General features: G+C 33.9%; 1 protein-coding gene across 1 annotated transcript; it reads right to left on the bottom strand.

Moving 5' to 3' along the window:
* Positions 1-35,495: 35,495 nt before the first annotated feature.
* Positions 35,496-46,174, bottom strand: LOC149554306 (C4-beta,C20-epoxidase-like). Its single transcript, XM_089828428.1, has 3 exons — positions 45,654-46,174; positions 36,313-36,640; positions 35,496-35,929 (listed from the first exon to the last, which is right to left on the bottom strand). Exons 1-3 carry the CDS (start codon positions 46,031-46,033, stop codon positions 35,669-35,671), a joined length of 969 nt encoding a protein of 322 aa, XP_089684554.1. The 5' UTR covers positions 46,034-46,174; the 3' UTR covers positions 35,496-35,668.
* Positions 46,175-72,089: the final 25,915 nt, after the last annotated feature.

Raw genomic sequence — 72,089 nt, forward strand, 5'->3', positions numbered from 1 at the left:
GATGATGTACCTTATTTTATGTATGTATATTCTTTTGAGCTTGTCATACCCTGTGACATGTATAGTGGATGATTGAGTATTTGAAATGTAATGTATAAACATTGGACTTATCATTATTATTTCATGTGGATGTTTTACTAGATGGATTCATGTATGATAGATGTTTCTAGATGTATTCCAATGCAAAGGGATCTTTAAGAATTTAATTTGATTATATATGTTATGTTTAATTTTAGATGGACATTACTATTGCTTTCGTTATTGTGCATAAGTTATACGTGGTATTTACTTTCATGAAAAAAAAAATACTGCTAAACTTAGTGAAACTCTAGGTTGATTCTTTGGATCCCTTGGCGGGGCATTACATCTGGGATGACCCCTGGGGACTTCTCAATGAAAAGATTACAAGTTTAGATAACTTTGAGACCTGTAAAAGAATTCTTGAATCCCAAAGGGTAAATTTGTCAGAGATTATATTTCTTTTCCAATCACAAATATTCCTTTGAAATGGAAATGGAAAATCTTAGATGAGATCGATATCCTTGCATCAAGAAAAGAAAAACTACAAGAAATCTTACTCTATAGAAATACAACCTTAAATATGGTAAAGATAGACTGGTGTATATTGACTCTTAATTAAGGGAATACAATACCAAAGAGGTGTATAGTAAATTGATGAAAAAAAAACTAAGATAACAATACTAACCTTCCCTTAAATCTTTTTTGGGACAAGAATTATCTCCCCAAAGAAGATCTTTTTGTATGGATTTCCCTTCAAAAAAATATGACAAATAGGTTTAGAAAGATAGGGCATGAAGGGCCTAGTAGATGTTATAACACCCCACTAGGAAACCCAGGAGAAATTAACCTATTATGTAACTGTTGGCTCTTGATTTAACAATTTTGGAAATAACCAATACATCTAAGGTTAGAAAATTCCTATGATGGATGCACTTGACTGCAGTCTTGGGCCAATTATAAGGATAAATCCTTCTTCTTCTTCAGGCTCTGTTAAACCTAGGTGGGTGGACCTCAAACTCTTTATATGGTACTAGTGTAAAGGCATACAAATGAATCTGAAAAATAGATAAAATCTCTTAATCTTCTATGTTTGTGCAAGCATCCATGGATGAAATAGCTACTTAATAGAGCACATGAACTTGATAAACTTAAGTGAGGGAAAACTCTTTTAATTCTTAAATACAAAGGAAAGATATTTGATTAAGATTTGTATCTCAGCATAACCCAGGTATGCAACAACAGAGAACATGCATCCTTCAAGCTGACCAGTCCCTTATCCATTGGGCATCAACTAAACTTTAACATGCAAATGGATACCTAAATTATACTCATATATTCAGGCATGTGATCTATCTATTTGACTTGCAAATAGACATCAGTCTTCATAACAACTCTCATATTATTATAAAATCCTTCTGGTGTAGACTGCAACCCTACCAGTATAAATAAGCATTTACTTGGCTCTTTGTTCCAACAACAAATCTATTTTGATATACAACCTTAAGGGATTGCAACTGAATTCAAGACCTTGGTTCTCAAACACAAAATATTACAAATAACAGAAGAAGGAGATGAGAGTCAGAATGAAACTGAGAAAGGTGAAGCTCTTGTATTAATTTCATTGAAAGTAATACATCATCTACATATCAAAACTCAGAAAATACACAAAGAAATGATTGTGTAATATAACAATGCTTCAAAAGAGATACAATATGTTGCTCATAACTGAAGAACACTGAGAAAATGGTATCACAACTATGAGAAAAATCTCAAGAAATTGGAACTAGACTGGTCTCACAATCCACCTAAAATCTTCAAAGAATTGGAACCCCTACAATAAGAAGAAAAGGAAGATATATAGGAGAGAAAATCTTTTTGGGTCTCTAATCTGAATTTGACATGTGTCCCACTAAAAGAGTCTTCAATCTGGAGCTATTGAAACTGAACTTCCTCATCTACCTGCACTTTGAAAACCATAAATGATGCCAAAATATATGATATATCCCCCCTTAAAATATGAAAATATCTCATGAAGGAATATCAAGAAATCATCACAATCTAGATTGTGGCTCCAAAAATCTAATCTCATCATGCCACATTTGCTTTTCCGTGAAATTCATCATTGTGCAGTTGCTAGAAAAAACAATTGCTTCAACCACCTCCAAAAACATTCAATTCATCCTTATAATTGTTGGGGAAGTCAAATCAGATGAAAAAATTTAAATCTGATTGCAATTTCATCTGCAACATTAAATTTGCACCACTTCTCTATATAATTCCCACTGCAACCCCCCAGATCACTAGATAAATTTTTGTGCCTTGGCTTTGAAACTTCTTTATGCTCTGTTAATTTCCTACAATTCTATAGTTCAAATAATGGCAAGATCATAGATTACATTCGAGAATTGAAATCACATGAATGAGCTCTGTGCCATATTTAACTCTCAGTAACCATTACCTCAAGTTGCATCAGAATTTTAAATCTCATTCATCGATTTTCACCACATCAGGCGATTCAAATTCAAAAATCAATGAAATTTATATCCTTAAGAGCAGGGCCACATGTCTTATTATCACTTACCTACATTCCTTAAATTTCTTGCACCTTAAAATTGTGGGTAAGTGCCAATCGTTGATCAAGACAAGATCAATGATTACACAAATCTATAGTTGAATAAGGCCCAGTTAGCTGCACTGACCAATGGGAAAGCTCCATGTGAATCTATGCCTCCTAACAACTTCCATGCAAGTGAGTTCCATATCACCCCTTGAGCGAATGAATACTTGACATCATTTTCTCCATGTGTCAAGCTGGCGCATTCCAACATTCCTTATTGAATGAGCATCTCCATATTGCGGGATTGCGCCAACTGTTGATCAAGACAAGATCAACGGAGACACTGCTTATACCTTTAATCATTATAAGTTAGGAATAGTGACATCACCATGGACACGTGTCTACATGGTGCATACCCACATTCCTTAAATTTCTTTCAAGTTCTCAATGCAGGCAAGTGCCCGCCATTGATCAAAACAAGATCAATGATGCAAAAAAATCTGTACTTTATGGTTGCTTCATCTACTTGTGCCAATAAAATAACTCCTCTCAACCCTCATGCTCTGACCCATCTAACTACTGCATTAATTGTTAAAAATCCATGCCCACATCATAAGAATTTCCACCTGGGCATATGTGTCATACAACATGGCATGACTCAACATTTTCCCTCAATCCTTGGCCCTACTATGACACGTAGTGCAAAGGTGCATACCCGCATTCCTTATTTCTTGAGAAATTTCTTAATGTGGGCATGTGCCAACCCTCGATCCTTGAAAGATCTATGGTTTAACAAAACTTCTGTTGATTTGGCAAACAAAACACTTTATCTGCATAACTGGCAGTACATATCAGCAATTATTTTACAGCTTGGCACACCGTAGCACACACTGACAATTCTCGGCCCTAGCTTGCTACGTGTCATCAAAGCACATGCTCACATTGTTTAAAAGCCTTGTATCTCAACATTGCAGGAATGCAACATCCATTGATCTGATCAAGATCAATGGTCACACAAAATCTGTGTTACATAGGACCTTTTCTCAATAAAATAATTGAGCCCGATGCAAAAAAAAATGACTAATAAAGGTTTAAACAATATTTTAATGAAATTATGCTTGCACAAACCCAACATTAGGGTAAAATGATATATCTTCAAAATCATTTTTATGAAAAACTATTTCGAGAGTTTTTTCAAAACTAGGGTAAAACAAGACATGGCACTAGGGTTTCTGAGAAATTCTCTGAAGACAAACCTTGAGAATATAATGGAATTTCAAAGACACAAAGACTAGGCTATGAACTAGGGAAATCTAAGGATTCTTAAAATATAAGGAACAAAACCCTATTTTGCAAGACTTTAAGATTCAAATGATTTTTCACTAAATTTTTCCATAATTTTTGCATTGTGAAAAATTAGACTAACAGTAACAATTTTTACCAAACAGTTTTTTTAGAAGTTTACACAACAATAATGTATATCAATGTGGAAGCAATATAAAACATACACATCAAATACACATTAAGCAATATAACAATAGTTCACATATCTCAAGGGTTCCTTAACATTGAATCACATTTGTGTAGGCATTATTAATTAAATATAATCAGAAGTACAATATCTATATCCATAAAGGAATAACATATACATGATCTCATAGAGAATACATAGGTACAACTAATACAATGAAGGACATCCAAAACATAAGAATGACTACACATGTCACAGTTTATATAATAATAATACAAATAAAATACAATACATCGTCTCATAGAGGTCTCTAGACACAAAGTACAAGATAAATGGATACATCCACTGAAGATGGGAACATGTCTCCAAAATATATAAATAGGAAAGGTATAACTATAACAATGGCACATCCAACACATGTACAAGTCTGTCGAACCTCAACGGTAAAAGAATCACTACCACCCAACCTTCTAGTAACTTAATTAGACTCACTACCACTATGTTGTAGAGATGATGTACAATCCCACATGGATATTAAATCACAAAAATAATTCTTAGGCAAGGGATCTTGAAATCTCTCTATATCAAGGGTACCATAAACTAATGATACAAATAAAATATCAACAAGCCACCAATGCCAACTCCACATACCAAAACTAACAACCAAAAGAAAATTTTGCAAATAAATACCAATTCAAATAAATAACATCCCCCTAATAAATAAAAATCACAAATTGAATAATAGCCCAAAAATAAATGACAACCACCATAGGAAAATACACAATATTCAGAGGAGACTCAGGCTACATGCAATGATAACTTGCTAGTGAATCCAACATTTTGTGGGCAAGAAAATTTTAATGTCGAGGGCGATTTTTTTGTTTCATATAGGGAAATAAAATATTACATGTTAGCAATTTTTTTTTTGCCCTAGCAAAAATTATTTTAAATGTGGTGAATTAATGTTTTTTCTTGTTGACATATAAATAAGTGATGGCTATTGTTTCCCTTGCCAAAAATAAATTAATAATGTCAGAGACAAATTACTTGTTTTGTAAGAAAATGAATAATAATGGTCTTGGCTAATATTTAGTGGTAAACTAAAAACTTATTTAATCTAAAAGTGAATTAGTAGTCACTTCAAGTTTTAACTTGTGTATTATCTTAGGTCTATTATTAATAATGTCATATCATCGTTTCGTTAGTGTCATTATTACCAAGTTTTTTATCATCACTTTCAAATTTTGTATTATTAATACAATAGTTTTATCGACCGTTGATTAATTAGAGATCAACGACAGAAGATGCATTTTGGGGCCACTCACTTGAAAAGACTTGGACTTGCATGAAATTCTTCGAAATGGAGACATGTGGGCATGAAAACCATTAAGGCATTAACTGAAATGTACTCAATGTCAAAAAATTTCAACTATCTGACATTAATGCAAGTACATTTCAGTATTTCACACACTTGAAAATTAATAGGAATACAAAAAATAAGATATGAAAGATCACGAATGCCAAACAATTTAATGCAACTACCATTAAATAGCCTCTTCAATTCCTCTTTCATTATTATTTCTCAAATTCTTCAATCTAAATTTGGTTTGTAGAGTTTCTTGAATCTTAGTAATGGGTATGCCAATTTGCTTGAAATGCACTATAATGGCTCTACAAAAGCCCTTTTTGGGTAGGATTCATGACAATGTCCTTGCCATGGTTTGCAAGCCAGATGCCCAAAGTCCTTTTATCCACCATGCTATATTCATGGTCCTTGTCCATGAATTCTTAAGAAATGATAAGAGGTACCGTTTGTCCACAGATATTACCTCCTGCTTCTTTGCATCTCTTCTCGACCTTGGAGGTAGTCAAATAGACATTTTGATGCTTCTGCGTAACATTTTAAGGAAACATTTTTAGAAGATGATATCAAAATTTTTGTATTGGTCGAGTAGGTATCAAGGTCAGATATTGGCATCCCTTTTGCAGATGTAGAAGACAAGTGTTGGGAGCAAGGCATAGGGAGCATTATATAAAAGTATCGCTTCCTGGTTGGCATGAATGAATGGTAATTGACTCTCCATCAGAAGTGAACATGACTTAGAAAGGATTTTTACAAAAGTGGCTATTGTTAGATGATGTTAGCGAGACTGACTTCACATGGCTGGACAAGTTCAGTGACATCATCTTTTCCAATAGATTCCTCATCAAGGAACTTGAAGAGCTTTCTGATTGAAGGCTTCAAGCCCTTAGCCCCTCAGTCTGCTTATGCTTCTAGCCTTCCTATACCCTAGTTTCATATTCTCTATTTTTTGAATCCTATTTCCTTAACCCTTGCCCTTTGGGCAAAAAAATATTTTTAAGATATCTGTTTTTTCTTTGGATTGGGCCTTGCCCTTTAATGTGCATTGTAAATTATGAAATAGTAAAACCAAGTTAATTTAATCAGCTATTTTGAATATCTATGCTATGAATCAGTATTATGTACATTGTACACTTTAAAATATTATCAATGAAAATAATAGTTTTTGGCTTCTCAAATCATTATTCTTGTTAGTCTACAACTTTGTTATAAAAAATTAACTGTTAATAGTTATAAAGTTAGAACTTAGAAACAAAAAAAAGGGATTCAACAATCCTTTTATGGTTTCATATTTAATTAACGATTTATAGTAAAAAAATATTCAATTGAAAATCATACAATTAAAAGTTTTGTAATTTCTAAAACTATTTTTCTTTAATCTGATTGATTAAAACAAATGGAATGATAAGAGCGGAGTTCAAGGAAAATAAAATATTATAACCTTAACAAAGTTAAATAAAACTTTGATAATTTATGTGTCAATTTTATTATTTCATACCTATCTTGTCACCTAACTTTTTTCATTATGAAATATTTTAAATGATGAAGAATAGTTTATAAACAATTATCGCAATTTACAATATATGTTAATAATTTATAGATAATTAAACTAAATAATAAATATGAATAAAATATAGCATTTGTAATTATATTTTTAAATTTAAATTATTTTATTTAAATTAAACTATTGTCATTATTATTTCATATCTTGTACCAATTTTATTTTATAAAATTTAATATATCTTTATTGAATTTTTCATATCATCTTTACAATAAAAAGTTTATGATAGAAAAGAAAATCCTTTATTTATATTATATTATAACTATTATAATTATAATTATAAATTATATATATATATAAACATTAGAATTTTGACATGCTCAAACTTAAAAATAAAATAATAATAATTAATAACAATTTCTACAACAAAATTTATTTCAATATTTTTGTATATATTAATTAATATGCTATTTACATTCTTTTCATGCTAATATTTTTTTAAATCAAATTTTTACTGATTCTATCAATTTTTTTGCCACAAACTTAGTTGCTATGGAACCTTGTTTAAATAATTAATATTAGTTATTTGAAAGGTTTCAGTTTTAACGATCCACGATTTGATCTAGACCATTCAATGAACAATAGACCAATGACCGCGGCTCTAGTTCGAGCCAAATTTTAAAAGATTAAAGTTAATAGAATTTTTACCCAAAATCAAGACACGTGTACTCAAAGATTTTACCTAAAATCTCGACCGTTGACTAAAAGAAAGATAGACGGCCCGAGATGAATTTTGGGCCAATTTGGGGAATGGTTTCCCATGTGCCTAGATTCATCCTAAATCATGAAACATGTCTGGTCATTTCAAAGCTCAATTAAGCGTCAAGACTTGGTTAATATTAATAATAATTATGTTTATAAACAATTATCACAATTTTTAATATATGTTAATAATTTATAGGTAATTAAACTATATTACATTTTAATTTTGAAACTAAATAATAAATATGAATAAAATATAATATTTGTAATTATATATTTAAATTTAAATTATTGTATTTAAATTAAACTATTGTCATCATTATTTCATATCTCACACCAATTTTATTTTATAAAATTTAATATATCTTCACTGAATTTTTCATATCATTTAATAGTAAAAAGTTTATGATAGAAAAGAAAATCCTTTATTTATATTATATTATAACTATTATAATAATAATTATAAATTATATATATATATATATAATATTTTATATAAATAATTAAATTAACATCAGGATTTTGACATGCTCAAACTTAAAAATAAAATAATAATAATTAATAACAATTTTATAACAATATTTATTTCAATATTTTTCTTTATATTAATTAATATGCTATTTAAATTCTTTTCATGGTAATATTTTTTTAAATCATTTTTTTACTAATTCTATCAATTTTTTTGCCACAAACTTAGTTGCTATAGAACCTTGTTTAAATAATTAATATTAGTTATTCGAAAGGTTTAAGTTTTAATGACTCATGATTTGATCTAGAGCATTCAATGAACGATAGATCAACGATTGTGGCTCTATTTCAGGCCAAATTTTAAAAGATTGAAGTTAAATTCTATTTCTACTCGAAATCAAGACACGTGTACTCAAAGATTATATCCGAAATCCCAATTATTGATTAAAAGAAAGATCGACAATGTGAGATGAATTTTGAGCCAATTTGGGGAATGTTTTCCCATGTGCCTAGATTCATCTAGAATTGTGAGACATGTCTAGCTCAATTAAGTGTCAAGACTCGGTTAATATTATTAATAATTATGTTTAGTCTTTTAAAACAATTATTACTTTATCCTGACTCCGCAATGTCGTGATTGTTAAGTAAAATATAGATCAATGCCAACAACAACAGCCTGGGATGAATTTTGGATAAATTTTGGATCCACTATTGTTGTTGTTAAGAAACATCTAGAATTGTGACACGTGTCCTTGACAAGTGTCATGATTCTAGATGACTCTTGATAATAGTGATAGCATTTCACAAATTGACCCAAAAATCATATTGATAATTAAGTTCAATTTTTATTAATTTATTTATTTAAAATGAAAATTTTTCAAAATTCAAATGTACATTAATGTAATAAATTTTTATTTTTTATTATTGTAGTTATGTACATTACTACATTATTAAGTCTTTATGTCATTTACATGTACATTGTACATATCATTAGTAAAGTACCTAAAATCATTAATTACTTAATACTTTTGTTTTAACTTTTAACTATTTATCTTCTATGTTATTAGAGTATGAAGTTGAAAGTTCTCCAAGTTGAGAGTTTGATACAATAGGGTTTTCAAATTTCAACTTTTTAAAGACTGATTGAATTCCATTTTGTGTTCTAAAGATTAAAAGTGTGAAACTTGAGTATCAGAGGACAACACCAATTATCAAATCTCGATTCTGGGTATTTAAATTTTTTAAATATTTTTTCATTGCAATTTGCAGCAATAGAAATCTTGATTTTTATTACATCTTAGGTTTACACTTTACAATTTTTTTAAATAGGTCTTGAAGAAGAATTTTGTGCAATAACTAGTAGCAAGCATGGAAAAAACAAAGTAAAAAACCTCTAGTATGAGTGCAAGCATAAATGAAAAGAAAGACATTATAGAACTTAGGCAAGTGCTACAAACCCCAGGTTTCACCGATGAATGTCATGATATTTTTTATCCTGTTACCCATGGAAATTTTGGAATCGTATGAATTAGAAATTCATTGTTTAATAAGTGGAAACATACACAAAAGGGGAGAAAGTATTACAAATATAACTGTATTCATGCACATACAAATAAACTAGCTACTTTGGTTACTGGATTAGCAAACCTCACTGTATTTGAGGTATTCCTTTTCCCTGAAATTGTAATGCTATGTGCTCAGAATTATGATGAAATAGAAAGGCAATTGTAAACCAAAACACTTAGGAGGAAATTTTATCCATAACTAAGAGTGAATTTTTCACTCTATTAGACCTAGGGCTAGGGTTTAAATCAAAAAGTTTTAATGAGCACATTGACTTGGATAAACTAGCACTGGCTTATGACAAATTGGAAAGAGTTTTTGAAGATTCATATATTAAGGGTTTAATAAACTCAGATTCATCTACTAGTGTTACATTGGACATAGACCATAAGCCTCCTTATCAGTATGATATTTTTATGCCATGGGTTCAAAATACTATTTCTTTTTTATCATTTTTTCTGGGATTGAATAATAACAAGGAAGTGAGGGTTAGTGTTCTTGAAATGATTTATAATATCCATTGTCAAGGTCAGTCAGTTGAGAAGGTAGATTTAAGATATAATTTTGTTTAGCACATTGTTGAATCTATGCAACAACAATAACTAATGATTAAATAAAGTATAACTATAGGCAAGACGAAGAAATTTACATTCACAAGTTACTTGTGGTACCTTCTTTTAGCAAAGTATCACCCATATTTGAGACAGAGATCAACAAGCTTGATATTGAGGTCTATAAGTTTGATGAGAAAACCTAGAAGAAATCAGAGACTCCAAGTCTAGTATATGAGTGGACATATAAGATGAGGATCACTGCTAATAATAATAACTACAAGCATTTTGTAGACTTCTTTTTGGCACCTATTTACCAAAAAATCATAGGCACTTTGTGAAATGTCCCCTTTTCTGATTTGATATGGTATTTCACACCTCTAATCAGATTTTCAAAATAAAACAACTGATATCACAAAGATCCACCAAATTTCTTAAGAAACCCCAAATCGGGTATGTCGAAAATAGTGCCAAAAAGCTTCACAGCTTCACCTGTTATTAATAAATCTGAAAGTAGACATTTTTACAGAAATTTGAGCAGCATAACAGCCTATAAAATGTCATTTCCAGATCTATATAGCCTTTACAAAACAACTCACAAATGTAGGACAAAAACTATGCTCATCGGGCTCCCGAAATTAACACAAAAATGCCCGAAAACACCACAAAAACACTAATAAACTATCTCAAAAGTTTAATCACGTATCAATACATATATTCAGCTCTATTTTAATAGCTTAAAGTATGAAATACAACAGCAACCAAAACTGATATGAAATGCTCAACTGAAAACACCAAACTCATGCAAAAAACCACACCCAAAAACCCACAAATCTACACTGTTCAGCACAAAGGCAAACTCTGTATGAGCATGCACATGGAATGGCTTCAAACTCCCGTCCTTAGCCTCCCTAGAAACCTGCAAACTCCCATTCTTGGGTCTCCCTGGAAACCAGCAAACTCCCGTTCTTGTGTCTCCTCCACAGGTTTGGCAGCCTCTGAAGAATAACAAAGAATGAGCAAAAATCAAGTTCTGGAATGAGCCCAAAATGCCTCCAAACCCCTTAAAAGAGGGCATAACTATAACTCAAATCCAAGAGAGGTTAATGAAACTTATTTTAATAATAATTTTCATTTATTAGTCCAACGGTTTCCAAAGATTAACCCCCTTTTTTTGAAACTTCACTTTCTTGGGCCTGCCTGCCTTAGCAAATATTTTCTTTTTTAATTATTTGAAAAGGGGACATGACAAGTCCTCCCCTCCCAATCATTGCTTGTCCTCAAGCAATGGCTAAACAATAAACCAATCAATCTACCTGGATCCCAAATGTAGTCATAAACTATACTACTACCAATTAACACAAGCTCCTGCAATATCCTCTGCAATATGACCAAGAGGAATCCATAATCAAATTGACAATTATAGCTCAACCAAACTCCGAAATCACCACTACCACAATCAAAAATCCATGAGGCACAAACTCTTAGAACATCAGAACCCAAGTAAAGTGGACAAATCAAACTACCAACACAGTAAATACCATCAACGCATCCCACTGGCCTATATGGAATGTACAATCCAACTCTGCAACAATGGTGAACCCTCTCGAATGAAACTGTACCAAGTATGGAGAATCCACACACTGTACAACTCCTGCAGTCAACACAACTCTGCAAATTATCGGCCACTATCTCATAACCATAACTCCCATACACTGCTAATGGTGAAAAGACATTACAAGATAAAGAGTAAGAAATGGAATCCAAACCAAATTTGTCTGCCATCAACTCCTCAGCACAAGGATCAAATGCTAACTGATGTACATACCCTGCAATATAATGTTGATAAAAAAAACCAACCTCAGTCAACAGCTCACGATGAAGAAGTGATACAACCCACTGTGACTGATCACCAGCTAAGTCAACAGATGTCATAGCCAAAGGAGTAGAATCAATAACAACACCTGCTAAAGCATCACTCCAAAACTCCTGCTCTAAGTCATGTATTATCAACCTGTCAATTGCAGGACCTATCACCATGTCATGCCCATCACAACTCTCATCCCGAGGCATCAAACTATCCCATAACTGATGATAAGCACTAGGAACCAAAGTACATCTCTGTATCATCATCTCATCAACATGGTCATCAAAGGTAGATAGATGAGCATACCTCATAGTGTAATGCCGATAGAATGCACCAATCTCAGTCAGTGGCTCAGACTGCAATCCAAATGTAACTAATTGCAATCGATCATTAACCAAGTTGAAACTGACTACTACCTCTGAAGACATTGCGAAGGGAGTAGTATTACTAGTAGGAACCATGCCAACTATCAGCTCACCAACGTCACACATGGTCTTTGATACAACATCTCTAGTCTTCGTGCCATTAGTACTAGAGGTCACCACCATGTCAGGCACACCACAAAAATCTACTACAGCACCCAACTCAATTGAACCTGACTCTAGTGGGAATGAACCTGATATGCCAATGTTAGTATCAAGGATGGATGCATCCCCATCTCCACTGTCTCTAACAATCTCGGCCATGGACATCCTCGGATCACCAAACACCATAGCTTGTGACTGTATAGAATTAGGTAAAGACTGTAGTCGCTCTAACTCCATGGTCACCTTAGCCAAATGAAACTGTGACTCCTTGAGAGCCAACTGTGTACTCTCAAGAATCTCAGAAGTCACCTCAAGCTGCTCAATAAGCTCACTCACCTCATCTTCCTTGGCCAACAATGCATCATATGCTGTACTGCCCCACTCCATAAGATAATCTTTGTCGGCTACCAACTACATATAATTTTGTCTCAAAATCTGAATAGCCTCCCATAAAGAGTGGATCTCTGTCAAGGAAAGATAACTTCCTCCTTGCTCATCACTAGTAGGAGAACCCCATCCATAAACTGCTAACAATTGACGAGTAGCATCGAAATGTTGGCAAGTGATAGCAATGTCTTGGTCACTAACTCTCAACTGATTAGACACATGATGGCACTAGCTTGACTGTCTCCTAAAAACCTCCTCTGATGCACTGTCTGAAGGAGTGTCCTCAAAGTTACTAGTCTCTAGAGTATTACCATCCATATCCTGTGAATCAAATCTAAAGCTCATATCAACACACGGAGTATCAAAAACATTAGCATTGCTGTCCAACTCCTCTGTACCCAAGGAAACTAAGTCTTCAAAACTTCCCACTGCATCCTCCTGGATGTCATCAATGCCAATATGATCCTAGGACTCATCTATACACACTGCCAAATATGAAATATCATCAACACATTCCAGCAAGTATGGTCGACTGGATATATGAACAAAGCCCAACATTGGTGTATAAAAACTAATACCAAAATCAAACTAGATACTGGCACAAGAAAAGACAACACCGTGTAATCTGCTAATCAAATCCATGATAGCACCCAAACAAACACTGCTACCAAAAAGTGTTAAAGATCTCCAGTCAATTGAATCCCAAATGCCAATATAACAATCTCGAGTCCATATCTATAAACTAGAATCAACTGGTAACTCAAGCAAACTCCTCACCTGAGTAATATGACCAATACCAACTAACTCCACATACCTGTCATGATGAGATAATGAAGTCACAATACTATCTTGGTTCACCTTCAACTGGCTGGAAAAATCATGTGAAGTACTACTAGCCTCAACCTCATGTGATGAAGCATCTAACTGTGCCTGGTACTCTTTCTCAGCAAAGTCATGAATGATCAATGTCTGCTCATCTCTACCAGGTATCTCACCATCCTGCACAACAACATCCTCATAATCATCATCTGAACCCACTACACTGTAGTCACTGCCTGTTGTAACTATACCATCTTGAATACCTGTGGCATCACCCTTTGACGACCTGTAAACAATTGTCTCAATTTGAGTATCAAGTTGACTGTTACTATCAATCTGTGTGATATCCTTTCCCACTACCTCCTGTGGCAGAGTAGAATCTAAGAACTCTACCTGGCTATCAGCTAGTTTCTCAAACTCCTCATGCAAGTTCTTGGGAATTGTGTCATCTGTCCTGTGAGAAAATCTGCCAAATAGAAATCCAGTCAACTTATCCACCTTAGCTGGGTCAGATAACATGTCATTTATACGGTGGTGCTCAACCAACTGTTTAGACATGTCATGGCTTATTTTCATAAGTTTATCTCGAATGTCTAAATAACCATCCTTTCTACTATTTTGACTCTGGCTATCAATTGTCCAAGATCATTCCCTCTGAGACTCTGTACTATACCTGTCCATTCTGGATAAAGTAGAGTGTAACCCCAATAGGATATAACTTCTTCAAGCACCAAGAACTAACATGAAAATGATTAGAAGTAGCATGCAACCATATATTTGGACATGCAACTGATTAGAAGAAACATGCAACCACCAAATTATGACATGCAAGATCTGGGTAGTTGTCAAAACTGACATGCAAGATCTGGGTAGTTGTCAAAACTGACATGCAAACTTCTACAACCACCAAATTCACCAAGAACTAACATGCAAATGATTAGAAGTAGCATGAAACCATAGATTTGGACATGCAACTGATTAGAAGCAACATGCAACCACCAAATTATGACATGCAAGATCTGGGTAGTTGTCAAAACTGACATGCAAGATCTGGGTACTTGTCAAAACTGAAATGAAAACTTCTACAACCACCAAATTCACCAAGAACTAACATGAAAATGATTAGAATTAGAATGTAACCATAAATTTTAACATGCATCTGATTAGAAGAAACATGCAACCATAAATTATGACATGCAAAATCTGGGTAGTTGTCAAAACTGACATGCAAGATCTGGGTAGTTGTCAAAACTGACCTGCAACTTCTACAAACCCTCAGGCTGGCAAGATCGTGGCTCTGATACCACTGAAATGTCCCCTTTTCTGATTTGATATGGTATTGCACACCTCTAATCAGATTTTCAAAATCAAACAACTGATATCACAAAGATCCACCAAATTTCTTAAGAAACCCCAAATCGGGTATGTCGAAAATAGTGCCAAAAAGCTTCACAGCTTCACCTGTTATTAATAAATCTGAAAGTAGAAATTTTTATAGAAATTTGAGCAGCATAACAACCTATAAAATTTCATTTCCAGACCTATATAGCCTTTACAAAACAGCTCACAAATGTAAGACAAAAACTATGCTCATCGAGCTCCCGAAATTAACACAAAAATGCCCGGAAACACCACAAAAACACTAATAAACTATCTTAGAAGTTTAATCATGTCCCAATACATATATTCAGCTCTATTTTAATAGCTTAAAGTCTAAAATACAGCAGCAACCAAAACTGATATGAAATGCTCAACTGAAAACACCAAACTCATGCAAAAAACCACACCCAAAAACCCACAAATCTACACTGTTCAGCACAAAGGCAAACTCTGTATGAGAATGCACATCGAATGGCTTCAAAATCCCATCCTTAGCCTTCCTAGAAACCTGCAAACTCCCATTCTTGGGTCTCCCTGGAAACCTGCAAACTCCCATTCTTGGGTCTCCTTCTCCACAGGTTTGGCAGCCTCTGAAGAATAACAAAGAATGAGCAAAAATCAAGTTCTGGAATGAGCCCAAAATGCCTCCAAACCCCGTAAAAGAGGGCATAACTGTAATTTACATCCAAGAGAGGTTAATGAAACTTATTTTAATAATAATTTTCATTTATTAGTCCAACGGTTTCCAAAGATTAACCCCCTTTTTCCGAAACTTCACTTTCTTGGGCCTGCCTGCCTTAGCAAAGATTTTCTTTTTTAATTATTTGAAAAGGGGACATGACACTTTGATGCCTAGATTGTTTGTGACTTGTAAAGATTGCATTCAACTAGGAAGTCAGATTCAATTGGATGACTAGTTCTTCATGGAAGAGTACACTGTCTTAAGGTTTTATGGTTAAGCGGTTGAACCCTGCAAACTTGTAATGCATGTTACAGAAAGGTTTTATGCACTATAATATGTACAACAGATGGAGAGCACAGATGAACTTTTCAGTGGACAACAAAAGAAAATGATATTTCCTTCCTTGCCTTTCACAATTGGAGGCCTCACATTTGAGAGAAAAGTTTTCAAAGTGGCAAATGAATTGGTAACTTTTTTTGGCTTTGATTTTGTCAATCACTAGAATTATGATCTATTGAACATAATAAAAACAAGACTTATTACCAATGGGAACTCTGTGAGCAAATATCAACATCAAAAGATGTTATTTGGTAGAAAAGTTAAAAAACAAAGATTTGTGGGATGAGGTTAAGAAAGAGATGGAGAAACATGCAACAGAGAATAATATTTCAATGCAAGAATTACCATCCCAAATTATGCCATTGCACATATCAGAGTCACACAAATCAAAGCCTCTGACTTACTTAAATTTCTACAAGAAAGCATCTCAACCTTCTAAGAGGTCTATGTTGAAAGCAATTAAAGAGGTATTCACATCTGAGTTGTGGTGTCAACCAAGATGATTGATTTTTGAAAAATAAGGCAAAATTTGGGTTAACCAAAGACATCAATAGGTTTTGATGAAATTGACGAGGATGAACTTTTTAGTGATTATTAGAATAAAGAGCATCCAACTGTACTATATGATTTTGGCAGTTGAAATGATAGTTATATTCAAAGACAAAAGGACCTTGAGTCTGATGCTGACATTCAAGATACTTATGATTTTGGGTTAACCAATGGTAGACATATTGTTAATCTTTAAATGAGTGCTTCTATTAAACAAACATATAGTAAAGGGGCAACTATGATATAAAAAATGGGTTATGTAGGTATAGGGCCCATTGGTGCAAGTGAAGGGATTTAAAATCTAGTTCAAGTACCAAACTAACCCAAAAGAGGAAGTAAACCAATCATTGGACTCTTTGATGAGCTTGAAGATGATTCATCTAGAAAGGGAAAAAAATATTATACTTCTGCTTCTGAAGGTCATCCCAACACATTATTTGTTAAATCTTCAAATCCAGTTGTAGTTGATCCCACTAGCATTGGACTAGCACTGGCACTAGCATGGATGAACCTTGTGCAAAAAAGAAAAAAGTTACAACAATTACACTATGAGCAATGTCAGTGGTTACTTCACCATGTATGCACCAATAGCTTATGTACAAAACCCTCAAAATCATCCTAAAATGCCAGGATTTGGAATGGACCATCTTCAGTATGTTGGCAATCCTCAAAATACAATTGTAGGTGGAGTAAGTTTAACTGGAGTTGGAGGAGCATACAAAAATACAACTGATAATTCACCTTTCAAACACTCAATTATGTTAGCAAACCCATATTTTAGTTTGAATGAGTTTGCATCAAAGTTTGATCAGACAAGCGAAAGAAATGGGCAAATTATGAAGATTTTGAAAAGTGATGCAGTTGTTGAATGTCAAGGAGCTACTAACAGAATATTTCCAACATATGATCCAAACAATGAAATGATGATCTTCATGGCTATTATGCCCCTGACTAGAGATAATAATCCACCAAAAAATGTAATAAATTGTAACAATATACAAGTTACCAATCTTCAAATAGATTTGTCAAAAGTAAAAAATATTGACAAAACCAATATATCAAAAGAGAAAAACAAAATGGTACTCTACACTTCTAAAAGCAGAGAAGGAAAACAAAAGGCTTACAAAGAAAATAGAAAAGTTATAGGCAGACCTTGATAATGTGAAGACTAAGGAGAAAGTAGTAGACAATAGGTTCAAAGAATTGCAAAATAGGATAAAGAACTCTTCTCCTATAGAGGCAATTGTCCAAAAAGAAAAGATGAATGAACAAGTGCAAAATTTGACTAAAGAATTGGATGAGTGCCAAAAAAGAATTCAGTATGAAAATGCTTCTATTGCACAGTTGTTCAAGTTTGTAGAGAGTAGTGCATAGGTCAACAATAAATTGAAAACTGACCTGGACTCTATTGTCAAGAAAAATTATAATTTGAAGATTGAATTGGAGAATGAAAAGAAAAAAGAGGAGTCTAAGTCAAGGATAATTGATAATTTGTAGAAGGAATTATGGAATGAGAAGAAAAAGGAGTCTAGTGCAAACACAATCCATAATTTGTAGAAGCAATTGGAGAATATGAAAAAAAAAGAGGAGTCAATTCCAAAAGAAATCTTTGATTTGAAGAAGGAATTGGAGAATGTAAAGAAAATAAAGTCTAGTGCTACTGCAAACAGTAACACAATCCACCATATGAAGAAGGAATTGGAGAATACAAAAAAAAAAGAGGATTCAACTGCAAAGAAATTCCTGGATTTGAAGAAGGAATTAAACACTGTAAAGAAAAAGGAGTCCACTTCAAAGACAATCCATGATTTGAAAAGGGAACTCGAGGATGAGAAGAAAAAATATGTAACTACTATACACTAAGAAAGTGTCTCTCCCCAAACCCTTCTATCCAAGGAAGTCCATTGAATTTGGAATGCTTGGATGCTAACTTGGAACTCCCTATCCATAGAGTGCAAGAGAGTGTGTTTCAAGTACAATAGCTCTCAGCTGAGCCTTAGGAATACTCTTCTTGCTAGTAAACCATGTAATGGGAGGTTCCAAATACAAGATGTAAGAGTGAAAATGTCCACAAGGAGTTCCTCAAAAATTTAATATAAATGGAGACTAAGCTAGAATGAATATGCAAAATGCAGCTATGTTAACAAGAATGAAAGTATTACAATCCAAACTAGTTATGCTATCTGATCTTAGATTATTGCAAAAAGAGCTAAACTACCATGCAAGATGCTTCTAAACTAGTATGTAATGGTGATAAGAGAATGAGACAAGGAATGAGAAGTTCTCCATAAAGCTCCAAGGAAACCCGTTAGAAAACCTACAAAATAGCAATATTCAAATGAGGATGGATCCTTTGAGGAGGAAAGCTCTCTCCTTTTTAAATTCATACAGATGATTGAGATCAAGATGAAGATGGTAGATGATCAACGATGAAATTTGAAAAGAGGAGTGATCCATGTGCACACACAAGTCAACCAATAGAATATAAGTTAACTTGTCATATAAGACAAAAGTCACAAAGCCTTTTTTTTAATTGAAAAATTAGAAAAGGACTTTTACGTGTGCACTTTAAGTGGGTTAGAAGAACAAGGTCTTTTATTTAATTAAAAGGGGACATTTTATTTTAATCAAATAATGAACTTAGGGTAGCATAGTCAAACTATAGGTTATAATCAAATTAATTGATTATTAGCAATTTGGTCTAGGTAAATGATTAATTAATTTATCCAAAATGCTAAGAAGGAGGCTAATAGTTTAGATGACTATTTTTAGGTGATTACATTTTTCCCTCTTTGACTAATGTGTTATCAATTTGGGAACACATTACGTCAAAGAAAATGGAAGCCAAGTAGGCAACGATAGATATAGATATCTGATTCTGAAGAACAAAATGCAAAAAGAGATAGCACATCCTAAATGTACAACCTAATAGTGGTAGTACTAAACATTAGGAGAAAGACGGTGTCAGAATTCAAGAACACTAACACCTAGCAAAGAAGATAGACTGAGAGCAAATGAAAAGATCAAACATATGCTCCTAGGAAATAGATAGTTGTAGCAAGCGATGATAGAGTATTTCTGCCCCCTTAGGATCAAAATTGAAATGAGGTAAGGGGATGCAGAAAGAAGCTAGATATGAGTAAATTGGAATATAGCAATGTCCAAGATGACAGATAAATGATTAGAATGAAAAAGTGACTATTAAGGAATGATAGAATGCCCCAATTTGACTAGAGTTGACCATGAAAGATATAGCATAAAAATTAGGTAAAATCAAGTAGAAAGATTATTTTAGACAAGAAAAGGAGAATTTGAGAAGATATAGTATAGAAATGATGAATACATGAAGAAATGAAGATGCCACAGCGATGATTCGAAGATTAGACCAAAGAAGATCAACTAACTATGCAGAAGAAGGTAGAATTCTAAAATGTGATTTTGATTATCAAGATGAACTCAGATTTTGATTTTGATCCTGAAAATAGATCCAGAACATCAAAATTAGCTAGGGTGCAATTTTTTATAGATGTGATGATAGGATAGCAAAGAATCTATGAGAAGAAGTGAAATATCAAGAATGTGAAAAGACATGATAAAGAAGAAAGAAAAGAAAGATGCTAAAGAAATTAGCTGATATGTCTACAAAAAGGATGAAGAGAGAGCTCTCCCTATATGTAGGAGTGTAAAAATAATCTAGAAAAATGAACCTATAATGCAAGCTAATATGTAAAGTGGTTTACTAGCAAGAAATGCATAAGATGTAGACTCTTATTTCATCATTGAGCATTTATTAGGGACATCATGAGATCACACAACCATCACTAGTATAACTATGAGAATATGAATATGATTGATATCAGATAGGTATGTAGAAATCCAATCTAAGCATCAGAGACACGTAAGTCAGGATGACTACATGATTAGATTCCCTAAGTTTGATGTAGCAAGATTACACCTGTATCAAGGCATAAGCACTAGAATAACCTCGAGTGTGGTCTTACAAAATAGTCAAGGATGATATGTTTAGAAGTCAAAGTGTCAAATGGGACAAGCATAAATGCTTTAAACGCTATAGACAAATAAAGTATACCCACAAGTAGAAATCAAGAAAGCATGCCTCGTGCCCCCAGTCTTCTAGTCAATGACATCCTTGAAAGACTATTAGAGAGGGAACATATAGAAATGAAATCATCATAAACAACATAGAAAGTAGATAAATATTAGCATAGCTCAGTCATCTAAGCCTTTAAGTGTGTGTGTGTGTAAGCCACTTGGCTATTTCTTCAAGACTTGATTCTGATAGTGAGAAATATCACAAAATTGGAGATTGTAGGTAAACTATCTAAAAAGTGTTGAGAAACACTTGATGTCATGTTGGGGGTAGTGTTGAGAAATATTGTTTTGTGAGTTATCAAAGAAACCCTAATGCAAAAGAATAATTCAATAGGCTAAGTAGTAGTGCCCCCGAGATGAGGACAAGAAGCAATCCTAAGCTAGGAAATGTTTTGTGAAATGGGTGATTAAGACTGATAGACATATGTGCAAGGGTCTCAAGTAGTGCCAATTTCCATGTTTTCACCACTTGACATATTTTTTCAAGATCATTTATGATTTTTTTAAGGATTGTTTAGAATGATTTAGAGATCACTAGCTCTCAAGCAAGATCAGATCATTTTGTCCCAATATCTAGCAAGGTATAGGACATGATGGAGCAACAAGATGGTGGATAAGCAAAGATGGATAAGAAGGGAGTATGAAGGAAGTGAAAGTGATACTCAAGGATTAACTACTCAAGAGTACCTAAGCTAGGGAAAGAGGTGAAATAGTTAGATGAAGTATGTTTTGGATAAGCAATGGAAGTAATGAGCAAGATAGCATGTAGGATAAGAAATGAAGCCAACAAGTGAGATAGCATGGAGTGTGTAGTCCAAGAGAGTAGCCATGTCAAGAGACCTATGAGAACCATGTTTTATTTATTATGATCAAGACCAAGGGGTCAACTAGATAGGATAGCAATGGGATAGAGCAATAAGAATAAAGCTCAAGATGGAGGCTATGAGTGAATGAGAAAGCACAATAGAGAATCTCATGGATAAGATAGCTAATATGCAAAGATAGCTCAACATTGTCAAGATCAAAGAGAGAAGAGGGGATGGATGATGGATGAATTATGCACGATGCTTGTTTACCAAATTTTCATCATGGTACTTATCCAAGGTGCCACAAGAAGTAGTTTTCACCATAGGATGAATTTATTTGTCTTTATTTTTGCTGCTAAGGTGCCACAAGAAGTGGTTTTCACCAAGGCACATTTTCATTGTTTCTACTTTTTCTTTTATTTTTTGGAATTTTTTTGGAAATAGGTTAATCTTTTTTTTCAATTTAGATAATGCTCTTATAGGAAGGATAAGTCATGATAAGCTAAGATCATAGATAAGTATGCTCGAAGATGCTGAAAGGGTGATGGAAGGGAGATGATAGTAGGAAGAATATATGAAGGATGAGGGTTCATGTATAGAAAGTAAGTGTAAGTTTCAGAGGATTTCATGAGGGTAGCTAAAATATTGGACAAGATCAACATTAACACACACCTTAAAGGGTGTTGGAATGATGAAGGAATCATGGATGAAATAACTTGAGGTTTAGATGTATGGGGTAGTAGGAGAATTTGAGAAGAAGATAGAATGGAAGCCTTTGGAAGCTTTTGAGGAAGATGTTTAAAATAAAATGGAGTGGAAGCCTTTGGAAGCTTGAATTTCATTTTTGAAGTGTTTTCAATATTCGACTCTTTCAAAAGAGACTGGAGAATCCATATAGCTTTAGATTTTTCTTGTTCTTTGGATGCTTGAGAGTGCATTTCTTCAATGATGGATTTAGGAACCCATATTTTCTTTGATTCAACTCTCTTGATAGTGGACCTTTGTGGTCTCTTTTGCGCATTTTCCTTCTTAGCATTCACATGTCATTTAGATGGGAAATAGTAATCTTCATTTTTCAATGGATTCTTATGTTTATTCTCACTTCCAAAGGACTTGGGATTTATGGATGAATAAGGCTGATGTGACTAGTTTAGATGGGTGAAAAGTCATCAAGGATAAGTGTCTCTATTGATCTTGAGGTATGACGGGAGAGCTAGAAGTGAAAAATGTAGGAGATGAAGAAACATAAGGTCCCAATATAGATGGAAGGTTTGAAGGCTTTAGCTTTGATTGATAAGGACCAAGGATAGACTTTGGATATGCAAATGGATAGTGGAAAGGGATATCAACATCTTTAGAGTGAACAACATGGTCAAAGCCATCAACAGACTCATGAGTAGCTTTGATAGGAACAACATTTTTAATAGAAGCAGTTGAAGCTTGAGCACAATTTTGAAGTGGATATGGAGAAGTAGAACATGAGGGGATACTTTGATCTTGACAAGTAGCTTTGGATAGCATAGGAAGAGACCTTTTCTCATAATTTTCAGTAAGCTCAAGGATGATAGTGGAAGTGGTGTCTTCATCATACTTAGGAGGTGAATAAGACATAAGATATGTAGGGGTGAAATTTTGAAGGAGATGAAAGAGTGCTTAATCTTGATCTTTCTTAATATTTATAGATTTTTCTTTTTGAGAGTCCTCTTGACATGGAGCCACTTCTAAGGACAAGGGAGAATGAAGAGTGAATGGAGTAGTGCTTGGATTTTTAGGCTTAGTAGCATGGAAAAGGTTTGCAGCCAAGTGAAGGTTAGCTTGAGTTTCTTTTAAAGGTAACCCTTGAGGATAGGCATAGTGTATGTGAAAAGAATTAGGTTATTTATTTGATAGAGACATGTTGGAAAGATTTGAAGTGTTAGGAGGTGCATGAGTGTTGGAAGAAGTGGAGGTATCAAGGAAACCATCACTAGACACATGTTCATTAATATGATCTTTCTCAACAAAAGGATCCTCATCACATGAGTCATTAGAGGTATCAACAATCCCATTATCAATAAAATCTTGGATTTTATGTATTATGATCATTATGTCAATGATAAGCACAATAGATATCCAAGAATGGGTTTCCATATGAACTAGAGTTAGGTAATGTGATGAGCTTGGTGCCAAGAAGTGTTTGCAAAGTGTCATCATAAGAATCTTCCAAGGGAGCAAAACTTCTATCAAAAGTATGTCTAGAGTCTTTTTTTTGTTTCTCAAGAGAATGGTATGCATCCATATCTTCATCATTGTCTTGGTCAAAGATAGGTCCATCATGATAGCTTGGAATAGGCTCAAAGGAGGTATCACTTTATTTCTCTCTAAGGAGGTCTTTAGATCTAGAAGATGAAGACATTTGATGTCTTTGAGTAGAATATTTAGACCTTGAAGAAGATGAACAGTGTATGTAAAGGTCTTAAGGGAGATTCATTTAAGAATGAAATCTTCCCCTCTAATTTTTTCTCAAGTTTTTGACTTCATTCCTATCATACACTTAGAGAGATGAAGGTAAGAAAGATCATTTGTCTCTTCTAGTTCTTTGTATTGAGCATATAGATTTTGAAACTCTTTAGTGGCATGGAGGATATCATGATCATCTAGATTTGGTTGAGGGTTTGTAGAACAAGGTTTAAATGCCATAATGGTAGATAGATAATCAAGCTTGAAGGAGACAGAGGAAGCTAAGAAGGTGACACAAGATAAGTTGATGTCCAAACTAAAGAGGTAGAGTGTTCACTTGCCAAAATAGTAAAGATATAGTAAAGTGACTTGTCAAGAAAGTGTCCAAGAAACTTACAACACTAGTGACTCAAGTCAAGATCTAGGAAAGAAGACAAATAGCCAAGTAGATAGAGCAAGCGAGGTGAGAAGTGAACAAGTTTCCCAACATAAGAGTGTAATCAAGAAATCAAGGTAACCATTTCAGCAAAAAGATAACTAGCAAGCAGGCATAGACCATGAAGATAGAAAGAACAAGAGAACTAAGACTAAAGAGTCACTTATAGCATGTTCAAGCATTAGAGACATAGAAAAGAAAAATCAAATGATGAGACTCCCCTTAGCAAGTAACACAAGAAATTTTTTAAGACTTGATGCTTTGACTTGGTTGACAAAGTTTGACAATAGTTGATAGCATAGAAATTTTGATGTTCAAAAGCAATTTCTTTCCAAGTAAGATAGTGACACATGGAGTAGTCTTCAAAAAATCAAGCAAGGGACAAAGCAACCTTGCATGATACAAGAATATGGGAGGTCTTAAAAGGAAGCCCTAGGACTATTTTCATGTGTATGTTCAAAAGATTTTCACAAGTCTAGCACATATGAGAACACATCAAGCATTATCTACCTAAAAGTCGCGGTTCATTACTCAACAACTTGACCCGCGCTTGATGCTCATTCACCTCACACCAAGTGGTTTCCCACAAGAGATATTGGATTTTTCATGGAAGTGCTATAAGAACAACCAAGGGAACACAGATGGTGAATGTAAAATCTTGGGGTGATCTGGGTAGTCCACTAGGATCGATCTTTGCACCAAATAGTTGAGTAAAAAAATAGGGTAGCTACTAACCTGGGGTGTTTAGAAAAGGCTTCTATTCATAATGTTCCTCTTGCACCCTATTAAGGGACACCTCACCTTGTGGTGGGTAGCAGACCTCGTGGTCACAAGAGCACCTTAAACATTTTTTCCTAGTGATCTCCTTATGGTCGAAATCTCATAAGTGATCACAATGAGCAAAGAAAGGCACTACATCTACCAAATTTTTCTGTTATTGATAGCCTTGAGTTTATAGTGGGTTGGAAGAGCGGGGTATTTTTCTTGTCCCCACTTGGATCATTCCTCTTAGGTTGTTCAAGAGTAGGCCCTCTAAATGATTCTAATTACCACAAAATGGATCCACTCTCAAGGGTCAAGATTTCTAATTCACTAGAAGTGTGAAGAGCATACTCTCCTATCTTGATTTCTTTTCCCAAACATGCCAAAAAGCTTCAATTAATCCTCTTGTTCTCAAAATCCAAAAGTGAGTCAAGATTTATAATTCATCGCAAGGGTGAAAAGCATACTCTCCTATCACCAAAGAACCTCAATCACAAGTTTAATGTTTCTATGAAATAAAAGAGACTAGTGGAATGCGACACATGGAATAAAAGAAATATAAGAAAGTTTTGTTTTTATGCTTTGGAAAGCTCTGCAAACAATCGCTAGTAGCCCTTATGCATTTGAAGCTTTGACATGTGTTATTTTTAGCAATGAAATGAAAAACTTCTTGCAAAGCAACTAAGTTTAGGGCATAACAATCAAGTAAGACCTACAACAAAAAGTGGTTAATTGCCTCAAAGATCCAAATTATCTTCCAACCAAGTGTATGCAAAGAAAGTGCAAGCTAATCACAAATGCTCTCATTTTTACTCTTTGATTTTGACCTAGTCAACAAGATGAGACTTTTTTTTACAATTTCAGATCCAAAAACATAAATGAAAAGAAGAGACCCCTACTAAAAACTAGAGAGATTTCCAAAAATGAAAGAAATTCAAAAAAATATCTTCATTTGTGCCCTAGGGCCCCATTTTGTCAAAACAGACTAGATTTATCAAATCGAGTTTTTGATCCTTAATATGACCTCAAAATTCAAAACACAAAAAAAATACCCCCTATAGAATTCAAAAATCTTTCTGAAAATGTAAGTTTTTCCAAAAGAGTCATTGATTTACGACTAGAAATGCTTTTTATGATAAACAAAGAAAAATTCATAACTAACACAGATCAATTCAAAATGATCTAAAAATTGGACTGAGACATCTCAGACACATAGTCAACCTGCAAAAAAAAATCAGAACTAAACTCCAAGTGGTTTAGGAGATATGATCAAATCTTTAAAAACCTAAGATTTTTACCTTCAAACCAATCTGCATATGGGTTAGCCTTAAAACCAAAGTGAGAACTCTACAAAATCACTTGATTAGATCCAATATGTTGTAGTAAAAAAACCAGGAATGAGAAATGAAAGCAAATGGAGCTAGAAACTTGATTCAAGCCCTACGGTGGGCACCAAAAATGTGCACTAAGAAAGTGTCCCTCTCCAAACCCTTCTATCCAAGGGATTCCATTGAATTTGGAATGCTTGGATGCCGGCTTTGAGTTCCCTATGCACAAAGTGAAAAAGAGTGTGTTTCAAGTATAATAACTCTCAGTTGAGCCTTAGGAATACTCTTCTTGATAGTAAACCATGCAATGAGATGTTCCACAGACAAGATGCAAGAGTGCAAATGTCCGCAAGGAGTTCCTCAAAAATATAATGTAAATGGAGACTAAGTTAGAATGAATATGCAAAATGCAACTATGTTAACAAGAATGAAAGTATTACAATCCAAACTAGTTATGCTATGTGATCTTATATTATTGCAAAAAGAACTAAACTACTATGCAAGATGCTTCTAAACTAGTATGCAATAGTGATGAGAGAATGAGACAATGAATGAGAAGTTCTCCAAAAAGCTCCAAGGAAATCTGTTAGAAAACTTACAGCATAACAATATTCAAATGAGGATGGATCCTTTGAGGAGGAAAGCTCTCTCCCTTTTAAAGTCGTATAGACGGTCAAGATCAAGATGAAGATGGTGGATGATAAATGGTGGAATTCAAGAAGAGGAGTGATCCATGTGCATACACAAGTCAACCAATAGAATATAAGTTGACTTGTCATATAAGACAAAAGTCACAAAGCCTTTTCTTTTAATTTGAAAATTAGAAAAAGACTTTTATGTGTGCACTTTAAGTGGGTTAGAAGAATGGGTCTTTTATTTAATTAAAAGGGGACATATTCTTTTAATCAAATAATGAACTTAGGATAGCATAGTCAAACTATAGGTTATAATCAAATTAATTGATTATTAGCAATTTGGTCTAGGTAAATGATTAATTAATTTAGCCAAAATGCTAAGAAGGGGGTTAATAGTCTAGATGACTATTTTTAGATGATTACAACTACTGCAAAGACAATCCAAGATTTGAAGAAGAAATTGGAGGATGAGAGGAAGAAAGAAACTACTTGGCAAGGGCAACCAGGGGAAATACAAAAAAAGAGTGAAATAGAGATGTCTAAAATGAAGAAAAAGATGGATAATATAATTGTGCAAAATAGAACGACATTTTCTGAAGACCATCATGCCAAGGATACTACAATAAACATGGTTAAGCTTATCAAAAAAGAAAATTGGGACAAAATAATGAAGAACAATGATAGTTTGTTTGAATGGCTTGATTTAAATAGCAATCTTAGACTTGTCTTTGAAAATGTAAAAAAAGATGTTGAGGGTAAGAGAAGAATCTTCACCAATTCCTTAAAAAATCTTGCTAAGAAAATTTTGAATAAAGTGCAGAGATCCAGTGACAGGGATTTGGCAAACCATGGAATAAACAACCACTTGGATGCCTCTGTAATGACCTTTATTGTCTGTCACAATTGTGAACAAGTAATGGAAATAGATGAAGCTCTCAAATATGCTTCCAAAGACTTGATGAAGATGAATCACAACATACTAAACTTGCTAAATGTTGGATTACCAAATCCAACTTACTCAAATGGAAAATTCATTGGAAAAGAAGATTGCATGAAAAAGTTTTAGAACACCATGAATTCTGATTTAGGTAACTTGCCTAAGGAAACCACTCCAAAAAGAATTGCAAGTTACATCAAACCACTATCAACAAAAAATGCAGTTATAGATAAATTCCTCAATTCATGTAAACTATCTCTATGAAGTATTCATTGTTGACAAGGTAACAACTATTTAGCTACAACCTTGAACAAATAGAGCTTCCAAATGATGCAGAATGGAATGCCCTAAAGAACTTCATTCGAGCTAGGTTATCTTCTCAAACTGTTACTATTGCTATTAGTGATAGTCATAGCTAATATCACTAAGAAGTAACAACTTAACTTAAATGATAGTACTATAATCATTTTGTTACTTGTTGCTCTTTAATTTTAAATTTTGGATTTAATTCCAATTTTGTTTAATGTTAATTGTTATAGGAATCACGAGCCAACATATTAGGATAGCTAGACAACTAGGCACTAGCATACTATTACTACACAGAGCAGATGGAAAATTTTTTGCTACTCCTACTTGAAAAAATTATACAATTGGCAATGTGATTGTACACACATAATGTATTATGTAGTAATAATATGATTATATATATAATTACAAATTGACCTATAGCTATTGTTGCTCCCTTGTATATGCAAAAGGGAATTTAGGGTCATTTCAATTTGACATTAAGTCATTTGCAAAGGGTTGTAATTGTTTGTAATTTTTAAATGTATTATATTACAGGCTAGTTTATAATTATAAATTATAATACAATTTTTTTAAAATATAGCTTATTCTGTTAAATGCATTACGTTACAATTTCTTAAAGAAACTAGAATCAATGAAAATTTAAAAGTAAAAATGTCTAAAAACTAGAATGAATGAAAATCTCAAGTTCAACATGTACTATTGTATTAAAACTAGAATCAATAAAAATCTCAACATGTTTAAAAAATACAATCAATGAATATCTCAACATGTGACTCTAAAAGTAAAAACTAGTTTCAATGAAAATCTCAACATGTAAGTTTGTAACATCAACATGTTTAAAAAATAATTTTAGCATCTATAAAAGGACAATGAATTAAGGCTATAAATTAACTTCTACAAACATAATTAATTAGTAGATAGAGTCTTAGATCAGAGCTACTAGCCTACTACTTGACTCATGCAGAAGTTAAAACTTGAAGTATAGTTGACACTCCGCCTAGATCGGCTCAGCATCACTATCATTAGAATCTTCCTTATTTATTGCATATGACATTTCATTGTTTGTTGTGTTTTCTTTAGATTCACTCTCAGTGTCAGTAAGCATGCCAAAGTCAACATCATCTTCATTGCTTCCAATATCAGAACATGAACCATTGCCACAGCCACTGCCACTACCGCTTGGGTTTGAAATGTTGGCCATCCTTCTTCTTTGACATTTGTTTCTCCAAATGCCAAGAGCCCTGTCATAAGGGAAACTATCTACCTCGTACCTATAATTATAGAGCCTCAAACAATTATTCAATTTTTTTTATAATTTGTTTCTAACCTTTTACTTCAGGAAGTCCAAAATACTGAAAATTCTCTCATCCTCCACTGAACCCAATATCATTGTCAAACATAAGCTTGAAATATTCTAGTATTGACTCTCTCAACTGATTGCTCTCACCAAAGATTTTCCAAAGCTTTGTTACTGCTTTCTCTTCATTTGGATTCTCTATAAGATCATATTGTTCCCTCATTATGTTTGCAAAAGAATATGATTAATCTCTCAATCGAGATTCATCTAAAATTCCATTTATAGTTACTTCATTGAGTACTTTAGGCTTGCAAAAATGTTGAATCAAATTTGTCATCCTTCTTTGAAAATTAGTCAGACACTTTAGAGACCAATATTGAGGAAAAATAATTGGCATTGCTTTGAGCAGTTCCTCTAGAGGGAATCTAAATCTATTTTTGACAAAAGATTGTAGCAAACTCGCTTGACAGAGTCTAACACATAGTCTTTGATTTTCTTGAAGTCTTCACTTCTAACACGTGAAAGTACCTTCTATGTTTCTGATTCTACTTCACTTCCTGCTTCATTGGGGTTGGAGTCAGGGTTGACACATGCATAGAATTGCATTGGTATGTCAACTCCATGTACTCTGGCACATACCTCATCATTTGAACCAATATGTAATAGGTTTCTCAATATTGTTCATATCTATGATTTCTATCCACTTTGCAAACTTTGATTCATCTAATGGTAGTAATCGATACAGAGTATCTAGGCTATTACATATCATTTTACGCAGCTTATTATATTCTGCAATGTACATAGCTCTTTTTTGAACATTTTTTATAATACTTCTTATGTCCTATAGCATGGGGAGAATAGATGCTAAAGTTAAGAGTATCTTAACATTAGTTAGACTTAAATATAGTCGAGGGAATCTGCCTCACACAGAGTGAATTACTCCAAGCAATGACAGATATTCAGAGATTACTCAATGCGTTGGTCCATCCAAAGAGATCCATTTGATATTATTGTCTTTAAGAAGCTTCCTCCCATCAGTAAGTTTTCGAGCAAAGTGTTGAAATTTCCGGACTTGTTTTGGACTTCGACAAAAGTATTGGTAAATCTCTTTGATTAAAGATTCCACTTTACTTACACAACCTAAATGGATGGCAGTTCTAAAAGCTAAATTCATTTGATGGGCCATGCAATGAATGGGGATAGCGTAGGGTGCCAAATATTCTTGATCTTTTTGCAAAGACCGCCTTTATGACCTTGCATAACTGAAGCTCCATCTGCTCCAACACACACCAACTTTTTGGAAATCTCCATGTATCCAAACCTCTACATTCAATTAGAGTACTCTTTAATAAATCATATAAATTTTTAGTTGTTGCACTACAATTCAATTTAGTAACAGATAGTAGAAAGGGTTGACGACAAAGATCATTTACAATTAAACATGCATGCACACCCAGGAAGTATTATCAATTGTTGTAACTTCATCTAGAGACAATGCAATGAAACTTGAGTGTTTTATTTTTTCTTTCATATCTTTTTTTTCAACCTATGCAAGACATCTAGCCCATTCCCACCCGTTGTTTACTAACCAGTAACTGTTCGGATAGTTTTGAACTTTGAAAAAATTTAATAAGGTAGTAATTGAAGGGTAGTCTATCATAGGATGTCCTCTACTCAAAATATAAAAGATCACACTTAATTGAACTACTTTTCTCGTAGTGTGCACTTCCATTGATTTCTCAGTGAAACCTTCAATGGAACCTTTTACTGCAGAACACTTCTCCCATAATTGTTGGTGTAACTCGTATATTTCGACATTCCTCATATGCAGACAATTGTCTTTTGTTTTTCAAGTTAGCACAAATTTTTTAACTCCATCCATAGTTTCCTTTTTGTAAACTTTATCGACATGTTTTTCTATGGTATCAAGTTTAAGCTACAACCTCTTCTCCTTCTTTGTTATCTCTATGCAAATCTTACATTTACATTCTACAGGAGGCTCACCATCAATTGGATTGGCCACTAGTTCAATGAACCAGTAATTTTCCACCCACTATAATTGAAAATTCCTTTTGGATAGATCCCAGCAAGATCGATCTTTCTTTGATTCCAATTTTCTTTTCCCCTTTTGCGCATGAACATGATTTATGGAATCACTTTTGGTTTTCTTACCTGACTAGTTTGAAACATACTCCAACTCTATAATATCAATTTGTGACTCTCTATTCAAGGGAAATGCCTCCAAATCGTGTTCAAGTTCATCCTTGACCAAGATATTAGGTTCACCAACTTGAACTTCTTCAATACGGTCTGAGTCTTCAAATTGTGATAAATCTCCTTTTTCAATAAGTTCTGGAGATCTAACCTGTGAATCTTGTAGGTTGCCAACATTTCTACCACCAAAATATGTCGATACAGTTCTACGTTTTGGCAATGGTGGCCTCTTTTGGCTTTTAGGGATCCTACTAGAACCCTTGTTACCCCTCTTGTTTGACATTGCAAACTGATAAAGACTGCAAAAAATAAATCAACTTAGTTGTTGAACAAAAGACTCAAATAGTGACAAGTCAAAGACTGTGAACAGTGACAATAGACTATTTAGACTACATATAATAACAATAGTATGATTCATTCTAAAAAAAAGGGTACTACTATTACGGTACTACAGTCTATGGTACTACCCAATATAATTCGCAAACTTATAGGTTATCTTAGCATGCAAGTTGTCCAGTCACTAGTGAGTGGACACTGGACAGTAAAACTTAAAAAAAAACTAGTACCGCTGTGAACATAAAAAATAAATTAAAAATCACTTGCCTTTTATGAAAATCACGGTCCACGAGTCAATGGGCAATGCACTCAGCACTCTGAAACTTCGGCAATAATAAGAAATGCCAGTCACTAGACTAGAAAAGAGTGAATTGTGTAGAATAATAATATCGTATAGTCCAATCTAGGTTGGCGAATTAGACGGGATTAATAAGCAAGAATGTCAAATATAGGCAAAACACACCTTCCTATGCAAGCCCACAATAGGAAACAGTTGGCTAAACGAGGCTAGTGGTCGACACACATTGGAAAAATGGTAGGCAATGCTCAACCGAAGGGAAAATTATTTGGTTGTAGTAATGGCGAAAGAACGTGGGACAATAAGAAACAACAATCAAAGGATGGAAAAATGCTTAAAATAAATGTATCCAAAATGTATATACTGCATTGGCGATTAGACCAATATTCTTGACCAATCATGTGATAACTAATGGACAGCTACCACGAGCGTTGGACCCAAATCTAATAAATATATGGCACACAGTTGACCTACGTTGCATGTGCTATTCTCCAAATGACAATCGACCCATGAGACAGGATCGTAAAATGGTGAAGATTCACCACTAAAGTAATCTCTAGCTACATGTATTACAAAGTGTTTGTTAGAGTGGGGTTGTCGTTGTACCAAAAGACCGATTTGTCAATACCCAATACAACTACTCAATGTATAGTAAATTGGATGCGGTTAAGCCTTTGTCACGAATCTTGAAGGGAGTGTTGAACAAACTTCCAACAATCACCCCCTTGACGTTATTTGAGGGTCTGAGGATTTGAACATGTGACCAAGCTCTAATACCACTTGTTAGAGTGGGTTATCATTGTACCAAAAGACCGATCTATCAATGCTTGATAAAACCACTCAACTTATAGTACACATGAGGCAATTAACCCTTTGTCACGAATCTCAAGGGGAACGCTAAACAAATTCCCAACGGTGTCATTAAACGATCAACTACTTGAGTCACCTTGTATTGGTCTCTCTAGACACTGAACCTTCAAGCATTGAGTTACCCTAGATTGATCACTCTAAACCCCAAACCTTCAACATGACCCATATGGCATACAAACAAGACTTACTAACTATGCAAAACCTCAATGAAGCATCTTCTCCCACTCCTACCCTACCTTGTGCTAGCAACATGAGCAGAGAATGTGATTATCTTATTAATGTTTAACCCATTTCCAAAATTTATTATCATTTTTTACCCAACTTATGATAGGTTACCTTGGAACTAACCACTTTTGGCATCAATCCCTATTGTAAGCCACTCCCTTAGGATGTACCAAGGCAACTTCCGCTAAGCTCACAAATCACAATAAATCTCAAAAATCACTATGGGATGATAATCAAATTCAATTCCATTAAATGATAATTGGAACTCATATTGATCCTCAAACCAAGACATCATAAGTACATATTGATCCCCAAATCGCACTATCATAAAATACATTTTCAACAAGAGTTCATTAAATAATAATAAGCTTGCAAAATTTGGTTGGGAAGAATGACCATGATCAAGTTAACATCACAAAACATTGAAAGTGCACAAGTCACATAGTTAATGAAACCCCAAGCCTCTAGTGTCTTGTTTAACCTGCCAATGTAATTACCACATTAACATTACCATAATAAGACATTAAATACCCTCAATGAACAAAACCCAAAAAGTCAAATCTCAAATGTGTAGGAAGATTCAAGTGTTTAGTGATGTCCAAAATAATTATACAATGTTCATCTAAGAATCACATTCGTTATGAAACAACAACTGTTTGCAAGCAAACTATTAACACTATTTACCCAAATTGATATCATACAAGAAAGGTGGATATAGTAAAATAGGTAAATTTCAAATTAATAATTAATAAGTACTCTGTTGCATATAAAAATAATAATTTAAAATTTAATAAAATCAAATTTTAAATACATTAAACTTAATATATAATAAATTTAAATAATTTTTTTTTTTAATAAAACAAATAATAATTTAAAGTGTTATCTACAACAACTTGAGTGGCAGCCAAGGCTACCAGGGGTGGGGTTTGAGATCCCCACCCCTATTTATAAATATTTTTTAAAATATTTTTTTGCTTTCCAATGTCTCTCTTGGCAAGTCTATGTTGATATAAGAACAACCATCTATGATATTTAGGAAAATTTATTGTAAATTTCTAGGTCAAACCATAGTTGACCTTATTTTTCCATTTGTTCAAATGTTGCATGTTTACTTAGATTTTATGATTTGACCAAGCTTCGTACATAACCACATAATCAATTTTCCTTCCAAATCTCTCAAATACGTCAAAGAAAGAATTCCAACGATCAAATTTACTTAGAATAGTAGACACTAAGAAAAAAAATATTTCAAAGAAGTTTTTAAATTCCTACCTCAATCTACCAACTACAATTCTAAACAAATAGACTAAATCATGCAATGCAAAATACTTCTAAGTTTAATCATGTATCTTTGCTCCCCAAAACTTGTTTGTTCTAAAATGGCCCAAAAAAAAAAAAGAGAACAAGCTCTAATTTAAAAAAATCTCTTAAAGTTTTCTAACTTTTAAAAATTATAAAATAAAACAACTGAATTAATTAATCTCCACAAATAATAATAATTAATCTTCACTTTAACCCATTATCTATTAAAATAATTGAAATCAAACATATTAACAAAATCGAGAAATTTTTGCCTATGAAGTTGTTAAGGATAAGACTGTCGTAAAATTGAAAAAAAATCATTTATTAAGTACACTACAATAACCCTAATTAAATTTCATTTTCCCTGCACAGTATCACTCGTTGAACTAACATCTGCTTTTATTTATTGGAAAACGTGTATTACAGAGGATTGTTCATGCTTATAAGAGCAAGCCTGCCATATCATTGAGCTCCTAAGGCTGGAGAGCACTTGAATTGCTTACTCTCTAGCTGTTTCTAAAGTATTGGGATTCTCTACAGATCAAACAAATATATTATAATATACCTGCAAATACATCAAGGAACTCAATGCGGTTGGCTTCTTTGGAGCGAATGAGAGGATCATAATTTAGCCTGAAGTCGGAGTAAGTAAAAGGCTTGTAAATTCTTGGGTGGTCTTCGTCCACAAGCTCCTCTGGAGCACAGATCTTGTGATCGAATGGAAAGTAGAAAGAAGAAGCCAAGGATATGCGATGCTTCCATCCTCTGTAAACAACTCTATGTGCTGAACTGTGTAATCTGCCATTGCTCCATGCCTGTATGATACATAATTACTTACTTTTGAAAGTAGATGGGTGAATGGTAAGCACAAACACAATTTAATACTAGTGTAAAAAGGAAATCGGTGAATGTTAAAGCACAAATTCATTTCAATGCTAGTCTGCAAAAGAAATGGGAATGTTTAAGTACAAAACCATTTCGGTCTTCAAACCAGTTTTGAAATTTGAAGTTCAAAGAAAGGAAGTGAATGTTGGAGTACAAATCTATTTCGTATCAACATCAATGGCATGCAGAGGCTAATTAGAAAAGAAATGGGTGAATGTTGAAGAACAGATTAATTTCCATGCTAAAACTAAATATAACATCGAATGACTTGAACATAACTTTATCACTGCTCATAGTAGGAAAAATTTCAAACCTTGAGAGAATCACCAACATTGACAAGAAATGCATGAGGTAAAGGATTGACATCGAACCACTTCCCTTGTTTGGATAGTACTTGGAGGCCATGCTGATTGTCATTGTGGAGGATTACAAGGCAACCAGTATCTGTATGTGTATGCAGAATCTCCTCTTCCATAGAGTTGCCATTAGACGTGTAGGAGTTTATTCGTATGCTGCTTGTACACTTTTCGAAATCAGAATGGTAAAATGTCATGAAATCTAAACCCAAGCTGGCAAGAACGACTTTAATAATTTTTCGTAGCAGATCGTCCACCTTGATGCCGTATGTTCCAATCTTCTCGCTGCAATATACAATGCCCACAAGAAATGTTAAAGATGCATACATTTTGATTTGATGCAAACTTGCAAATTTGGATTTCCAAAGAGTTTTTTAACATGTTGAAATTCAAAGAGTACAATCTTTATAGTGATTATAAGGAAAAAGGGAAATTTTAGTCTCAATAATGATTCCATCAGCATAAAATTATTAGTTGATTGTTTGATAAATGAAGGTCAATATTTAAATTAAATTAATTTAATAAAATTAAGATATTATATTTATATGAGGTAGAAAAATGTGATTGGTATTTAACTATTGAACTTTGTTTAAATTAAATCGTTCAATGTAGAAGACAATTTTTGACTGATTAATTACTGTTATTGAATGTCATATATTGAAATAAAAAATTATCTTCTAAATATGATTTGATTAGCTAATAAAATAGATGTTTAAATGAAGAAAGACATAATTAATGCCATGTAAGATATTAATTTGGATAGTAGAAACTCTATTTAGAGATCAAATTGTTTTATGGTCTAATAGTCAAAATTATTTCAATACAATAAACAACCGTATGAGGTGAGCCATTTAGAGAAGGAGAAAAGACTGCACTTTGCTCAACATTAACATAATAGTCATCTCTAGCTACTGCTATGTTTTGTTTTAATTTATTTTTATCATTTCATTACATCGTAAATGCTATCTTAATCAATCAAGCACCTTTTATATAGGTTAGAAGTCCTAGTCCATACTCTCACCAACCATAGTTGTGGTAGCAAGTCTATACCACAATCCTACCTATTGACACTAAATATGACAATCTCCCATTATTAGAGTCATCCATAGACCTACACCTATGGCTGAAAGGTTCATTCATAATGATTCTACTTATGTATCTCTTTCTAAGAATAAAAATCTTTGTTGTACATTATACCTACAATAGAGAGGTTGTGTCCCTGTCTTTGAGATGAGGTCTTTAAACTTTCTCTTAAATCAAAATAATCAATCGAGCATATGCTTCCAATTCAATCCATATGGCATAATATATTAGGAAATGCATTCTACTCAAATTTTAGCTCGATACTAATATCAATGTACACATAGAAACTTGTATAGTGATTAATTGGCTCAAACTTGACATGCAAATGGTGACTAGTTTTACATACAACACATATGGAATGTAACTAGCTCACTCATGAATCACATACACATGGTGTTACATCACAAATTTTGACCTAATTTTAAATTGTTCATAGCCGTTGGATTTACCATGTTTTTTCTTTCATGATCATGTGAAGTAGGTAGTTATTTATATCCGTTGTATTAACTGTTAATGAAGATGGTTGTTAACCATTACTTGTTTTATAATGTTTACCAGTTGGTTGATTTTGGAATTATGGTTAATAATTGAATTCTTTTAAATATCTATTATTATGGAACTTGTTATTATGGTGGAAGTGTTTCACGGGTGATTGCAAGAGAAGATGAAGGGGGGGAGCATTGCTAAACAGGATCAATAGAATGGGATATTAGCTTAGTCCAGTCATCAAGATTGAAAGGTATGACCTTAAATTGCCTTGGCAAGGACCTAGCTACTTGAACTTCAGGATACAACTGAAGGACCCGCATGAGCTATTAAATAAATAATTTAAAAAACATAAAATAATTTAATTAAAATATAATACGTACCTCAAAGGATTTCAAATGAACTTTCACCATGTTATTATAATGTATACCTATGTACGTACACATAAATATAAAAATGAAGTGACACCATAATATTATTTTCATATAATAAAATGATGCCACCTCACCAATATATCTACATGTATGTAGACAAATATAAATCATAATATTCCTTTTCAAATTATAACCTTCAAAACTTCTTCCATTCTTTTTTTTTTCTTGTTTGAAAACCGATTGAACACTTGGCACATTTACTTGGCGTCCAAGAACCAATACATTTCCTTTATGTTACGACTTCTTGGAAGCCAAGGAGTCACGTCACTCTTCTTATATTTGAAGTCGAAGGAGATGGAAGGCGTAACTTATTCTTATTTTCCTACAACACCCGACCACCTTGTTCATGCTTACAATTTTCTGTGATCATTTCCACCTTCCACAACACCCAATTACCTTCTTCTTAGTGTCGATAGCCCTGCTAATACCAATCTATACCATTACATTAATCCTTCCCACGGTTTCCTGCCCATTCAAATATTTTGTCGAAAATCATGAGCACTTTCATGTTGGGATTGCGTTAGATATTTTGCAAGTAAAAGTGTGGCAAGTAGCTAAGCATTCAGCAAGACATCATCTTTGAATTTGTTTAGGTTATGTGTAACACTTGAATCCAATATTTCAAATTCGATTTTCTTGAATCAAATGGTGCAATAACATCAAATTACATTAACAATGAGCTACAATATTTATCATGGTGATATCTTGTTTGATATTACAAAGTTAATCCTCTTTAAAGTAGATTTGTTCATGGCAAGTGAAAGCCAAGTAACCATAATATGAATCCATGAATCATTAAGCCAATGGAGATTAGATTTAAACAATAATTTCTGCAATCTTTAAGAACATTTTTCTCTAATCACAGATTGTGATAAGCTAGAATAAGCAGGTATGTGTGTGTGTGTGTGTGTGTGTATCATTCATGAAATAGTTGAGAATTAACGGACAGAGTTGAATGCTCTGAGATTTGACACCTAGGACTCACCGGTTGTATAGCCATAAAAAAGGTGAATAGGTGAAATGAAATCTGCAAAAGACATAGAATAAAAGTCAGATATAATGAATTAAAACCATTTTATTAAATAGCTCATGCTAGTCCCTATTATTATTTCTTATTGTCAAGTTGAGCGGTGATGATCGAATCATTGAACCCATCAGGAAAAAAAACCTTGGCCAAGGTAGTTTAAAGGCATGTTTGTCATCAATTGATCACTTGATGTCAGTGGTGTCGGTTATGCATACATGTTCATCCATAACTGTGCGGACATTCTAAACACCAAAATGCTCAAGTGGTTGGACTAAAAATATCCCAAGCTTGATTCTAAGATAGGGAGGGCCTTTCTAATTCAATAAATTGTGTGGGGATAAGTATGGTCCGAGGTTGGGAGGTTAAGCCTAAATCAATGCTTCTCTTACCGAAAGCCGAGGCTTGCACAACCAGCTAAAGATCCACCGAAAGATACTTGTATTTTTTTAAAAAAAAATTTCCACGATAAACATTTACTTACTTGTATGTAGAATAGATAGTTAATCGTTAATCTAGTTATTTTAGTTGATCATAGATATAATTATTTCCAATTAATCGTGAACCTAGTTATTTCAGTTGATCATTGATACAGTTATTTTCAATTAATTGTTAATCTAGTAATTTCAAATGATCATGGATACAATTACTTTCAATTAATCATTAAACTAGTTATTTCAGTTGATCATTGATATGGTTATCACAGTTTAACATGGTTATTTCAGTTAAACGTTAATACATGAAATAGTTAATGTCATATGAAAAGGAATTCAATTATCTATTCAATGAATGTTAGGAAAATCTCTTTATAAACTATCCTCTTTATAAACTATCTTTGTTTTGTTATGAAAAACTGTTTGTTACACATGGTGCATCTAGCTCATGCAAACAACACATGCATAATGTCAAATGCACATGTAAGTTAGCTCATGCACGAATCATAAGCCCACATGATAGGCTTGCATGTAAAACACACAAATAAAGTAAATAGCTTAAACAAGCATCGCATATAAATTGTGTGACTAGCTCATACACACAAGTACACTTGATGAGTAGCTTATGCATTCAACAAATATAGAATGTAACTAACTGGCAAGAAAAAAGTTGTGTGCACTTACTGCAATTATCTTCTTGTTTACCTAATTTGCTAACACCTTAGTCCTTAACCAATTCTAGCCAAAAAGAGTAGTGTAGAGGTGTGGCCCATCATACATTAGGATTCATTCTTCTTCCAAGTCCATTGTCGACTATGATGATGAGACAAGCACCCCATACTTGTCACCATCACCAACAAGCACATAAGTGTGATAACACACAACACATGTCCATTAATATATACATAAGCCATTGTAAATTATTTACACATATATAGTGGGCAATTAGCATTATGGATTAGATGCAAACACACTACTTGCATCTTCTCATTATTTGGTATATTAAAACTAATCCTTTAAGTGCATCTCAGTTGAAACGAGAATTGCCAATTCATACCATGTAATACATTATGAGTCTCAACCTTTTTTATTATTCATTTTCAGTTGTGATGATAAGAAAAACATCTCATATGCCTATTGCAGGTGTAACGACATAGAAGTGACCACCATTGGCTAAGGTGTAAGTGTAACAACATAAGACACATGTGCATATTCCTATATTATTTACACAACCCATTAAGCCTTTTGAGTTTAAGGATACTTACATATTTTGCCTCAAGGTCACTAGAATGAGCTAGTCCAACATAGTGCATGGTAAAATCCTCACATCTATCACCAACATGGTGTTAGCGAATGCACGTGCTATGTCCTTTCATATCATACATAGCTTTTGGTATTTGCCACTTTTATGCTACTAGTAATTATTGACTACTCACTACTATATGGTAGTTATCTCTTACCATCCTCCATCTACACAGTAGTAATTGGGTACATTGCATCTATATCATATCATGAATAGCTTTTGGGATTTGTCACCTATATGTCACTCATGACAAATGGCTTATCTCTGAAGATGTAAAAAAATAGCTTATGACATCTATTTCACACATGGTGATATTGACAATTGGATAAATTGCACATGTATCAAAATTGTTTCTAACATGTCAAGTTATCTTATAACCAAGTGTACATAATCAAGATATCCCAAAGATGCACAACCATATAGGGCGATCCATAAACCAACACACATGGTCCTATAACTCTTAGGGTCAAAATAACACAATTGACAAATTGAGCCTAAACTTGTTTACTTCTATTTAGTCACAAATACATAAACAAATATAAACTCGTAAAGTAATCTCAAAGGCCATATTGATGGCGGTCAACTGTTTCTCGATAATGTGTTAGATAAGAATCAAACCCACAATTGTGATGTTATATAATACTCCACTTCTAAGGACACATCATTTTTGCATATTAACAATTGTAACGCTTACAACACATTCATCCACCAAATAGTTATAAGGGCATAATACCATACCATATTTAATGATACTATTAATTGTCCATAGTTGTAAAGACAACAAAAGGAGCTTTGTCAAAAAAATCAACAAAGATTTTGACACTTGTTTAGAGCACGAAAATTCTTCATAATGATTAATAGTTAATCACAACATCAAATTATACTAGTTTAATTAACTATCAACATTAGATGTAGAGTTATCAATAATTTTCTTTACTTATTCATAATTGCAGTTTATATATCAAGGAAGACTAGGCCTCACTAATTCTAGAAGCTAGCCTATCTTCCTATATAGAACATTGAGCCAAAAGACAATGCTACAGTGTACAGTACACAAAGCTCGGAATATTTTAATTCAAACAAGTTTGGAGGCATGTTGGTTCATTTATATTAGAGATGATAGATCATGATGACAGTGACTCCAAAGTCATCAAAAGTTGAATATATTTTAAAAAACCAAACGTAACAAGCCTTAGAATAGGTAAACATGATAATGATGGATTTCCTCTTAGTAGCTTAGACACATATGGTGGTGACATATTAATTAGAATGTAGGCGATCATAGCTCCATCTATTGCAAATTCTAGCCTCAAGTTGAAACATGCGAATAAACAAGTCTAGAAACAATTTCAAATCTTGGAGTAATTCTTTAAATACCTCCCCAATCGAATTAAATCTAGGGGTCCTTTTTCCAAAGGAGGTAGACATGTATCTACTTCAAATAGAATTAAAGTCAAATGATTTCAACGAAACATTCGGATGAGAAATTGCACTTTCCTAGGTTATGACAATCTTGGTACAAACAATAAAAATGACCATGGGATTCTTCTCATATACATTAACAAGGTGTTTGAAGCTTTAAGGATACCCGACCTTGATAGTTAGTTTTCTTAGAGAACCAAAGATAGCTTAACACGAAAGATGATGCAAATAAAATAAATTGATTTTATCCAATGGATCATTTCAACATTATGATAAGATGAAACATTTTAAAGACTAAGGCTCTAGACAACTGCTACATATAGTGGTCTTGATTATCATCCATCTTTATACTTAGATGAGCAATAGAATATCACCTCTCGTAATTGATGTACCTTAGGCAATAGTGCCTTATAAGAACAAGTTGGCATAGTCAATATAAAATTAATATAGTAATATAAAAGCTCTAATTAGTAGCAAACAAAATATCATCACCATGCAACAATTATGTAAAAGTACCCTAATGTCTCACCATATGATTCAATAATATCAATTATCATTATGATATTATATTGACATCATTCTTGATGGGACACAATATGTATCAACAAGGTTATATCAAAACTATAGGAACTCTGAAAAACTTACTACATTAATAATAAACTTACTTTAAACATGACCAAAATTTAAGTCATACAAAAACATGATATCCATTAGATTATTATATGAAGATATACACTAAATAGTATAATCAATAACTCTTAACCTTCTAATTTCATTTACCTAATTGTTCAACATGGTATTCCCATAATAGTTCAATCCACAAGCTAGATAATGTTTGCAACTACCATTTATACTAAATATGACCTTAAATTTCAGTTGCATGTGACTCCACAAGGAAACAATATGTCACAAATCTTCTTGTACTCAAGTTTCAATGATCATAAGATGCATAAGCATTACAAGACTCTCCAACATTACATGACTAACAAGCAACCAAACTCAACTACAATATTGAGGTAAGGCTTTTACACTCAATGAACAATCTTCACAATGTAGTACTCAACAATGGCAAGAGCACTACATTTATCTATTCCCTCAATGTTTCTTAGTTCAAGCCTTTTAGAATGATAGACATCATAATAACATCATGCCTCAAATCAATCAATAATTCCTAGCAAGTTAAATCCATCATAAGATTTCCCAAGTGCCAATAGCTATAGGCTACACTCTTTGCCAATATATATCACAACTTAGAGACTCTCGCACCTCTATCATTCCCATCAATGACCACTAATGATCTAATCAAATCCTTTTCCAACTAAAATGATATTATCAAGATCAATCTCAACAAGGAAGCACCATTTGGTCACAATTTGTTAGAATAGTTATATCAACAGATGACCATCTAGTATTAAGCATTCCTACATGGATGATGATCAATAAATTTAATACAACCAAAATGTAAGTACAACATACTATTGCTACTGCTTGAAATAGAAATCATGGATATACTAGCCTCAAGGACATTTGGTTGGCTTCTCGTGCTCTCTAACTAAATCAATTTTAAATAGGCAAACAAAAGTACTTCTTGAGGTTGAAAATGCAACCACATTAGTCTCAAATAAAGCTTTCTTTCAACCAAAAAAATTGAACCTAATAAGATCCCAAAAATAGCAAGCATTATCATTTTATAATTAGTATATTTTAAAAGCAGGAGGTATTTTTTGTAGTTTGACAAGTTATGATGTTTTAAGAAGGATTTCATTGTGTAGTTGTTTAGTCAAACTCTGTCAACCCATATCTCATGAGTAGTGATTCATACAAACTCATCTCTCATGAGAACAAAAGGTTCACTTACAAATAATTAGATTTAAGTGATGCGTCGAGATTTGTCAAGTCCTTGTTCATCCTAGTACTACTAAACCACGTACACTTAATCATGGTATTTCCCCCAAGTTCAAGCCCACTTAGTTTGCCACCTCATTTACAAAACTTTCAATCAGTGTTTTATCCTATGAACCTTTCCTTATAGAAACCCTTCAACTCGTCAATTGGTAAGAGACACTTTCCATAATGTATCATAATATTGATATTAGAAATCAATTACATAATATTTTAGTAAAACTAATACATTTTACAAATAATAGATCACATTAATATCTTTTTGTAAACATGAACGATCTACTTAACATTCATCAACTCTAAACAATACTTACAAAAATTAAATATCAAAATTTCCTAAAACTTCATCTATCTCAATACTACTCTAACCTTTCCTAAACATAATCATAAAATTTTCAATATTCCAATCTCAACAAAAGCAGTATTGAACATAACCTAAAATTTTAAGATTCTCCATATTCCAATCTCAACAAAAGCAGTACTGAATATAACCTAGAATTTTAAGACCTTTTCAACACAATCATTTTAAATATGCTGTCCCCGCGACTTCCCCAAGGCCACTTTTGTTTGAGACATTTTGTCAAACAATTGGCATGCCTTGTCTATGCTTCCGCATTTTCCACGCCTATTTACTATACAGAGGCGTAGGGCAGAGAGAGGTTTTAGTTAAACTGCTAAATTATATTTATCTACTTGTTGGTTTTAGGATAACCTTTTAGCGATTCGTCTCTGAGTCTTTGAAAAGGCAAGAGGCAACTACAGAGGTGAATAATGGCTAATAGCTGCGGGGAAGTAAATGTGTTTCATCCAGTGAATAACATTATATATATAAAGTGTAATAGCAAAGACATATAGTTACTGTGCTGCTGTGTTATGTACTTCAATCTTCCCTGAATCTGCAACTCCCACGCCCTTCCTCCTCGAGACATTTGAAAAATCCCCTTTTCAAAAATAAACATATGTTTTGCCCTAATTTAAAAATGACGGACTGGGAAATTTATTCTTCATTCTTCTCATTAGTTTTATCAGTGCAATGAGAAATATCTAAGCTAACAATACTATATGGGATCTGAAACTTCAAACAGTCACAGTGATTTAAAAGTTGAACAATCGCATTTAACCTAAAGCCGATCAGCGCTATTTCTGTTCTAATAAAGATTCAAATTTTGAAAACTAAAGAAATACTGTAATATATAAGTGAAATCCATACCAGAATTTAGGGTTTCCATCTTCAGGCCATATTTTCTGAGACGTTTCTTGGACTGAATCTAAATGAGGGAAGTTTGGTAGATCAATGCTTAAATTCCAAGGTGGAGGAGCTCTGTATACAGCGCTGCTCACCCTTGCTTTAACTTCAGCGGGCATTGCACAAAATTGTTCGATTTGGGACATCACATCTTTCGCAAGATCTGCCGAAATTCCATGGTTGACGACGTAGAAAAATCCCCATTCTTTGCAAGCTTCTCTCACTTTCCGAATCGATTCAAGATCTTGGAGATGGTTTAAATCTAACCCATCAAAATCATAGGGAAGCTTTGATATGTCAATAACCGGAAAATCAACGTTTTCCCCACTGGATTGAAGAGACATGATTGAAATCACGAGAAAAATAGAGAAGCTCCGATCTCAGGATTTTGATTATATGAATAAAAATGGAATGTTTAGGTTTCCTTAAGGTCTCGTGGTAACTGGTATTTTTCTAATTGTTTATGTTTCCTAGTGGTCTCGTGGTGGCTGAGATATTTTTAATGGCTTTTCACTTAAATAATTTTTCCATGGAGAATCATATCTATGCAGACCAGATTTGGCGGTAAATGAATAGGGAATTGTAATTTTAAATTTTAAAATAACATTATCATTGTGTAATATAATTTAGCAATCGATAAAAAAGTCACTTAAAAAGTTGTGGCATATTTGGTGTAATTTGTTTGAAATTTTAATATTAAAATTATAGAATAATTTTAATATTAAAATTATAGAATAATTTTAAACTTGAGATACTATTGTCAGTCTTTTTCAAGTATATAATTGTTTGAGAGGAAGATTTAAGTGTACTTTATGTGATGTGATTAGAGTAGAAGTTTTTTTGTATTCGGGATATTTTTGTTAAGTTAAATAAAGATTTTGAAAAAGTCCAAATTTTTGTACAACAAGAAAGATTGAGCATGGCAAAATAATAAAAAATTATCAAGAGAATTAGGGGGAAAAAATCCTACTAACATAGCAAAGTAAACATAGTGATGAACTTGTTGTAACTATGAAACTCTAATTGTAGGGAGCTTTCTAACCTACTCTATGGTATGGTGGTTGTCGTGTCGGAGCCTTTTAGAAGTCTTAGATTGTCTAAATTTGGAGTTGCTTTGTGAATTCGCTTAAACAAAATGAAGACAGAGACAAGAGAGTGTGGTACTTATTCTCTAGACAAAGCAAAAGAGGACAAATTGATGGGCCTTGTGAGTGAGGACTTGTCTATTGTCATGCTTGTGATTTTCCAGCCCTCCCCTACGAATTTTGTAAACCCAACTCACTCTTAGGAAACATGTCCAAAGGAGGTAGCCCCTAGAAAAATACAAAGGCCTACAATAATGAATCAAAAGGTAAGTCAATTTCCTTCTGGTTGTCTAATGATATTATTGAAGTTATTTATGATTGTAGAGAAAAAATAACCATCCTCTTTTTCCTCAAAGACATTTCGTTTGAATAAGATTTTTTAAGTGGATCTACAATCATGGGGAAACAAGGGGTTGGGCCATAAAGTCATTAAAGGGTTATGGACGATGATGTGTTTCATGCACTTTTATAGACCCTAACCATGTATGTATTTTCCTACAATATGTGTCATGGATAATAAGTGGCAAAACATGTTATGTTCAATTATGACACCTTGATTTTCATTCTGAAAGTATTACTAAATAAAAATATTATATGATGCTTGAATTTCCCTTCCTCAACCTCAATTTTTGCCCCTTTATGCAAGTCATTACATCTTAATTGGGTAAGATGCTTTGGTGCAAATAATATTTATAATAAATGGGTCGGCTTACACACACATCCTAGAGTCTATAGAAATGGACTTGATACAATCTCTTGCAAACACTATTAAAAAAGTTGGACTAGGTTTTAAATTTGATCAACGACTTATAATCTTAACAAGCTTTATGCTTGTTTCTATTATCACATGGCACGTGATTCTTGCATGTCCTTTCAGTAAAACCCAAACAAATCAACCAACTCCTTCCTTGTCACTATTACAAGCTAGAGTTGTTGTTGCACCAAAAGATTGACCTATTAATACTCGATACAACCACTAGACTTATAGAACATAGGAGGTGGTTAAGCTATCTCGCTAATCCCGAAGGGGAACATTGGCAATTAGTCCAACAGTCACTACCACTCCAATTGAAAATTCTAATATTGCCCTAGCTTCCAAACCCTCTCCCCTCGATAACATCCTATTCATCTCCAATCAACCCCTTCCACCTATTATCCTTTGTCTCCCTCACAACCCTCCTCTCCTATAGTGTCTAAATATTACAAATATGTTGTGGTTGACTTTATAGCTAGAACATCCAAAAGGAAGAAATATGACTTCTTGGTAATAGTCCTTTGTGTATGTCTTCTTCGCCATCACAACTTAGAAGTCCTAACTACATTGCCCCATTACCTACTCAAGATTTTATTAACCCTGATCTCTCTATGGTCTCATAATCTTATCTTAAAAATTAATTCAATGCATTGCTTGTGGATGAGGAAACTCTTTTGGTAAAGCCACCATCCACATGACTCATTGGTTCACATGGAATAATTATTGTGAAGGTTTCCTTAGAAAATTGAGCTAGGTGGACCATTTTTGTATCTCTCTCAACCAAATAATTTTACCCTATGATGGTCGATTTTTGTGCCTAGATGTAGCCACCCTTTCTAATCATTTCCCCATTTGTTCTACTCTTTCTCTTTCTAACCACACTTTCTTCTTAATTAATTTTCCTTGCAATTCGAAGGTCTCCCATCTAAAAAATCCATATTATATTGATTGTCTTATTTCCACTTGGAATGTTAAACCTGAGCCCTAACAAGGAAAGTGTATGAGTTGGTAGGAAAGAACCCTTACAAGACACACTTCCTTTTTGTGTGAGTATGGTATGAGAGCTACTACTAGATGTTAGAGACTTGAAAATTCCCTCAAGGGGTAGCTTTTTTTGGGATGTTCTATCCTTGCCTTAAACCCACAAATCATTTCCTTTCAACAAATAATTATAAAGGTTAAGAATGTTATTCAAAAATTAGTTGTGTACAAATGTAAAGGTGCTCAACTGTGTGTTCACCTTTAATGGATCACAAATCATTTTTTTCATCCAATATTTGCATCATAAGTAGAAAAGGGAGTTCATTTTTTCCATAAAGTTTTCTAATAGATCTATTTTGACCAGGAATGTGCAATTTTGAAAACATACTATGAGCACTTAAAATATTTTTACAAATGATGCTACTAAAGATGACCTTCTTCCCATCCTTGAGGATCGTGTGGGTGGTTGCATTCCTCGAAGAGTAGATCCAAAATATTGTAAACTCCTTTACCACCTTTTCATTAAAGAGATTAATGATGCTCTTTAATGCAAGATAATAGAAAAATGTCTTGAAATCGATGGTCTTCCAGTGGAGTTTTATAATGTTATGGAGCCCCACGTTAGAGAAGACTTCTATAATGTGTACCTTGTATTATCACTCAAAATTTTGGCAAAATTTGATGTGCTCAATTAGCTATTTTACCTAGAAAATGTACTTGCAAAGGTTTCTCTAATGGCCCTCTTTGGAAATTCACATCTTGATATCAGTTGATCAACTTGCATGTTCATTTTCAACCCTTGATAGTTAGATCTAATGTGCTTGTAAGGTGTGAAGTCTAGGTGTCATGTGAAGGTTTACCATTTGCATATTCCTTAGTATATTAAAGTTGCCAACTTTAGATTTTTATATTTCACTATCATATAATATGGTCATGTTAATGTTAAAAATAGATTGTTTAAAGTGAGGAACCAATCATGGAATAATCATAATTTTTTACAATGATGTCAAACCTGCTACTTGTTGGTAAGAAAACTACTTTTTGGTCTGAATGTTATCATTTGTTTGATTGATGAAGAGGATTTTAAAAGATAAGATAACAAGAGTACCTAAGGAAAGGTTGAGTTATTTGGTGTATAAAAGGAGCACTAAGACCAAGTAAGACATTGATGATATCATGTATTGTTAATCTACTTAAGGCTAAAGTAAACGGTTACTTAAGCTAAGCCTAGAAGAAGAGTTTTTATAAAAACTGTCTATCAAGCCTGGCCAAGCAAATAGTATAGGTCAAGCAAACTTAGTTCAGGCTAAGCAAAATTTAGTAAGTGTCGAGTGTCAATAAAATTTAGTAAGTGTCAAACATCAGAGAAATAATAGTACTGAGTGAACCGAGAAGATGTAGTTGATGCCAAGAAACCCAGTGTTGATCGAGCATCAAAAGATTGTTATTGTCGAGTGAACAGTGTAGATGTGAGTGACAAAAAAAAGTGCTATATTGAAGATTTGATAAATTTGAGCTAACTAATTTGATTTCTTGAATTGTGTGAAGTGTGTGGAAGATTTCTATGATGAGCTGGTGGCACAAAATTCAAGATAAACCATTTTGACGCAAATTCAAGAAGGATTGTAGAAGAAGTTTCTAGAAGGGACTAAAATGGAAAAGTGGGTAGATTCATTAAATCTTACCTAACCCTAAAATGGATGATTATGGTTAAATGAAAAAGGACCTAAATTGTCTATTTATAGAGATAACAAGTTAGAAGAAAAGGTTGTCATGTGTGAGTACCTAAGGAAGACAAGAAGTCTAGGGTGTTGCTTCATATGGTGGTCGAATAAAAGAAGTTGCAATTGACATGAAAAGTAAGAAGGCTTAAGAGGTTGAATGCTTCAAGGGTGAACAAGATGTCAGAGATGAAGAGTATGAATGCCAAGCATAATGGAGGACTGAACCAAAGATCTATAGTCTACAAGTGAGTTGCGTTTATTATCAGATCAAATCCCGTTGTTACTTTCTAACAATTGTATCAGTCTAGATAAATCCTTTGGATTAAGGTTGACCTAGCAGTCATTTGTAAATCCTTTATTTGGGTGACATTCTAATGGAATGTTTTAAAGTCCTCTAATGAGGCTCACTCCTAATAGGGTGATTGAAATCCTTTAACCATGTCACATTTAATAGTGTGTATTGTAACCTTTAATAGGGTTGGGCTTTAACATGGCATCACTTCAGAAGAGTGAAAATTGGTAGCATGTTACTTGTGGTTTTTCCCAAATTGGGTTTCCATGTAAAATCCTTGTATCAAATTGTGTGAATGAGTTTGTGGTAGTTTATGGTTACATTTCTGCAAATTTATTTTGACCTAGGACAATGACCTACTAAGTTAAGGTATTGGATGTTCTAATGGATGCATGCATTATATAGTTTTATGGATATGAATCTATTGAGCACTAAAAATTTTTATTTGTACATTTGGACCTTGGATAACTAATTCACCCTCCTCTCAATTATTCTAAAGAAATACAACAATTAAAGAAAATCTTTTCATCAATCTCCCTTAGGTTAATGACCTCACATATTCATCTATAAGCCCCATATTTCCAAATCTAAATCCATTTGCACTTTATTCTAATTGTTGCATATACATATAATGCATAATCTACTAAAATTGATCTTTATATAAAGTAAATAGTTTCTATCTCAATCACCCCCACGCTAGGCAAATTACTCCATGCAATTTTTTATACTATAGGGAACATGATCCTAAGGCCCCAAGAGCTCATTTGATTTTTTTGGAAATCAATTGCAATATGATCTATTAGATTTTCACAATCCATGCTAATGCAATTTCAACTTTTGGATTTGATTGTGTAGAGTTTTTCTATCATCAAATTTTGGACCATACTACATGATCTATCATGAGGATGCTAGAGAGAAAAAGGAACATGCAATATATGTTACTTTTTCTCATCATGATACATGTGTTGGTCTCAGATTGGTTTTGACAATTGAGTGTCAACACACTTAACCAATTTTCATATAGAAGCTAAGTACACTATATGTGCCGAGCCATACAAAACTACAATAGGTGTCGAGCAATCTTCAGGTGCCGAGTGAAGATCAACTATCGAGTGACTTCAGGTGTCGAGCATGATACAAGTGCTGAGTGATATATAGATGTCGGGTCATAGTTGATGCTAAGAAAGACAAAATGTAATAGGTGTTGAAAAAACCAAAATCATATATGTGTCGAGCACCAGTAATCCAATATGTGCCAAGTAACACAAAATCAACATGTGAGTTTGTGCCTTCACAAACTTAGATGTAAACCATTTTTTGAGCTGACATAGAAGGATCTCAAAGGATAATAAGGATAAGAACGAATATTTTATATTTCTTATGCAATCAGCATGCAACCAATACAAAAAATGGAGAAGGCATGCAACCAATAAGAAAAGTGCAAGGAATGAGCGAGAATTAAAGATTCAATATGGATCGTAGATCCATTGCTAACCCTAAGTCTTTGTAATCTTTAAAAGGGAGGATGAAAACCCATTGTATGAGTGGATGAGAGCAGTGTATGGGAAAATTACAGTGAAATTCAGTGGGAAGAGTGGAAAGACTTAGAGGAATAGAGCAATACTGCAGCATCCAGTTGATAAAGAACAAAGTATCAGAATATTGAAGAGTAGCATATCAGATCTCAAAGAATCAAGATTAGAATGAGCAGAACCAGTGCCTGAAATCAGCAATCAAGGATTGTAAGCTATCAGGTTTTAGAATGAGTAGAACCAGTGCCTGAAATCAGCAATCAAGGATTGTAAGCTATCAGGTTTATGAGTCTAATACTCTCTAGCAATTGTATTAGAAAAGAAAAATCCTATGTTGATAGGTTAGCTTAACAGCTAGGTTGTAGATCTTTTGAATAAGTGATAAAATCCTTTAATAGGGTGACACTTCATGTAAAGTGTTTGTAAATCCTTTAACCAGGTCACTATTGACACAATGTATAGCCTTTAACAGGGTAGACCATCAGAAGTGGTCAAACATTATTGCTACAGTGATTTTGTGGGTACCATCCCCACCCCAATTTTACCTTCTCATTTTGGAGGGTTTCTGGGTTACCAAATTTGGTGTTATGTGTTGTTGATACACATGTTTACTTAATGCTTATTCGATATGTTTTCATGCATGATGTTTACTTTTAGTTAAAAGTTTTAATGGTTAAAATCTATTACTTTTGATTCACCACCCCTCTCAGAAGTATTCTTCCCATTTGATTATTCCAACAATTGGTATTAGAGCTGAGTTCTCACAAGGAGAAGCCTAACAACTTAGAGAAAAGATTTGAAGATGGAAGTCTTCAAACTTGGGAAGATCATAGAGAATCAAGTGATTGGTTTGTAGTTCGCCCTACACAACTTGGAGGAAGCTAGAGAAGAATTGAGAAAATCCTTGAAAAGAAGGAATGATATAGCCATAGCTGAAAATGACACACACTACAAGGAGATTGATACCACAAAAGTGTTTTTCAATGGAGATTCCAAAGAGTTTGATGCAGCAATAATAAAATTGATGGAGAAAAAAAAACTCAAGCAAAAGAAATCAGAATACTCAAGATTGAACAAGAATCACAAGCCATAATGCTTTGTGAAGTAACTGACGAGAAGAAGAAAGCCATTAAAGACAAGGTTATGCTAGAAGATGACAAGAGAAATCTTACCAACAGACTGGAGGAAAAGATAATTGAGTTTGAAAAAATCTCTGATGAAGGTACATTCTGATACCACTTGATGAAGGTACGCTCTGATACCACTAACAAAGGGCCACACCACTCTTACCAACTCACAACCAAGAATGCAACAATATGAAGACAAAGAGATAACAAAATACTTCCCAAGCAATTTTACTAAACTTGAAAATCCAATAGCAATTACAATAACATTTCTCCAAGATCTCTCAAGATCCAATCCATGCCTAAGCTAGTCCAGATCCACACTCTAGTAGAAACCTCCAAGATCTCAACTTGTGCTCGCAAGCCACCAAGAAACCTCCTTGTTTCTAAACCGCAGTCACTAGCTCTTCTCACAAACCTAATCCAAGATCCAAGTGTAAACTGCCTCACATTCGACACTCTATTCACACCCTCACAACTCCATCACAATCCTGCTGTAGACTACCTCACATTTAGTGCTCTATCCACAGACTCAGGAAAACTCACTCTTCACTTCCTCCTTCTCTTTCACACCTTGAAGCCTTCCAAGCTTTCCAAGCTTCTACTTCCCAAGCTACTCCTTGCGCTTCCACTTCTCAAGCTTCTCCAAGCTTGCTTTAGAAATGCTCATATGCCTTGCTTAAATAGGCACCTACCACCCAATACATGACTTATCCACAACCTTCTAGAATTCCTCCACAACCTTCTACAACTTCCATAACCTTCTACAATATTCATAACTTTCTATAATTCTACCCACACACCTCGATAAATGGAATGACAACCATTTATTTTTTTATTTTTTCTATTATGCCACCTATGCACCTCGAAAATAGAAATCCTCTTTTCCTTTCTTTTCTCCTTTTTCCCTTTTTTTATTTCTCCTCTAATTTTCGTCACTTTCTCTCTCCTCCACAATTTATTTTTATTTTTTATTATTATTTTTTTTCCAATTATTTTTTCAAATATATATATATATATATATATATATATATATATATATATATATATATATATATATATATATATTTCAATACTTTTCCCATGCAAGATGCTCTTGCATCAATCTCAAACATGCAACTTGACACCCTAAGCCAAATGATGAATGCACGTCATGAGTTGAATATGAAAGAAATTAAGATCTATACACTGAAGATATAGAATGAACAACTGCAAAATGACCTAAAAAGAAAGAAGGAAGTTGTAGAAAGCTTCAACAAACCCAATGAGGCAATCAAGAACTTTGAGCACCGACTAAAATCACCAAGGGCTAGTAATGATACTTCAGGACTTAGTTACACCAGCATTGAACAAGGAGAATCATCCAAGACTGCAGAAGAAAGGAGTAACAAAGGTAAGAACACTAAACCCACTTGTCATTTCTATGGTAAAAAGGGACATACTTCTAATGTATGTAGGAGTAACAAGAACAATCAGCATGATAAGCCTAAGAATGCAAGCTACTGTCATAAGTGCAAGAAGCAAGGACATCAAGCACATGAATGCAGGACTAAGATTATCAAGACACCAAAATTTGAAGGTCACTGCTACAACTACAAGAAGTATGGACATAGGGCTTTTGAGTGTAGATCAAAGCCTATGCAGACATTAAACCAGGCAACGAGAGAAGGTAACCATGGTCATCACTACAATTGGGACTATAACACTAGGTATAGTTGTCACTATTGTCAAAAATATGGACACATTCTTGAAAATTGCTTAAGGACACATTTTAGAGGGAACTATAGCAAATGGTTAAACCAAACCACATGTTTCAGTTGCTTCAAGATTGGTCATATTAGCAAGAATTTCCCAAAAAAGTCAAAGGCACCCAAGTCAAAAGTCCACAAAGGAAAAGAGAAGGTAGATTTTGAACACATCAGAGGACAAATGAACAAGAGTTGGAAGAAGAAAGATGAGTGCGGCCCATCAAATGAAGGGATCACTTCACCTAATAGGTCAAGTGGTCATACCTCATCCAAATAAGCATAAATAGATGTATGGGACTAATATACATAGTTATATCATGCATCAGTCCCAAGAAAAACAAGCACTGCAAAGAAGAAAACAACATGAGAAAAGATGTGAAGTTAAAACTCAAAATTTCACCAAGTATTGTTGAGTTGCTAGTAGCGACCAAGTTGATAGTTAGTGTCGAGTTGAGAAATGTCAATGGAAGCCAAGTGAAGTAGAAATCTAGTTAGTGCTAAGTCATGTTGAAACCTTCAAGAGTTGAGTGTACAGTTGTATGCACTTAGCATTTAATGCTAGCTTTTGAAAGGTATAGGGTCAAATTTTTATCATTTCATACCATTCGAACACAAAGCAAAGACAAGAAGAGTGCAAAGAGATCAAAGAACAACATTGAAGCCATTTGCATGGATTTCAACAACGATAAAGCACAAATTTTGCCGATTTAAGGTATTCTTCAAGTGCAAAGTTGCACAGTGTTAAAGTTTAAATCTTTTAAAACTCTAGATCAGTGAAATGGCTTCTAGTTCTAAGAACCCAAAGGATAAGGACGGTCATGAGGTCCAATTGGTCAGTAATGAGGTCAAACAACCTGAGTTTAGGCCAATCCCAGAAGTCACCTATAAGAACGACCATACTGGTGCATTCTCCATTATTCCACCCAAAGTCGTAATGGTGTAGGATGTGAGAAAGTGTTACAATTGCAAGATAGGTGTAGTAGGAGACCTTGAAATTTTTCAAGCATATGGTAAACTATGCAAAAATCGAGTGCTTAAGGAAGAATTTCAAATAGTTGAGAAAAAGGGTTTAATCCGTGCCCTAGTTTACCCCATAGGTTTTAAAATTGAATGGAGAAAAATAGTTTTAAGCAGGATATATAATGGTTGTTTGTGGCTGGAAGGAGGACCAATCAAAATAATGAAGAGATAGTGCATTGGGTTACATGTTATCCAACCCTAGATTGGCACAAGACCCTGCATAGTGACTCAAAAGAAGTTATTGAAAAGAACACTGGGGCTAAATGGAATAAAAGGGGCATGACCATCGACACAATCACAGATCTCCCTCTGGATTTTGTAGTGAGAATCATATCTCATAGGTTCTATCAATCCAGTACACTGAATAGTGTACCATGTATTGTTGTGGATGTAGCCTACAAACTTGTGAAGAAAGATCATACATATGATCTGGTAGAACTGTTGTTACAACAGATAAATGAAAACTTGGGAGCAATAAGAAAATCCAAAGGTGCTCAATGCAAGTTTGGTTTAGTTTTTGTATGCATATTCTTCTATGTTATGGAAGAGTTTCCTTCTATTGGAAAGGTGAACTAGAAGTCAAACAAATCTGCAATTACACAAATCAATGAGTATGTTGAACAAATGGGCAACAATTTTGAAGCACAGATGACAAGCTACTTTGAGGATTTTAAGAAATCCATGAAACAAAGATTGAGAATACCAGTTTCCCTAATGGAACAATATGTCAATGACATCTACTTCTTAGTTGATATTGATTACACCTACATCCAAGTAGCAGTTCCAAGGGTGAGATGGCTAAGACCTCTAGGTTATGAACTAGATATTGATGAAGCATTAGCAGTAATAATTGCATTGCTTGCAGAAGAAATAGACAAGATTGCCAAACCTTTTGGCACATATGATGTTTTAAAGTCTAAATTTGAATAGAGTTGAAGACAACCTCTATGATTAAGAGGAAAGATAAACTGGTAAAGAAGATAAAGAAGAAATTTGGTGCAAAAATTGAATGGGCAGCAAGTGTTGAAGAGGAAGAAGAAGAAGAAGGTGAGAGTGAAGAAGAAGAATAAGGGCAAGGACCAATAGAACTTACTCAAGGTTTAGGTGAAGATAAGGAGGAAGGTATAGAGGAAGAAGAAGTCAAGGAAGCACCATCTCAAGCCGAACCCAAAAAGAGAAAAGCCAAAGCTCAGCTTATAGCCCAGCCTAAAGCAAAGAAGGCTACAGAGCCAACTCAAGCCAAACCAGCACTAGTGACAAGAGCCACCACAAGGGCATCTATACAAAAGGCAAAAGAGAAAGTCAAAGAAAAGAAGAAGGCTACTAAATAGACTAGTGCAGTGTAGAAGAAACCAAGAAGAAACTATGTTGCACAACCAAATTTTGATGATGAGGAGAGAATAGATCAGAGGATATTAGCCAATTTAGAGTGGTAAGCCATCCTCCCAAGTCTCATATGGATAAAATCTATGAAAATTTTAAGAATGCAGACTTTTTTGATTTGAAAAATGTTGATTTTAAGAAATTAAGTAGAGAGGATCAAAACAAGATAGAAGAGTTGGTGTATGCCATGATGATAGAATTCAAGTACACACCTCTTGTGTTAGACAATACTATGCCTAGGAAGTTATACGAGATTATTGAAAATAAATGGCATTATTGTTTAAAGATGGAAAAAGAAATAAAAGAATCAAAACTGGCACAAGTAATGCCTAACTTGACAAGAGGTCAAATAACTAAGGCTAATAAGAAACATGGTGGAAAATTTGCACCAAAATATCGAGGCTTTAGCATCCTACAAAATAAAATTGAAGATGTAGTAAATAAGTCCACAAAATTGTGGAAGTCAATATACAAATTGACTAATGACAAGGATGAAAAAGGAGAAAAGAAGGATGCTATAGGAAATAAGGCAAAGGCCAGTGAGAAGGAGAAAGAAGACAAAATAGAAGAAGAGGAAATAAGAAAAGGAGAAGAAGAGAAGAGAGAAGAAGAAAAGAAAGAAGAAAAGAAGAAAGATGAAGAGGAGAAAGAAAAAGGTGAGAAGGAGGAGACACAAATAGGAGATCAAATGGCAACAGCTGAGCAGGAGCAGTAACAAGGCTAGAGTGTGCAAGACACACAATTGCCACCTCCTAGCCCTCTTCATGTAACTGTCACACCTGCAGACACTATAACTGTAAAGGATGTTATTGACAAATCATGTTAGAACATCAATCCACTAACTGCTGAGGATTTCAAGAAGATTCTTGACCAATCTACCCAACAAGCAAGATTATGCAATAATCTAGTATTGGTCAGTGTAGATGAGCTACAAAAGGTAGTAGTCGAATCATCAAGAGACAAGGTGAATACACAAGAACCACCTTTAGTCTCTACAGATACTAGTACTCAAATTTTAATGCTTCCACCACCATCACAAATTGCAATAGTTGATACATATGTAACAATTGACACCATTCAAAAGCTGAGTGTAGAAGTAGAGAAAGACACAGAGCAAACAAGATAGATCGCTACATCTGATCCTACAGTACAGTCAATAGGTACATCTCATATTGTTTTCATTGATCAAGGGAAATCTGAAAAAGACAAGGAGGACACATCAAAAGAATAGGAGAAGGCTACAATACATACATTGGTAGAGTTACCAAAAATTGGCACTCCTACTAAAACTCTTCAGAAGCCAAACACTGAGATGATACCATTGCAAATCTCTACACCAAGCTTGAGCTCAACCAAAGTGACCAGGGTACTTCACTATGGAGACCCTGAGTTAGATGAAGAAATTGTCATATCTACCTATGACTCCAAGACAATCATCATTGAGCATATCACAGAAATGCAGGATGCATTGAATAGGAGAAAGAGGCAAGGAATACTTAGGAAGGAGTATAAACATAAGCAAGAATTGCATGAGATTAAGGACATCTTTATGGATGCCTTCATCTTGCAGTCACTAGATGAGACAAAGCCTATAATGGAACAATTGTTAGATATTGTTGACCATGAGACAAATATGAAACTCATGGAGTGGTCTGAATGGAAGTTTTAAGGAAAAGTAAATGAGAAAATATTTAGTGACATAGCACTTCAACAAGTTGAATTGGCCAAGAAGATTGAAAAGGTCAAAACTTGTCTTGAGAATATCTTCTCATTATACAACAAGCTGTGTGATTTTTCCAGTTTCACCCAAGAGATAGGGCAAAGAATACTAAGCTTGGAGAAAAATTTGAAGATTTCTAGCATGCAGCTACCAAGAGATCTAGCTCAAAGTGAGAAGCATTTTTCTCAATCACTTCATACTCAAGAAGAATTAGCTACACTAGCAAGTGAAGAGGCCAATATAAAGGCCAAATTAATGCATATTCAATCTTCCATTACCCCACATTTGGAAGTACTCCATAAAGAGAAAGTCTATGCTGAAACTATTTTAAAGAAAGATCCTAATCTTTCTACATTAGATGGACTTGTACATCTTGCTGTAGAGACTACCATCTAGCATAAGTCACTAGAAATTGCTTTGGAAAATCAAGATGTAACTCTTAAGATGATTATGGAGGTAAACAGTACATTTTTGGAAAAATATGGTATTACTCCTTAGCACCCTTTGATATAAGTGTCAAAAAGGGGGGAAAATAAAATAATGTGAGAAATATAATAAGAGAGATATAACAAAGGGCTAGAATACTAAGTATTTATAAAAGATAAGACATAGTGTGGGGGAGATACAATGTTTTGGGAATTGTATGGAAGATAACTTTGATATAGAACACATGTATAGAGTACATAAACAAGGCAAAGGCAAAGAGTATCAAATACATCAACACAAGAATTTTGGTTACAAGAATGAAATGACACAATCAACTGAGGAGGAGTTATACGAATTTTGAGGTATATTGTTCCTTACAAAATTTTGAACAAGTTTTTTTGAAATTTTGTATATATGCCGAAAAAATTGGATAATGTACTCATAAGTTCAAATAAATAATGCTTAGTTAAGTGTTTTTGAAACTCATGTCAAAGGGGGAGATTGTTGGTCTCATATTGGTTTTGACAATTGAATGTCAACACACTTAACCAATTTTAATATAGAAGCCGAGTACACTATATGTGTTGAGCTAGACAGAACTATTGGATAGAATTGTTCAATTGTGTGTTGTCTTTGATGTTACACAAATGTCATATTAGTTATTAGATAGAGTCTACTAAGCTCAGACAGTTAACAAAGAAGATTTACAGTGTCTACCAAGCATTCTCAAGCTTTACCTTGTGCAGACAGTTGTTACCGAGCTTTCAAGGTTAGCAAAGAAAATTTAGTTGTTACCAAGCTCACTCGGTCATCAAAGGGAAATATGGTAGAGACAATTCTTACCAAGCTCTCATGGTCAGTGAAGGAAATTTAGTTCTTGCAGCCAAAGGATTTTGTAGATTTTGTAGTGTTAACCGAGTTGAGATGGTTAACTCAGGAAATTGTTTCCAGAAGCAGTATTTATCAAGCAGGGTCGACCAATGAAGGATTTCATTGTTTTGTGGAATAAAGTTTATTTATTTAATGTAATATTTGTAGCCGACTGATGTATGGTTTATTGGTAAATGTAACTTATGAATGAGCCAACTTGATAATCTGAATGGTATATATAAGAGGTCAAGTTGCAAATTCTAAGTGTGTGTGATAGATTTGATGTGATGCAAATGTGAAGGAGGACTGATTATTGGGAGATCGAATTTTGTAGGATGATCAGAGATCATTAAGGAGCAACAAAGCTATATTTGATCAAGGAGGATCTAATGGTGCATAATAGATATTTGTAATCAACAAATTTAGTTGCATCATATTCAGGTCAATTCATTGTTACTTTCTAACCATTGTAGCAGTGATTTTAAAATCTCTTAATAGAGTTGGTCTAACAACCATTTTGTAAATCCTCTAACAAGGTGATAGTTCAGTCGAATTGTTCTAAAGACCTCTAGCAAGGCCACTCCTAACAGGGTGATTAAATCCTCTAATAGCGTCACACCTTACAATGTGTATTGTAACCTTTAACAGGGTTGGCTCCTAATAGGGCTCACTTCAGAAGAGTGAAAATTGGTAGCTAGTTACTTGGTGGTTTTTTGCATATTGGGTTTCCACATTAAATCTGGTGTCTCTTGTGTTCTTGCTATTTACTATTGCATGCATGCTAACAATTATGAATGCTTAAAGTTCAGTAATAAGTTAATCTACCGAGTTACAGAACTTTTGTGATATGTTTACCGAGAGACAGCAGTAACTAGTTATCTAAGACATCTAAGGGATTAGGATTTGTTTTTGTGGTAACTGATTCACCCCCCCTCTCAGTTACTTCATCTATCAATCCAACAATTGGTATCAGAGCTCTTGGTGCTTGCAGGAAAAGATTTCAAGGATCTAAGGTAAATATTAGGATGCCTTACAAGAGGGAAATTCCAAGACTTAACAAGGACAACTTCTTAGCATGGCAGGGATTGATGAGACTTCATTTGGCTTCTATTGGTGATTCAAGGTTGAAGTACCTTGATGAAAAATATGTAGAACCTGCTGGTACATTATTTGTCAATGATATTGCTGAAAAGGAGACTCACAATAACATGATGATAGATATTGCATCTGCTCTAAGTTATGAAGAATTTGATGTCATCAAGGATTATAAAGCTGCTTTTGAAATGTGGAACAAACTGAAAGAGATCTACGTAGGCGATGATAATGTAAGAAGAGCCAAGGTAGAAAGTTTGAGAGGATAATTTGATTAGATGAGGATGAGAGAGGATGAAAACATAGAAAAATATATTGAAAGAGTTAAAGCAAGTGTTAGTGAAATCAAAGCATCTAGAGGAGATATTAAGGAAGAGACAGTTATAAGTAAAGTTCTTAGAACTCTACTTCCTATTTATGCAATTAGAGTTTCTGCAATTCAAGAAAGAAGATGTGAAGCAAATCATAAGATAAATTTAGAGGCCATAGTTGTAAGATTGACTGCATTCAAGCTAGACAACTATGATAATTATGTTCCAGCTACCAAGAACATTGAATCGGCATTTGAAGCCAAGCTTTCACTCAAGAAAAAAGGCAAGAAGATAAAGGATCCTTAGTCAGATAGTGATGAAGAATCAGAATAGAGTTTAGATAGTGATCTTGAGGTGGTTGAAGCTCTGCTATCAAGGAAATATTCAAGAGGCAAACAGAAATGTAAAGGTAAGGTTCCTCTAATCAATTTTTCTTGTGAAAAAATTGGACATATTGCTGCTAGGTGCCCAAATAAGCAAAATAAGGATGAGAAGAAAGGTCACAAGTGCAATGGCAAGAAAGAATTCAAATCATTCAAGGATAAAGGTAAGAAAACATGTTTCATGGCTAAAGATTCTAATGATTTTGATGATGAAGAAAAAGATGAAATTGTTTAAATTGTTGTAAAGGATGAATTTGATAATGATGAAGAAATGGCACTCATTTCTCATGTAAGAAAAATGATACATGGATTATAGATAGTGGTTGTTCTCATCACATGACTGGTGATAAAACTAAGTTTGAACATTTTGAAGACTATGATGATGGCAGTGTGAGGTTTGGTAATAATGAACTTTGTTGCATAAAAGGAAAAGGAAGAATCTCTCTAACCAAAGAATTTGTATGTGATAATGCATATTGGGTAGAAGGACTAAAACACAATCTGTTGAGTGTGGCATAGCTACTCAATAATGGATTCAAAGTGAAAATCATTCATGGAAAAGCAAGATTGCTAGATGGCAAAGGAAAACTGATTGGATTAGGCACTCAAACAAAAGGTAACTTGTTTTATCTCAAAGTTGGTGAATGTTCATGTTTTATTGCTCAAGTTGAAAAAATTTGGTTATGGCATAGGAGGTTGTGTCATGTGAACTTTGATGACTTGGTAAAAATAAGTAAATTCCAGAAAGTAAGAGGCATTCATAACATAAAGAAACCATAAGTTGGTCTATGCAAGAATTGTCAAATTGGCAAGATGGGAAAGACTAGCTTTAAAAGCAAGAACTATCAGTCTGAAGAAATTTTAGAAATTGTGCATACTAATTTGTGTGGACCTATTGGCATTGAAAGTTATACCAGTGAGAAGTTCTTCATTCCTTTTGTTGATGATTACTCAGCAATGATGACTATCATGTACCTAAGAGAGAAATTAGAAGCATTTGAAAAGTTCAAATGGTATTTGGCTAGAGTAGAGAAGGAAACAAGCAAAAGATTGAAATGTTTGAGGTCAAATAGATGTGGTGAATTCATTTCACATGAGTTCAATTTCTTTTGCAATGAAAGCAGAATCAAAAGACAGGTTTCAACACTCGGAACTCCTGAACAAAATGGAATACCTGAAAGAAGGAACAAATCTATCATGGACTGTGCAAGAACCTTAATGATTGAAAAGAGCATTGCTATCAAATACTGGAAGGAAGCTATTAGCACTGCAGTTCATACCTTGAACTGAGTATAGCTGAAGAATGACTCATTCAAAACCCCCTATGAGTTATGGTATGGTTACAAACCCAATGTAAGTTACCTAAAAGTATTTGGAAGAAAATTTTACATTTTGAAAGAATCTAGAAAAGGTAAATTTGATGTGAAGGGTGATGAAGGAATATTTTTTGCGATATTCTTGCAAAAGTAAAGCATATAGATGTTTAAATTTGTCTACTCACAATGTCATAGAAATGTAAAAGTTGATGAGTTTGCAAAAAGAACTAAAGAAGAAAGAAAAAGGGAACTTGAAGACTACAGGAGATTTGTTTTCATTGAACCTGATACAGTGCCAGGCACACCTGTCAATCAGAAATTGTTTACTCAAGAGTCTTCTGTAACTGAGTTACAGGAAGTTCAAACTGAGCTAATGCCTATCAAGTTGCAAGGATCCGAGTTGCAAACAAAAGCTACTGAATCAACAGCTACCAAGCCTAAACAACTAGAAGTTGAAATACAAAAGGATAACAATGCAAGTCATTCAAAAGGCAAGGAGCCTATGCTAGCCAAATATGTTAGAAAGCATCATGCACCAGATCAGATCATTGGAGATAAATCTAAAAGAACAATGAAAAGAAGTAAGTTGAAAGGCACTTGTTTACTTGCTAATTTTGAGCCTAGAAACGTCAAAGATGCATTAGAAAATGAAAGTTGGATTGAAGCCATGAATGAAGAAATAGAACATAGAGAGAAAAAAAAAACATGGACTCTTGTACCTAGGCCTAAAGACAAAAATGTGATTGGAACTAAGTGGGTATTCAAAAAAAAGCTAAATAAAGATGGTAAGGTGTCAAGAAACAAAGCTAGACTAGTATGCAAAGGATACTCTCAAGAAGAAAGTGTAGACTATGGAGAGACTTTGGCTCTTGTTGCAAGATTGGAAGGTGTTAGAACCTTACTTGCATATGCTGCATTCAAAAGATTCAAATTTTATCAGATGGATGTCAAGTTAGCATTTCTCAGTGGTATACTGGATGAAGAAGTTTACATTGAACAACCTGAAGGTTTTGTTGATCCAGACAAGAAGGAAATGGTCTGCAAATTACATAAAGCATTGTATGGTCTGAAACAAGCCCCTAGAGCATGGTATGAAAGATTGCATAACTATTTTATTCAGATTGGTTTTCAAAGAACTAATGATAACAGTAGCTTGTACATCAAGGAAGGACTAGATAATAAGATTGTTTTGGTAGAGATATTTGTAGATGATACTTTGTTCACAAGAAATGATGATCTTTGTAAAGAATTTTTAGAACAAATGAACAAGGAATTTGAAATGTCAATGTTTGGTGCGATCAAATTCTTTGTTGGTCTTCAAATTCATCAGAGTAAGAATGGAATCTACATCACTCAATCTAAATACATCAAGGAGATACTAAAAAAGTTTGGTATGGAAGACTGCAAACTAGTTGGGACTCCTATGTGTACTAGGTTGAAACTTACCAAGGATGATGAATCAAAGGAAGTGGATTAGACATTGTATAGATCTATGATTGGAAAGTTGGATTATGTAGTGTACACAAGACCAAACATTGCCCTTGCAGTAGAAATTGTAGCAAGATTCTCAACAAAACCAAAATAAAATCATATGATGGCAATCAAAAGGATCATGAGATATTTAAAAGGAACTAAAGATTATGGATTATGGTATAAACTTGGAGGAAATTTGGATTTAAAAGTGTTCACTGATGCAGATTAGGCAGGGAATGTTGATGACAGAAAGAGTACAAGTGGAGGAGCTTTCGTTCGTGGAAAGAGGTTGGTTTATTGGACAAGTAAAAAGTAGAACTATACATCCTAGTCCATGGCAAAGGCTGAATATTTTGCAATAGCAGTAAACTATTCAAACATTGTTTGGTTTAAATAGTTATTGGAAGGTATGAAGCAAGAAATCAAAGAACCTGTTGTTATGTTTTGTGACAATACAAGTGCAATCAACATATCCAAGAATCCAGTGATGCATTCAAAAACCAAGCATATTGCTATAAAATATCACTTTGTCAGAGAATTGGTGCAAGACAAGGAAATCAGATTGGAATATGTCCATACAAAGGAACAAATTGCTGACATATTAACAAAGCCTTTACCTAAGGATACATTCTTTTATCTAAGAGGTAAGTTAGGGGTCATTCCCCTATCTGAAGCTCACTAAAATATAGTTCTAGTGATGCATCAATAGGTATCAAATTGAAGAACCCTTTAGTTGATGTAGAATAGACATGGAAATATTGCATATGAATCAGTACATAAGGTACATTGCTATTCATTTGGTTTGTGTTGTCTTTTACATGTGTTGTCAAAGAGGGAGAGTTTACTGTCATATCTTTTTGAAATTTGCAAGAAAAGATAGTTTATGTAAGAGGAAGAGATTACTATGAAAGAGGGAGATTACTATATTTGAGGAGTTTTGAGGAATGAAACATAAGAGGGAGAAGCATTCTATTAGAGAAGACTTGTTTTCAAATTTCATTCTGCTATGACATGTTGTGTTGCCATCAATGCCAAAGAGCAAGATTATTGAATATAATTGTTCAATTGTGTGTTGTCTTTGATGTTACACAAATGTCATATCAGTTATCAGACAGAGTCTACTAAGCTTATAAGGTTCGCAAAGAAGATTTATAGTGTCTACCGAGCGTTCTTAGGCTTTACCTTATGCAGATAGTTGTTGCCAAGCTTTCAAGGTTAGCAAAGAAAATTTAGTTGTTACCAAGCTCACTCAGTCATCAAAGGGAAATATGGTAGAGACATTTCTTATCGAGCTCTTATGGTCAACGAAGGAAATTTAGTTCTTACTGAGTTCACTTGACAGCCAAAGGATTTTGCAAATTTTGTAGTGTTAACCAAGTTGAGATGGTTAACTTAGGGAATTGTTTCTGGAAGCAGTATTTACCGAGTAGGGTTGGTCAATGAAGGATTTCATTTTTTTGTGGAATAAAGTTTATTTGTTTAATGTAATATTTGTAGTTGACTGATGTATGGTTTATTGGTAAATGTAACTTATGAATGAGCCAACTTGATAATCTAAATGGTATATATAAGAAGTCAAGTTGCGAATTCTAAGTGTGTGTGATAGATTTGATGTGATGCGAATGTGAAGGAGGACTGATTATTGGGAGAGAGAATTTTGTAGGATGATTAGAGATCATTGAGGAGCAGCAAAGCTATATTTGACCAAGAAGGATCTAATGGTGCAAAATAGAGATTTGTAATCAACAAATTCAGTTGCATCATATTCAGGTCAATTCATTGTTACTTTCTAACCATAGTAGCAGTGATTTCAAAATCTTAACAGAGTTGGTTTAACACCCATTTTTAAAATCCTCTAACAAGGTGATAGTTCAGTTGCATTATTCTAAAGACCTCTAGCAAGGCCACTCCTAACAGGGTGATTAAATCCTCTAACAGGGTCACACCTAACAGTGTGTATTGTAACTTTTGACAGGGTTGGCTCCTAACAGGGCTCACTTCAAAAGAATGAAAATTGGTAGCTAGTTACTTGGTGGTTTTTCCCATATCAGGTTTTCACGTTAAATCTGGTGTCTCTTTTGTTCTTGTTATTTACTATTGCATGCATGCTAACAATTATGAATGCTTAAAGTTTAGTAATAAGTTAATCTACTAAGTTATAACACTTTTGTGATATGTTTATTGAGTGACAACAGTAACTAGTTATCTAAGACATCTAAGGAATCATGATTTGTTTTTGTGGTAACTGATTCAACCCCCCTCTCAGTTACTTCATCTATAATTCCAACAAGAACTACAACATGTGTCGAGTGATCTTCAGGTGCTAAGAAATCTTCAAGTGTTGAGTGAATTTAGGTGTCGAGAATGATACAGGTGTCGAGTCACAGTTGATGCCGAGCACTGAGCAAACTAGAATCATATATGTGTTGAGCACCAATAATCTAATATGTGTCAAGTAACACAGAATCAACATATGAGTTTGTGCCTTCACAAACTCAGATGTAAACCACTTTTTGAGCTGACATAGAAGGATCTCGAACGATAATAAGGATAAGAATGAATCTTTATATTTCTTATGCAATCAACATGCAGCCAATATGAAAAATGGATAAGGCATGCAACCAATAAGAAAATGCAAGGAATGAGCAGGAATTAAAGATTCAATATGGATCATAGATCCATACCTAACCCTAAGTCTTCATAATCTTTAAAAGGGAGGATGAAAACCCATGGTATGAGTGTATGAGAGCAGTGTATGGGAAAACTATAGTGAAATTCATTGAAAAGAGTGGAAAGACTTAGAGGAATAGAACAGTATTCCAGCATCCATTTGATGAAGAACAAAGTATCAAAATATTGAAGAGTAGCATATTAGATATCAGAGGATCAAGATCAGAATGAGAAAAACTAGTGCTTGAAATCAGCAATCAAGGATTGTAAGCTATCAAGTTTATGAGTCTAATACTCTCTAGCAATTGTATTAGAAAAGAAAAATCATGTGTTGATAGGTTAGCTTAACAACTAGGTTGTAGATCATTTGAAGAGGTGATAAAATCCTTTAACATGGTGATACTTCATGTAAAGTGTTTGTAAATCCTTTAACCAGGTCACTATTGACACAGTGTATAGCCTTTAACAGGGTAGGCCTTTAACAAGGCAGACCATTAGAAGCGGTCAAACATTATTGCTGTAGTGATTTTGTGGGTATTATCCCCACCCCAATTTTACCTTCTCATTTTGGAGGGTTTATAGGTTACCAAATTTGGTGTTATGTGTTGTTGATGCATGTGTTTACTTTATACTTATTTGATATGTTTGCATGCATGAAGTTTACTTTTAGAAGTTTTAATGGTTAAAATGTATTACTTCTGATTCAGCCCAAAACCCCCCTCCCCGCCCCCCCGCCCCAGAAGTATTGTTCCCATTTGATTATTCCAACAACATGATCCATGTTTCTTTTTCTCTATGACATCCTAATAATGGATCATGTAGTATGGGAAGTCAACAATCCTATATGCAAGGGCATCGAGCTTGGATTTGTGGAGTTATGGTTCACATGGTTGGGGATGTGTTCGATACATATTAGATAATCTTGTACTACATACACATAAAGATTGGGGTTATAATGTTGGAGTTAGAGCCATTTTGGTGACTACTAGTAACATGTTCCTGATTTACTGGCAAACCCTGGAGATTATTTTTGCAAGCTTTGATCTGAGGGAGTTGGAGTGCATGCTCTTGGATTTGGATAGTTGGATGGCATGTGGACCTATGCTTAAGAGTGTGTATTCTTATTTGGTCTTACAAGTTAGTTATGTGTTATAAACTTGGGGTGTGTCCTAAGTATTTAGTTATTTCATGTATTTAAATATATGTTTCTAAGTTGACTTGTGGCTTGAGGGTATATTTAATGAGAGTGTTTATTTAATGTAACTTTCTAGGCTGACTTATTGCTTGTTTTGGTATACATATGGGATCTTGTGAAGTCTAGAGTCATCATTTTCAACATGGAGTTTGACATGAAGTAGTTGAGAGGAGCAAAGTTGGAAGAGCTAGTAGCTAAGTGTGGGCTTGGGAAATAACAAGTTACTTGGTGGCTTGCGAGCACAAGTTTAGAGTCTTCTTTGAGTTTCTACCAAATTGTGGGTTTGGGCTAGCTAGTGGGTGGGGTTTTGTAAATGTGTCATTCTAATTGCTTTGTATTTGGCCATAACCTAGAAGGCCTTATAGTCAGGCATGTTGGATGTAAATCTTATGATTCTGTTATGAAAATTGGTGTTATTTTGGATCTAAATATCTATATTATTGTTTATATTCCACTGTGTGGTTATTTTCTAGGGGCTAGGATATCTCCCTTGGGGATTCTCTTACCTTGTACTACATCAAAAAGAAACATGTAATATGTTCCTTTTGTTCATCATGATACATGATACATGATCAATGTTTTTGTTTCTCTTTGGCATCCTGGTGATGGATCATGTAGTATGATTTGAAATGTTAATGATAAAAAACTCTACATAATCAACTCTAGAAGTTGAAATTGCAATTGCAATCTATGTAGGTTTGCCCATTGCATAGTGACAAAGTTAGTAAGATGCCCACTTTGAATTTGTTTATTTCTTAACTAAAAGAATACCTAATCAAATAGATTGGACCCTAAGATTATTTGCATAAAGTCATACTCCTATGTTGGGTTATAAATTTTCATCAATTGGTATATGTTTTCAACACCAAAAGAAAAGGCAATGTATAGTCTTATTAGTTAGAAGTCAACTTTGATAGATGATATCTTGCACCCTCAGATGAATTTCTCAAAGTTTTTCATTATGTTGTAATACATGGTTGAATCTTTGTAAATATGTCAATTCTTAGGGTCTTGCAACAAGAATTGATTAGTTTTCCAAGCTGATTTCACATGCAAAATATTAAATTCAGCTACCTTTACAAAACTTAGAATGCACATTTTAAACATGTCAAAACTCATTTTTGGATTTCAAATTACATTCTGAATCATTCTCAATGCCACTTTGAAGAGGCTTAAGGGTCCAATTGTTTTAAAGTGATTTTTACTAATAGGATCCACAATGGACCCGACTAATATTTAGACACTAGATAAAATTTGAAATTAATTAGAGGGTTCATATTATTTAATGTAATATGATTTTAAATATAAATTAATCTATTAAGGAGTGTTAAAGGGATGCATTTCAAAATATATGTTGAGATCATTCCCCTTGTTGGTTTCAACTAAGTCACTCAATAATGATGGAAAAGACCTATGAAATATTTCCATCGATGAGGCAAAATTGGTCGATTAAGGAGATAAGACACAATAGCCACCTAGGCTAACTTTACACACTAGAACTCCTAAATTGTAAGTTGGATTTTGCCAATATTTTCATTGTACCTTCATTAGTGAGTGAAGAGATTAAAGCTAAGGCCTCATATTTTAGGCATTAATGGATCTCTCTATAGGCATCATGGAGCACAAAGTGGTCAAAATATGTCATTTCAAAATACTTCCCTAATACCCACTATGTTCATTCACCAATGGTCACTCACTCAAAATATGCCAATTCTTGTGGTTAAATATCCTACTAGTCTTTATGAGATATCCTAATAGTTGTTCACAAATTGGTCAATCACAAATCCAAAAAGCTAAAAAATAATTGAATATTCATTCATTTGTGGTAAACTATTAGTTAGTCTAGGAGGTGAATATAACATCCAGGAAGTCTTGGATAAAGGTATATGCATAGCCCTTGACTTGAGAAGGATTCTAGAAACTAAAAATATTTTCTGACACCATCAATCTATACATATAATAAGATATCTCCCGATCAAAGTTTTCCTATAAGATCATTAAAATTAGCCTTGGCCATCTTAACCTCTTGCAATGTAAGAATATCCACCCTATGATCAGTAATATACAAGTTCTAATAGAATATTTATTTTGTGGGATATTAAGGACCCTAATATTAAAGGAGGGAAAAATCATTTCTTACCTCTTTGATTTAGATCAAGGGTTAGTTGTATCCCTACAATGATCTCCCTTTTATGATTTTTCTATCTTGTATCCCTTTCTGAAGGTCTTCCCACATTTGCCTCAATCTCGACATCCACCTTCTTGCACCTAGTTTTTTCTTCTTCTGTGTATACAAATTGGATTCCTATTTAGGCATCCCAAGCACTAGATGTGCATTTGATGAAACATCTAGGGAAGTCATTTCAAGGAAAAAGGAGGCTAGAACCTACCTCAAATGATAGTCACCATTTGTGGTCTCTATGAGGGGAACCAAAGGGGATAAGGGATAGCTTCCAAATATACCAACAATAATCAAATAAATAGGAAATTTTTTTGGCCTTTGTCTCAATATTTTAGCATCTACAAGAATGAGTATTTCTCCATCTTCTAAATCCATTAGGATAGGGGCATTAGTCGATTGTCTTGTATGTCAAGGTGCTTGACAAAACACTTGCCACTCATCTTCTCTAGTAGAATCTAAATCTTAAGCACATGATTTTGACCATCCTTATCCTTCACACTCAAGACAAGGGTAGCATTGTTTTTAGTCTCAAGTCCTATGCATTGGGGGCCTTGCAGTCCTCCACTATTGCAGACCTAGCAAAAAGGAGTAGCATCCTCATAAAAAATAGTTTGATTCCAACAACCCAACTTTGATTTGAGGATAAAAAAGTTAGGAAGGGCCTTATTGATGGTTTTATTGACATGAAACCTAGCAAAGATTGGACATGATTTTTCCAAGGTAATTGTGTCATAGATATATAATGGCCGAAGGCGTTTCCAATCGACCTAGAGACTTACTCATCCCAAAACTCAAGGGGGAGGCTAGGTGTAATGCCCCGCCATGTAACCCAAAAGAAGTTAAACTAAAGTTTTACTAAGTTTGAAAAACTTTTTTTTTTAAAGTTAAAGATACAAAAATAGTTATAGAATATAGTGAAAGTAATTAAAATATACTGATACATCAACAACACATAAACAAGTTACAACTCTTAAGGGTCCCATGATGATGAATCACATTTAATTTTAATTAATACTAAAACCAATATATCTATATTACAAGTAAAAATTCCATTCAAAAAATATGTAATTATATATGATGCCACTTGGCAATAAAAAAAATGCACAATTATCCACTATA

The sequence above is a fragment of the Cupressus sempervirens genome, chromosome 5 (assembly GCF_028749045.1).
Source record: "Cupressus sempervirens isolate cs-2001-9-10 chromosome 5, ASM2874904v1, whole genome shotgun sequence".
Lineage (NCBI taxonomy): Eukaryota > Viridiplantae > Streptophyta > Pinopsida > Cupressales > Cupressaceae > Cupressus > Cupressus sempervirens.

Coding starts and splice junctions, on each gene's coding strand:
- LOC149554306 (XM_089828428.1), bottom strand. CDS start 46,033: ATGTCTCTTCAATCCAGTGGGGAAAACGTTGATTTTCCGGTTATTGAC. Junction 36,641..45,653: donor GATGGAAACCCTAAATTCTG/GTATGGATTTCA, acceptor TGTATATTGCAG/CGAGAAGATTGGAACATACG. Junction 35,930..36,312: donor ATGTTGGTGATTCTCTCAAG/GTTTGAAATTTT, acceptor TGTATCATACAG/GCATGGAGCAATGGCAGATT.